Source organism: Dipteris shenzhenensis, chromosome 6 (genome assembly GCF_047967505.1).
Source record: "Dipteris shenzhenensis isolate YYH24624 ecotype China chromosome 6, Dip_SZ_1.0, whole genome shotgun sequence".
NCBI classification, from domain to species: domain Eukaryota; kingdom Viridiplantae; phylum Streptophyta; class Polypodiopsida; order Gleicheniales; family Dipteridaceae; genus Dipteris; species Dipteris shenzhenensis.
In genome coordinates this window covers 16,638,253-16,710,341 of record NC_141601.1, presented here as the reverse complement: position 1 = coordinate 16,710,341, position 72,089 = coordinate 16,638,253, and the positions used below count along the sequence as shown (strand labels likewise).

Sequence of the window (72,089 nt, the reverse complement as noted above, 5' to 3'; positions counted from 1 at the left end):
CTAAAGTGCTATTGTTAGTGCTACTGCTAGTGGTTGGTGTTGCTGCTCAGTGCTACTACTAGTGGTTAGGGATGCTGCTAATACTTAGTGTTGTTGCTAGTGGTTGATTCTGCTACTAGTGCTACTACTAGTGCTGCTACCAGAGGTACGAGTAGCACTAGTAGCACTACAAGATAGGGAAGTGGCAACATAGAATTACAAGATGATAGCTTGTTATGCTATGTGCATTCCAGGGACATTGTATGAATTATAATAATGTTACACCATAATGGCAACATTGCCTTGCTAACCAACAACATTATATTGAAATAGCTTGAATATAATATTTTCATGTAAAAAGTGTGAGACCATGTCATTGAAAGAACAAGGGCATTGGCCATACATTATACTATAATAATATTGCACTGAGAGAAACATTGCCTTGCCATGCCATTCCACAAATGACATTCTTATTGGTCATTGCATTCCAAGAAGGTTGTTAAGAGCACACATGAAAAGGAAAAAGTTTCGAAGACACAAAGCAAGAGTTTAAATAAGAACACTTCAAATGAGTATATTTTGCAATAGGAAAAGTATTCAATCAATCTACGGTCTCCAAATAGGCAGCATAGGAGCAAAAAAGAATGAATTCTATTAAAGTGAATATTTATATACAAAAGAAGTTGGTATCCACTGTATGCCTTTGCTTCCATCTTCATAACCCACTCCAGTAGTAGTAGCTGTATTTGAACATTTACTCCAAAATGTCAATGGACTTTGTATCATGGAATAGGTCATGCTCAAACGGTGTTGTGTAGGACTATCGGTCCTCTATTTGAAGCCAGACAAATAGCCACGGTGTGACACCGTCCATCAAATAGGAGCACATTTCTTCAAGGCCCTGCATCTCAAACTTTGGAAGTACTCTCCATGTTCCTGATGGTTTTCTATAGATCTTGTATAAGGAGTCATCTAGAATAATATTGTTGGCTGTCGATAGGTGCGTGAACTAGTTCCAAACGGTTGGCAAGTCCTTGAAGATAACAATCTTCTCATGCAACAACATTCCATTTCTGTCCACCATGAGTCCAGCATTATAACAATCTCCTTGAGCCAAAACTGTTATCTTTTCAAAATGTTGTGGAAAGCATGCATTGAGGATTTTGTTTACTTTTCTTCCTTTGGATGTGTTTCAAACCATGAAATGCAAAATTCCATGAAGGCAACAACATCTTTACGAATAAACACGGTCCATCCCTTGGACTCTTGACAAATAAACACTATCCATCCCCTGGACTCTTGGCCTTTTTCCATCAGGGGTTGCATAAGGTGGAGGTATATAGGGGATGCAGTATTCCCACCATAGTCCCCACAAGCACACTTTCCGTCCTTGTAGTTGTTAATGTCTACTGCTTCTCTGCAAATATTACTCCTCCATTCTATCTTTGATATGGCCACGTAGCAAGTATTACAAACCCATAGATGGGTTTTTGGGGACACGTATGGGTGCCCCTTCGGGTAAAATGACGAGGGTACAAGCATTAGCCAGCCCTGAATGTGCCCATACAGTGCAGTTTCCTTTTCATCATTATATAGTTCCTGTAACAAATGTCTACAAATCTCTTCCATTTTGAAAGAGAGATCTGTCAGCTGTACATTGGTGATGCCCTCTACCTTCCAACCCATCATCCCACTAAGGTCAGTCCAATGTTCTGTCCTGAAATTTTCCCTGCTTGCGCAATCTTTCTCATCACCTGGATCTTCATTACCTGGATTTTATCTAGGTCCTCTTGCATGTGAGCATCAGCATATATGTTTGTCATCAACACATAGGCCGCAGAAAGCATTTCATCTAGTCTAACCACATTGTCAAAGGCATGCCTTCCAACCTGTACATTCTTCCACTTTTGACAAGCACCCAAAATCGTCGACCATATAAAAACATCAGGTTCGAAAGGCATCTTCTCTACCATTGTGACTGCCTCATCCACTTGACCTGCACGACTGAGGATATCAACCATGCAAGCATAGTGCTTGATAGTCGGGATAATGTAGTGCTGTTTGCTCATAATCTCAAAGTACTCCTGGCCATTGTCAACTAGACCTGCATGGCTGCATACAGAGAGCACACTAAGAAATGTGAACTCGTTTGGCTGTATGCCTTCCTGCCTCATTCGCTCAAAAAAATGAAACACTAGTTCACTCTCTCCCTGGCGAGCATATCCTGCAATCAATGCACTCCATGCTATAAGATCCCTTTTGGGCAATGCATCAAACAACCACTGTGCATCAACCATGCTCCCACATTTCGCATACATGTCAATGAGGCTGGTGGACAAAATTGCATCAGTCTCAAAACCTGCCCTACAAATTTGAAAATGCAGATCCTTACCAGTTTTCAGAGCTGCTGTGTTGCCACATGCTTTCAGAATGGCAACAAAGGTAACACAACACGGTGACAAATCTTGTTCTTGCATTTTTGCATAAAGTCTAAAAGCCTCCTCACTTTCCTTCTGCTCAGCATAACCCATAATCATGTTAGTCCATGTAACCACATCACGGTTCGGTAATTCGTCAAAGACCCACCGTGCATCCTCCACATTCCCACATTTTGGGTACATATTCACCAAACTGGTTCCCACAAATACATCCGCCTCGAAGCCATACTTTATTATTTGGGAGTGGATGGCTCTACCTTTCATCAGGCACCCTATTTTCAAGACTTTCCCATCCACTTGCTTCCCTTCTTCCCGAGCTGCCAGGCTACTGGAAGCCTTCAATGCACTGACAAACGTTTGAGCATCCCATTGAGTACCTTCATAGTACATCTGTGCAAATAACTCCAAAGCCAGCAAACTTTCTTGCTCAGCATACCCTAAAATCATGGTATTCCATGAAACCACATCACGATGAGGAAATTCATCAAAAACATACCATGCCTCCACCATGATCCCACATTTTACATACAAATTCATTAAGGCGTTTCCAACGAATGCATTTGAATCGAAGCCACTCTTTAGTGCTTGAGAGTGGATGGCTCTACCTTTGACAAGGTGCCCTATTATCACAAATTCCTGGTCAACTTGATCCCCCCCTTGCAGCATGGACAGGCTAGTGCAAGCTGTTAATGCAGCAACGAAGCTTCGGGCATCCAGTTGAACACCTTCTTGGTGCATTCGTGCAAACAATTCCAAAGCCAACACGGTCTCTTCTAGCTCAGCACACCCCGAGATCATCGTGTTCCATGTAACGACATCGCGGAGAGGCAATTCGTTAAAGACACACCATGCATCGTCCATGATCCGACATTTAACATACATATCTACCAAGGCATTTCCCAAGAATACATGAGACTCAAATCCCATCTTTACTACCTGAGAGTGGATGGCTCTACCTTTTGCCACAAATGGTATTTTCTCAATCTTACCACCAGCTTGCTTCCCCTCTTCCCTTGCTGCCAGAGTAACACAAGCCTTCAGGGTGCCAACAAAGGTTCGATCATCCGGTTGGATACCTTCCTGGTGCATTCGTGCATACAACTCCAAAGCTTGTGCACTGTCTCCTAGGTCAGCATATCGTAGGATCATGGAATTCCACGTTACCACGTTGCGATGATACAATTGGTTGAAGATGCCCAATGCGTCCTCTATGCTCCCACATTTTGCATACATATCCACCAAACTGGTTCCCACAAACACATCTGCCTCAAAGCCACCTTCCACTGCTTGAGAGTGGATGGCTCTACCTTTTGCCAGGCACCCCATTTTCACAAATTTCCAGTCCAGTTTCTTCTCCTGTTCCAGTACTGCAACGCTACTACAGGCCTTTAATGCTCCAACAAAGGTTCGGCCATCGGCTTGAACCTTTGCGTTGCGCATCCGTGCATATAATTCCAAAGCCAACACACTTTCATCTTTCTCCACATACCCCAAGATCATGGTTGTCCACGTAACTACATCACGATGAGGTAATTTCTCGAATACAGACCATGCATCCTCCATGCTCCCGCATTTGGCATACGTATTGACCAAAGTATTTCCCACAAATACACCCAACTCCAATCCACTCCTTACTATTTGCGAGTGGATTGCTCTACCTTTCGCAAGACTACCTATTTTTGCAACTTTCTCGTCAACATGTTTCCTCTCTTCCAGAGCTGCCAGGCTATTGCAAGCCTTCAATGCAGCAACAAAGGTTCGTGCATTGGGTTGAACACCTTCCTGATGCATCATTGAATACAACTCCAAAGCCTGTATACCATGTTGTTGCTTGGCATATCCCAGGATCATAATGTTCCACGAGACTAGATTGCAAGTTGGCATGCTGTTGAACACATGGCGAGCATCCAACATGCTCCCACGCTGCATATACATATGCATGAGATTGTTTGCCTTAAACACTGGAAGGTCATGAAATCGTACCTCAGGAAGAGTGAGAAGGTTCTTCCCTTCCTCTGAATGAGGCAAAGGGTTGAGGAGAGCATCTGGGTCTCTGCCAGAACGAAAGGAAAAATTACAGAGGGGCAGCCTGATCTGTAAGGCCATACGCAAGCAGAGAGCTAGGAAGGACCAGGGATAGAAAGAATGAATACAAAGGAGTTCATAGCATAATAAGAGAACTCTGATGCAAAAGGAGGAGCAAATTTGAGCTTCATTGGAAATTTGAATTGTTGTCTTTGAATGATAGGCTAGCTCTGCCCATATCTTGACTTGTAGCATCACGTGGCTAGCTGAGCCCACCCGTGGTAGTCCTTCGGCATGCGTGTAAACCCACATCGCCTTGGGAGTTATTGTAACCGATATTATGGATGAATAAGGGCGTTTACAGACTTGCGCACCATAGGCACCGCCCACGGATCATGGACGGGCAAGATTGCTTGCCCCCGTCCAACCCACGGCCCGGATGCATTCAGTGCACGATGGGCGAGCATGGGCGGCTCTAGTCTGTAAACATCCTAAAGGTCCCTAGTTTGGGGTGCTTCTTTTGAGTCAATCCTTTCTCTGTGTCCTCTCTGTTACGTTTTGGTGGAGACGTCGGGTACGCCTGTCGATCATGGAGAGCAAGGCAACAACCATGTGCAACTAGAAGAACAACCAGGTTTTCAAATCACTTCGGAGTTACTGGCGACGCTTCTTTCGGATTTGGTGCAGTTGAATCTACATGATGCCACGTTAGCATCGAGATCCAGATCTGGAGCGCCAGCAATTCGATCGGATCATGATCCAAAATTACGTCCTAAAGCATTTACAGGTTCTCTCAACGAAGATATTTACATGTGGCTTGACCATTTTGATAACTTAGCGAAATACTACAAATGGAACGATCCGCAGAAGGTTGAGGAGATCAAGCCGGCTTTTCAGAGTTTGACAGTCGCTTGGTACCATCAGCTAGATGCATCGACAAAACATTATTGGCCACACCCTTTGTTTGGCTCTTTCTACAGCATTTAGGAACACCAACACAGTAAAAGATGCCCTCACACATCTACAAGCATTGAAACATTTGCCTAATGAAACTGTGTCCCAATTTGGAGTCAAATTGACACACCTTTTAATGATGGTCGACGGTAATTAGTTAAAAGATCTAAAGTTATTTTTTCTTTGGATCAAATATTTCGCAAAGGACTATGTTCAAATGCAAGGCGAGACACCATCACTCGTGTCGAGAAAAGACCAACTGGGGTCATTCAGGGAGTGACCACCCCAACTCCGAATAAACCTCTTGGACAATCTTTTGCTTTTGTTGTTGCTGCTCATTTCAACAATGCAAAGATTTTAGTGCTTGGTGATTCAGGAAGTTCTTTGACGACTGCCCATAAAAGATTTTTTAATGATGTTGGGATATTTGTGATCAAGGGCTTGCTCTAAGGTGCATGTGTGCATCTAGTAGCAGTCACAAGTTTGTGTGTGTGTGTGTGTGTGTGTGTAGTGAAGCACACTTAGTACTATCTAAGACCATGACACAGGTGAAGATGTAGTAGAGGGCACCCTCTTAAGGATGTGCCAATGATTTAGAAAGTCCCTATGATTTAGGGTTGATTGCCTTTGATGTAGGTTAGGTGCCTATGATCTAGGAAACCCTCTCTAAATGAGAGGCTTCTCCCTCACAATCAATAGAGCACACTTTTGGATTCTTCTTATGTTCTCAGCTCTCGTCATGATGCATCTCTTCTCTCCCACCACTCCCCAATATGTGGTATCAGAGCACGAGGCTCTAGTGAATTCTCTAGCCTCCTAGCTGCCACCTCATCATCTTCTTCTTCACTCTTTACCTTCTCTTTCATTAGCCTCCACTTTGCTCGATTTTTTGCTAAGGCTTATTTTTCGTCCTCAATGCGTCATTTTCCCAATCTTTTCAGCCATAGACTCCTCTGCTATAGGCGACCCTGTAGCTCCAGGATTTCCAAGAAATTATCCTGCCATAGCCCGTGTTGACGCTTTCTCTATTCAACAACTTTTTGACGAATTCGGCCTACAGACACCAAATTTTGAGCAATGCTCCTAGCTACTGTTGGGCGACATCAAGACCCATCTTGTGTCCAAATCTAAGTAGAATTGGTCCACTAGGCAAGGAGAATTTTGCAAAAGACCAGTCGGGACAAGCAAAACTCCCACAAGCTACCTCACGCATAATTTTGTCAATCCTCCTAGATGGACATGAGTTGGTATAAGATCTTTCAATGCGCAATGAAAGCCCTCTCAGATATGTTTCAGAGTGTTTGGATTGAGGCCTCCATGTTTCTCTATTTCTATACTTAAGTTTTTGGGCATTTGGTCTTGGATGCTTGATGCAAGCTTGAAGGAGTGTTGAGGATAATTTACTCTCAGGTAAACTTTCAGTTAGTATTCTTATTCAAAAATGCCTAGCTCTTGTTGCTCTTCTAATGCTTCATATGTGAAAGCAAAAGCCAAAAAGACGAAAGAAGGACTTAGTCAATAGAAAAGTGACAAAGCTTGTGAAGAAAAAGCCATATTATTACTATGATGCAAAAAGACTAGGATTCTCTAATTTCATTGCTTGCAATATGCACTTGTATGGTTGAGATTTATAGCCATTTGTAAGAGAGCAGACACTTCCTAATCATAAAGGTAAGACCCTCTCATGAGTACCTTTAAAATAGACAAATTCAATGGCCAAGGCTTCCATACTTGGCAAATGAAAATTAAATTTGTGCTTATGAAGGAGAATTTGTGGGATTTAGTCAAGCCAGGGAATCAGTCATCACTCATAAGAGGGTGAATCCACCACAACCAAAGAAAAGGGGAAGGCAAGTGACTCTACTTCAACAACACCAGCAGATGCTAAAAGGCTAGAGAAATCCTGTGCAATTATTACATTAGGTTAAGGAGATGATTATGTGCATCATATTTCAGATTTGGAATCTCCTTCTGAGGCTTGGCACAAGTTAGATGTGCTATTTGGTGCTAGCTCTCATGACTCTAAATTGACTTTAAAGATTAAGTTCTTTGAACTTAAGATGGATGGAAACTCTGTTGCAGCTCATGTCAACACTATGAGGAGTCTTATGACACAATTGGCATCATCCAACTCTCCAGTCACTAAAGATGATGCAATGGTTATGCTTTTGAAGAGTATGCCTCGGGAATTTAACTATGTTGTGACTATTTTGAAGAATCTTTCCCAACCTACACTAGAGAGCATCATCAGTGCTCTACAAGAAGAAGAGAGAAAGAAGAATTCAAGTAAGTTAGAATATCAAACTCAAGCACTTATAGTGAAGCAAGTACAAGCATTGTGGAAAGACCAATCATCTTGACAAAGATTGCTATAGGATCCATCCTTGCACTTATTGTGGCAAAAACAATCACTCTGAGAAGTTTTGCAATTACAAGAAGAAAGTCAAGGCAAATATGGTTGAAGAAAGAAAGAACATCAGCAAATGAATAACAAATTTTGTGGTAGCATCAACAAATGAAGAAAGAAATTTTCTGGTAGAGGAATCTAAAGATTGGACCTTTTAAAGTCCAAATTCTTTGAGCTTTTGTCATCACTTGGTCATGTAGTCAATTTTGAGTCTGCTCACCATATGATGTAGGCCAGGTGATATGTGTTTGCCTCCATGCTTGCAAACATGAGAAACTAGGTCCACACAAAGGCCTAAGATTAATCCTTGTATGTGCAAGAGAGAGAACCATTTGGGGGGGGGGGGGGGGGGTATCCCATTTTTTGTAAACCTTGAATCTTAGGCACCCTTGCTAGCATGAGATCCTAGCCATAGATTTATCCTTGACCACCATGGGATGGCATGTGAAACTATGTGACTAGATGTATCCTTGACATAACATGAGGCAAACCCTTGAGGGGAGGTATGTTGGGATATTTGTGATTAAGGGCTTGCTTTAAGGTGCATGTGTGCATCTAGTAGCAATCACATGTGTGTGTGTGTGTGTAGTGAAGCACACTTAGTATTAAAGTACACTTAGTACTAAAGCACACTTAGTACTAAAGTACACTTAGTACTATCTAGGACCATGACATAGGTGATGATGCAATAGAAGGTACCCTCTTAAGGAGGTGCCAGAGCACTCGTGGATCCGAGAGCAAGCCACAACTTCGCCTCCCAAGGATCTCCCAAAGAGTTAGTGGTTGATGGTGTTCACTAAGTCCCTATGATGTAGTGTCATGATGCATCTCTTCTCTCCCACCAGTCCCCACATGAATCACATTTTTCGCTTTATGCTATTCCTACAAGTGATGTAGTGTTCGGTGATGCTCAAACATACATCAAAATTTCTCTCGGATGTAATGTGCCACTCTATTTTAGATCTCATAAATTTGGCATTCAAACAACAGTTTTGACCCATCAAAGTTTTCATGTGATGCTAGGGTGTGACTGGCTCGAGGCTAATAAAGCTATAATTAATTTTTGAAATCAAAATTTGGAGTTGCCAGGGGTGGATCCCATCCCTTGATTTCTTCGAGGAATTTTTTAAATAAGTGTCTTCTTCAACAATTGTGATGGATGTCTCAATTTGTGCCAAAATTAGTCAACTCTTGTCCAATTATCCAAATGCATTTGCCCAAGGAAATCTAACAGTTTTGATTGTATCAGTCGTACATGAAGTGCTGACAGGGGATTCTCGACTAGTGTCGATGGCTGCATAATGCCATAGATCACCAGAGCAGATAAGAGAAATTTGCAAACAGGTCAAGTTAATGTATTATAAGATACTCAAAATGCCCACGGGCTTGTGAGCCTCATTTGAAAAACAATGAAAATGTCTTTAGATTTTGTGTCATCTTTAGATTCTGTGTCGACTTTAGGCCATTGAATAAAGTCATAGAAAGGGATGAATATCCACTTCCATGAATTGATGATATCAACGTGATGACATTTGGGATGTCCAATGCACCCAACTCATTCTAACGGTGGCTAATGAATTTTGTCTCACATGATTTGATAGTTCAAGGCAAAGCTTTGGTGTATTTGAATGATGTCCTGATCCATATAACAACTTTGGAGGAGCATCTTATGGTTTTGGAGGAGGTTTTAAAGCTATTCAAGAATCATTCAAAGTGTCATTTTGCACAAACGAAGTTAAAGTATTTGGGGTTCATAGTGTCTCGCAAGGGCATCCAGCCAAATCCTGTAAAATTTCAATTACTTAATGACTAATTGGCTCCAACAACATCAAAACAACTTCATCACTTTTAAGGGATGTTGGGTTATAGTTGTCGCTTCATTCCAGAATTGGCAGCTTTATCGTCTTCAATACAGAAGCTACTTTATTCGAAGGTTTCCTTTTAAATGGATAACTGAACATTAGGCATCATTTGATGCAATTAAGGAAATGCTCAAGGAAGATGCATTGCTTTGGCATCCAAATTTCACTAAGTCATTTCTACTTTGAACTGATGCTTTTGATCACGGGTTGGTGGGAGCACTGTTGATGCAATTGGACTGGGCATGATAACTAGTGTACAATCAGCTATGTAAGCAAGTCATTGTCTAATGCCCAAACAAACTATTCGGCAACTGGTCTTGAAAGTTTGGTAGGAGTTTGGGCTACGCAGAAGTTCCACTCGTATATTCATGGTGCAAAATTTTACCTTCAGACGGATCATTTTTCCTTAGTCAGTTTTCTTACAAAGAAGAAGTGCATGGGCAGTTGGCAAGGGGGGTACTCCTTCTTCAAGATTATGATATTCTTGCCACGTAAAGATCAAGGAAGATGAATCAAATTGTAGATGCCCTGTCAAGAGTATATTACCAATCTATTCAGGTTCACCCTCAATTGTCGTCTCGTCCCTCTTTGCTAGTAGCTACTTGTACACCATTGCCAATCCCCACATTCGATACAATGTTGCCTTCTTTAGATGATCTTGGGACTCTACAGTCACAGGACCCAACTATTTCAGCTTTAATTTCACATGTCAAAAGCCACAACATTTTAAAATATGTGATAATCTTTTATATTATCATAAGGCACCATTTGGACCTAGGTTGTATATTCTGTCATAGGTCTAACAATTGTACCTTAGGTCATTCCACGACAATGTGCTTGGTGGTCATCTTGGATTTGTCAAAGTCTTGGAAAAAGTTCACTCTTAGTTTTACTGGCCAAAGCTTAGGTTGGCCATTCATCATTATTTGTGTTCCATTCTGTCAATCATTTAAATCCTCAACAAGAAGCCCACAAGAGACCTTAAGTCCACCATCACAGCTTTGGAGCCCTTTGAGTTGATTGCATATGATATTGCAGATCCATTTCCAAATTCAATAGCTAACTCTTATATCATTGTTCTCACTGATTATGTAACACGTTGGGTAATAGCTCAACTAGTGGCATTGACACGAGCATCGAATGTGGCACAATTTTTGATCGATCATGTCATTCTACAACACGGGTGTCCGAAGCACATACCACTAGATCAAGGCTCAAATTTCACTTTGGAGCTTCTATGCATTCTGGCTAACAAGCTCAATATAAAACAACAATTCATGAGTACCTTGCATCTACATTGTAATGGGCTAACTGAAAGATTGAACTAGACCGTCAAGCTAATGCTGGCTATGTATATATATCCTAATAAGAAGAATTGGGATGTGTTGTTTCCATTCGTCTTGCTTGCGTATAATACAACTTTACAGGAGCCCACTCAAATATGCCTGTTTGAGTCACTGTTTGGGCGTCCCCCAACTTGGTTTCTAGCTGAAACAGTCTTGATCCAAATTTTAAAAATAAAAAACAAAGATGCAATACAATGGTCACAATATTTGTAGGAAGCTTTGCAGTTCCTTAGCTAGAATGCAACATTTCATTTAAAGAAAGCTCAAATTCGATAGCGGCAATACTACAATTATCATCATGTTTTCATGAAGTATCAAACTAGTGATTTGGTTATGCTACATTTTCCTACAAGGAAGAAAAGTTAAGTAGAAAATCCTTAGAAAAGTTCTTGGAAAAATGGGTTGGCCATTAAAAGTTATTGGACGAGTCAACTGATTGATCATGCCATTCTACAACATAGGTGTCATAAGCACATATTGTTAGATCAAGGCTCAAATTTCACTTCAAAGCTCTATGCATTCTAGCTAACCAGCTCAATATAAAACAACAATTCACGAGTCCTTTGCATCTACATTGTAATGGGCTGATCAAAGGATTGAACCAGACCATCAAGCTAATGCTAGCTATGTATATAGATCCCTAATCAGAAGAATTGGGACATGTCATTGTCATTCGTCTTGGTTGCGAGCTCCTCCAAATGATGTCCCTAATGGGTCTTAGAAAAGTTCTTGGAAAAATGGGTTGGTCCATTAAAAGTTACTGGACGAGTCAATTTCTGATCGATCATGCCATTCTTTAGCATAGGTGTCAGAACCACATATTGTTAGATCGAGGCTCAAATTTCACTTCAAAGCTCTGTGCATTCTGGCTAACCAGATCAATATAAAACAACAATTCATGAGTCCTTTGCATCTACATTGTAATGGGCTGATCGAAAGATTGAACCAGACCATCAAGCTAATGCTAGCTATGTATATAGATCCCTTATCAGAAGAATCGAGACGTGTCATTGTCATTTGTCTCGGTTGCGAGCTCCTCCAAATGATGTCCCTAATGGTTCTTCCTTTGCTGCCCCTCCACAACGAAGGCATAACCCCACGCAACAACCTCATGGCTTCAACCTTTGTGTGTGTATTTGAAAGCATCTGGTATCAACCAGCCCAAAAGTGTGAGGGCCCAGTTGTAGAAATCTAAGGCAAAATGTTGGCACCTAGGTTAGGCTAACGTAGACCGAATCACCAACATAGACACGAGAGCAAGGGGCACCCATGACTACTGGTGAATAGGTGAAGTACCTCGCTGGCTAACTTCTGAGTGGCAAGCATTAGCAACAACTAAGGTAGTGACCTTGAGTCTGAGGGGGAGTCATCCTAGAGCTAAGGACGATAGACCAATGGTGAGCATCGGTCTAGTGTATCGAGTGTGTCAGCAATAGAAGGTGGTTTTGTAGCTAGTCTACTTTGTAGAGCAAGAAGCATTATAACATGGCATAGAAGAGATGAGTCACATTTGTTGTGGTTCATGATCTCTCTCTCACTTGGATCTCTACATTAGGATCTTGTTTGACTAAGTGCTTAATTTAAGCCGAGGCAGCTTGGTTATAACAAATTTTCTAAATACAAGGGTGGTTTTGCTACATCTTGTTCATATTATGCTGTTTTGTTTAATTGTTCATAGCTCAATCCCCCATCATCAAATAGTTTTCCCTTTCAATAGCAAGCCCAACCTCCAAGTTGTTTATTGACATTCTACTTCCATCACACCCGAGCGCACACACATAGCTCACCAAGGCCTACAAGAGTGAGCACCTTCATCTGGGCACTACGTGGGGTGCATTAATGGTTCACAACAACAACTGAACATCAAGCACTCATAAGTTAACCAACGAGAAGAAAACCTTGAGTATCCTCCTTAGTTTCTCTAACCATAAGAAAAGCTAGGAATTTTGTTGTTTTGTGATTAGTTTTGATTGCTTTGCTGAAGGCTTGTTGACTACTTTCTGACTACTGAGGGGGATGGTGAAAGCCACCAGGGGTTGGTGCTTTTTCATTTCTTGAGACTACTTCAGGGGATGATGAGTACACCAAGCAATTAGACCACCACATGAAGTTGTTGTTTGCATGCTTGTCACTATTTTTGCTTGCTTGTTGCTTTGTTTGCATTGCTTGTCACTTCTTTGTGACTACTTTGGTGATCATTAAGTGTTTTGTTATGGCTTCCACATGATTTTTTATTCCTTTGACATCTTTGTGATTGGTTTTGCTACTTTGTGTCATCCCTATAAGATGGTAGGTCCCCCAAAGCAATAAAGCCACCATAAGGATTAGTGTGCTTGAGACTCCTTGGGGGGATGATAAGTCCACCAAGTACTTAAACCACTAAGTGAAATTGATTTTTGGTTGGTTTCCACTACTTCAAGGCTACTTGCCACTACATTGGCACTGATAATCACTTCTTCAAACTACTTTGGTGACTAATTCTAAAGTGTTGTGTGACTACTTAGTGTTGTGTGACTTATAAGTGTTGTGTGACTGCTTCTACGTGCTTTTTGATGACTAGTTCTACTTCTTTGTGATTGCTTGATCAGATAATCGATCCCCCATGTGAAGCTACAATTTGATTTCTTGTCATCACTTATCATTGCATTGGCACTTCTAATCACTGCTATGGTGACTTATTTTAAGTGTTTAACAACTGTGTCCAGGTGCTTCTTGACTTTTTTTTACTGCTTTCTGACTAATTCTCCTACTTGTGACTACTTCTAAGTGTTTTCTGACTTATCCTTGGTGATTTGGAGTGCACTTTAACTATTTCATGATTTGTTCTACTGTTTTATGATTGCTTGATTAGATGATGGATCCCCCAAGTAGCAAAGCAACCAGGTTTTTCGATTGCTTGTGGTGTTGATGAATACACAAGAAGTAAGGTCACCAGGTTTGACACTTATTAATACTTTGTAACTGCTTTTAAGTGCTCTTTGATTGCTTATATGTGCTTTTTGGCTGATAGTGAAGTTCTTTGAGTGCATTTAAGGTTAGTTTTTAATGCTATGAGTGCTATAGGTAGCATAGTGTAGATTATTCTATCAGTCTTTTTATGAGACCAGTGCATTACAAGATCACAAACTACACATTTTGTGTTACTATTTTTGAGAGTTCCCTTGTGCTATGCTTGCATAGGTTGATCTCTTCCAAAGAATCAAGGCAAATTTTCCAATGATCAAAAGTAGCAATGCTCATTTGAGTGCTTAAATCCCTATTTTGTTGGAAACCTAAAGGACAAGTGCACATGCTGTTGCATTAGGTTTGGTCAAATGGGGAAGCCTCCCAATTCAAGGGTAGGAAACCTTTCTATTTCATTTATAAATTTTGGGGGCTGCATGGCTTGTAAACTAACATGGAATTCTTTGGATTTGGACATGGAAAGGGTGAGCATGATCGACCTGGGCCTATTGTAAAGAGAGGATTGACACATGAAAAACTAAAGGAAAATGTAGGGACCTTGAAATGTCTGTAGTAAATGTTGTGGACTTCTTGAGTATCACCTTGTCTCATGGGGCTAAAGACAACTATGCATACAAAGAAAATAATATAACATGAATTGTTTAGGAGGTTAAGGAGACATTGATATATCTAGATAATGGGATCGTGAACCTGTGCGAAGACATAGTCCTTGCATTGTATGAAAGGATACACAAAATGAACCATAAGGTTTTCATGCTACTACAATGCATGTATCCAATAGCCTTGGAGAGGACGTACCAATAGAAGTCATGCTCCAAGGACTGCTTTGTGATTACTTTCTAACACCTTTGTGACATAGTGTTTTTTTACTACATTTGTTATTTGGGACTGCTTCATGACTAAAAGTTGTGCTTTATGAATGCTTTTGATTGCTTTGTGATCTGGTGGTAAAATAGCACTTCTGTATTTTAATAAACCAAACCTACCTAGCCACATCCACAAACTCTTTTCATATAGGCATGCGCATTATATCAAAACAATAAACATTTCTTTAAAAATGAAAGCAAGAAAGGAAGTAAATGAACAACCACCCAGCTTAAAGCTCATAAGGCATACTATTGCAAACTACCTCATACAATTCAAGTGAAAGGAAGTACAACTTTCTCCAATGGAAACTTGATTGACCTTACAAGATGGGAGTATAATAAGACCTCAAGTCATTCATCATGAAGCTTATAGTAGTGGTCACCTTGGTAGCCATTAAAGATACCCGTCACAACATACAAGCCCATTGCTGTGAGTAGGTTGCCCCTAGCAATCCTTTAGGTCCTTTTTGCTCAACTCTTTATCTTGTACATTTCACAAAGTAGAAGACTACATCCTCTTCAATGTCGACCTTAGCATTCATTGCTAAGTGAATCATGATGCCTTGCATACATAGGCTCATCAATAATTTCATCCTCATCATTAGTTAAGCCATTTGCATTGGGAACCAAGATAACTTGTTTTTAGTTGTCTACTTGCAATAGCTTCCACTTAAGTTTATATCACCCAACGTTCACTTCTTATAAGGATAAGAAGTTAGATTTGACATCTACACCTTATAACCATCTCCTTAAGATGATTAGTTTAAGGTTGGTCCTAGTCCTTGAACATTGATGCTCAAGAAGTGAATTTTTTCTTGATTTTTGTCCAACATATTAGTTGTTGTTTTTATTCCTCTTCTTCTTGAAGATAACTAGACTTGCTGGTGGAAAAATCAAAACCCTTTAATAACCTTGTTTTCTCTATTGTCTCCATGTTCATGACTTCTCTTAGACCATCTCTCTCCGTGGCCATGTTCTCCTCTACTTGGGGATTTCTCTTTCCAATTTACTACCCCTCTTATTTTTAACTATTGTAAAGAGCTCTTCATTGTTTTGGTCTACTTCATTGAGATTTTCTTCAAAGGATTTTGTGTTAGGAACTACCTCTTCCTTTTTCTTCTCCTTATAACTATCCTTCACTTCATCTCAAAGTACCTTAAAAGTGATTTTGTTGTCTACACTCTTTACTTTCAGATCTTTTAACCATTTCTCCTTTCCTTTGGACTCTTGAGCTGTGGTAGCTTGAGGTGTTGGCAAGATTTGTTTAGAAGCTTCAACTTTTGTCCTCCTTCTTATGTTCAATTCTCCTTAGGAAGGGTAGTCTCTAATGAAGTCACACCTAAGACCATAGAGGAAGAAATAATTCAATATTCTCTTGTAAAATACATTCTTTAGCTTCTCATAACCTTCCCCATCTTGGAGATCAAGGGCTACTAGAGGATCTATGGTGAGGTCCATAAGCATACAAACCTAGGGGTTTCCCCTTAGGTTGACAAATTTCTCAATTTTGATTCCTAGGAGCTTACATAGAGGTGCACACAATGATTATAATTGAGGCAAAGAGACAAGGATAGGTCTAGGGACTCTACTCAGATGGGCTCTTTAGAAGTGAGCGGCATATTTGGATTGAAAGTAGCATCCCAGATCTGAACAAACAAGTGTTTAGCCATTTGGTTGATTCATTCAGAAGACCCAAAACAAGGGATGTTACCTAAAACAGCTTCTTGATCTTGTCAACTAGCATCTTGGCTTGTGTCATCAAGTTGATGTTCCTCTTGAGTATCCACATTCTTTGTAGGACTCATATTTTTGAAGATGTATTATTTTCTTACATGGTATCAGAGCCTGGACTCTAGCAAGAAGATTTGGTAGTGTGTTTCTGTTTGCGAGAAGATTGTGAGAGATGGCCCAGCCTGCAAGACTGCGAATCCCACCGTTCGGTGAAAGCAAAAAGTTGGACGGCTCTAACTATCCACTCTAGAAGTTCAAGATGAAGACCATCCTAAGCGCATACGAGCTTTGGGACACTGCTACTAGGGTGGACATGAGGCCGATTGTGAGACCGGATCCAGCCAATGCAGGACAATAGATAGTACCAATTGCGGATGAGATTCTTGCATGGACAAGAAGAAATGCACATGCGCTATGTTCTATTGTCTGCAGTGTTAGTGATTCTTTCATGGCGTTAATTCAACATGTCACCACAGCGGAGGAGGCATGGAAGGTCTTGAAAAATCAGTACGAGACCACGAATCAGACGCAGATTCAGAATCTAGAGACTCAACTCGCGAATGAGAAGTTGTCTGAATCTGAAGTGGCAGAGAAGTTCATCACCAGGGTGAAGAATCTGTGTGATCAGATGACTACGATTGGCATCACCATCACCAGCGAGAATCTAGCATGAAGGTGCATACGAATTCTCCCACCAAAGTACGATGGTCTTGTTATGGCGCTGAATATGCAAAACAAAAATCCGCCCCTCAACTTTGAGGATTTCAGCGTGATGCTTCTGGAGGAGGAGATGCGTCAAAAGACGAGGACTGGAGAAGATTCGGCTTTCTGGACCAGATCAAAGAAAGGTAAGGGTAAGGACTCTAGTAACCCATCTTCTTCTGATGATAAAAAGAGAAAGAAGAAGATCAAGTGCTTCTATTGCAACAAGGCAGGGCACAAGCAGAATGAGTGCCGAAAGAAGATTGCAGATGAGAAGAACAGAGTAAAGAAAGAGTCTAGCAACAGCGCGCAAGCAGTACCAAAAGAGCTGTTCGTCGCAATTGAGGAGATTTGCATGGAGGCAGTTCACGTACCTTGGAATGACATTGACAGTGGTGCATCGCGCCACATGACCAGTCGGAAGGATTGGTATACCTCTCTATAGCCGGTAGGGAATGACATCCTGGTAGGAGTCGGTAATGATGCAAAATGTCTAGCAAAAGGAAAAGGTACGATTGCTCTCAAGCCAGATGGAGTTGTAAAAGAGTTGTCCGATGTTATTTATGTGCCAGATATCAAGAGGACCTTGTTGTCCGTTTCTACGATCACGGATCGGGACCTCAAAGTTCAATTCGATAAGAGTGGTGCACAGATTATGGATCTTCAAGGGAAGGTCCTTGGTAAAGGTACACGCGCAACAACATTTACGAACTCTCAGCTCAGTGCTCAAGCGGATGTGAAGAACACTAAGCTATTGCATGAGAGGTTTGGTCATCTAAACCTTAGTTCTTTAAAGGAGATGCATAAAAGTGGAATGATTACAGACCTACCAGAAATTTCGGATGTGCTCGATGTATGTGAAGCTTGCATGATGGGCAAGCAGCATCGGCATCCCTTTCCTAAAGAGGCCAGTAGGGCAAAGGTTCCTCTAGAGCTCGTACACACGGATCTCTGCGGAAAGATGGAGATCGAAGATTTGGGTGGTTCCTACTACTTCGACGCTGATCGATGACTACAGTAGAAGGATATGGATATACTTCCTGAAGACTAAAGACGAGGCTTTTAGTAGGTTCAAGGAATGGCATGTAATGGTCGAGAAAGAAACGGGGAGGAAGGTGAAGAAGTTCAGATCAGACAGAGGTGGAGAGTTCACATCAACTAAATTCGAAAGTTACTGCAAAAGTCACGGAATCAAGAGGTAGAAACCCCTGCCACATACATCACAGCAAAATGGAGTAGCAGAACGCAAGATGCGTGTCATCTGCGAAATGGGCCGGAGTATGATGAAAGGGAAAGATTTGCCAAAGGCTTTCTGGGCTGAAGCATGTAACACTGTAGTTTACATCCTGAATCGTAGCTACACGAAGGCTGTGAATGGGATGACTCCACTGCAAGCCTTTTCTGGTAAGAAACCTTCAGTTGCAGATTTCAGAGTTTTTGGATGTGACTGTTTTGTGCATGTCCCTGATGCTACCAGGACCAAATGGGAACCGAAGAGATGGAAGTGTATTTTCTTGGGCTATAGTGAAGAGGCGAAGGGTTACCATCTCTATAACCCTGTTACCAAGAAGGTAATTGTAAGTCGCGATGATGTGGTCTTCTCAGAACAGCCACATCAATTAGAGGAGGATGCTTCCTTCCCAGACAACCAGGACCAGGATATCCATCCAGTACTACCACCAACAGCAGACCGAACTCCCCCAACGGTGCTTGGGAGGATTCAAGACAAAGAAGATGAAGAAGAGCCTACAGAACCACAATAGCAACGGCCATTCCCGAAGTGGGTAAAGTAGCTTTTGGATGGTAGAGAACCTCCAGCCATTGAGGAGGAACCATCTGAACACCGCCAGTCCAAGAGATTAGAGGAGCAAAGAAGGGCGCAGGAACACTTGGTCAACTATGCTTTGATGACAGAAGTGATCCGTGCTGATGAACCCAAGTGTCTTGAAGAGGCATAGGGCGATGATAGGTGGATGGAGGCTATGCAGTCGGAGTATGGCTCCATAATGAAGAACAACACTTGGGACCTTGTGGATCGACCACCAAAATGCAAGGTAATCGGAACCAAGTGGGTGTACAAGACCAAGTACAAGTCCGATGGCACATTGGATAAGTACAAGACTTGGCTCATGGAAAAAGGATTTGCACAGGTACATGGTTTTGATTATCAAGATACTTTTGCTCCCACAGCTTGACTAACCACAATTCACAGTGTTTTGGCTTTAGCTGCCCAGGGAAGTTGGCCCGTGTTTTAGATGGATGTGAAATCTGCCTTTCTGAATGGAGATCTCAAGGAGGAGGTATACGTGGAACAACCACCAGGTTTTGAGATCCCGGGTTTAGAAGGTAAAGTCTGCAAACTGAAGAAGGCACTTTACGGGATGAAACAGGCCCCACGAGCATGGTACCAGCGAATTGATGCCTACTTTCTGCAAAACGGGTTCAGGAGGAGCCCATCTGATGCAAATTTGTATATCTTTAGAGAAGGAGGCAGATGTATGATTGTGGTCCTTTATGTGGACGACCTTGTCATAACAGGGAACCATGAAGAGAAGATCTTGTAGATGAAGCATTCGCTAGGAAGAGAGTTTGAAATGACAGACCTCGGATTGATGCATTTCTGTTTAGGGATTGAAGTTTGGCAGGAACCGAAACAGATCTTCATTTCACAGCTGAAGTATGCTGGAGAGATACTGAAGGCATTTGGCATGGTTGAGTGCAAGACAATTGGTACCCCTATGGAGGTTGACGCGAAGCTCTCAAATGAGGATTCATCACCACTGGTGGACGAAGTGAAGTAGAGAAGGTTTAGTAGAGAAGGCTTGTGGGCAACTTGATTTACCTATGCAACACACGGCCGGACATCAGTTTTGCGACTGGTGTACTAAGCAAGTTTTCCAATAAGCCACAGGAGAACCATTAGAGGGCAGGGATGCGGGTGCTGAAATACATCAAAGGCACACTTGATTATGGCATCACCTATACCAAGGGAAACATCTTGATCGGATTTTGTGACTTGGATTGGGCACGAGACGTGGACAACAGGAGATCAGTGACAGGGTACTGTTTCTCACTTGGATCTGGAGTTGTGTCATGGGTCAGCAAGAAGAAACCCATAGTTGCTGTTTCTTCTACCGAGGCCGAGAACAAATTTGCATGCTTTGCTTCTTGCGAGGCAGTGTGGTTGAGGAGGATTTTGGGGGAGTGCAGAACAATCCTACGCAGTTATCATGTGACAATCAGAGTTGCATGGCGATTGCAAAGAACCCAGTGTTCCACGCTCGCACAAAACACATTGAGATTCAATATCACTTTATATGTGAGCTCATCATGGATGGAGAGGTCGACTTGGTATATTGTTCGACTACAGAGAATGCTGCAAACATCCTCACGAAGGCTCTTGGAAGAGACTTGCTGGAGAGGCATCTTCATCGACTTGGCATTGGGCCGAAAAAGTAAGTTCTTGCGGGTGGACATTGAGGGGGGGGTGTTAGATATCAATGCTCCACTCTCGTGTAACTACGCGGGAACCAGCTATCTCTACTTGTAAGCCCCCCATATGAGGAGAAGGCATTTGAGTAGCTCGGTTATCCGGTAGGTCCTGGTTTGGACACCAGATGGGGGCCATGTGTGGCCTGATGGCTAGACGGCTTCAGATAGAGTTGGCACACTACCAACTAGGCTACATGCAAGTGCAGGAAGGCATCCCTTGATTGACCGCACTGAGGGTAGATGGAGCATTTCTCGGGGCAGCCCACTCTCGGGTTGCGGGGCCTGTTTGGAGCCTCAAATGATCTCGGATGGCTCTAGGCCGAACAACCAACCGTATGTCAGTTGCTCTATTTTGCGCACCGGCTCTATCGTATGGTCGGCGGCCTACCGACCCCCACTCGACCATTTTGGGTGGACTGGGTTGGTCACCCAATTGAGCCTAACCGACTACGATTGGTGGCTATATAAGAGCAAGCTCGTGAAGCCCATTTCATCACTAGCTACAGCAACCCTAATTCCTTAGCATCTAGCCTCCGTCTTCTACTGTTTCTAGCATGCCATCAAAGCTTATTTCACAGGAGTGCACAGTTGGGAGGTAGTGCCATCTATTGTATCAGTTCTATAGTAATCAAATTTTTGATTCTCCATACTATCTTGTTTTCTCTCTTGCGTACGAGATCCTGTTATCTGTTGAGCACAGACGTTGTATTATTTTCTTACACACATGTCATGCACTGGGTTCAGGGGAGATTCAAGAGAGAGGCTCCACAAAGGGAAGGAAGGACAAGGAACTCAAGAGGGAGTTCATGGATGAAGGGAAGGGGGCACTCGACAAATCGTGGCTGTGTGGTGAATTAGACTTGAGCCCTCTTTACGGTGATGTTACACTGGTACCATAGCAAGTCTTTAGATTAGTATCATTGATGAGGAAGGGTCGTACATGCAGAAAGCTAATAAGTGATGCAGCGGCCAGCCTAGTAGCCTGCTCAGACAACCAAACTTCAGAGGCGACTAAAAGGTGCACCTAGAGACTTATGCCTTATAGAATTGCATCCCCAAGGCTAGCCCTCCCTCCACAAACAGGAATAGGACTAAGTAGATTATATTGCAATAACCGAGAAGGTGGTAGGAGTAGACTGCAGCTCACAGCAGTAGCCCGGGACGATAGTGAGAGTGCAAACATTTGGAGTCTAAACTCAAGTCGGTGTAGCAGCAAGTTCTCCACTCCGCATAGCATGCAAGACTCCTTGAATGGCCATTTGACAATTTGTCCCAGCCTCGAATCATGAGCTTATACTCACAGCCTTTCAAGCTGCAATTGCTATGCATAGCATAGAGCTTGCTTAGCCTTGCTATTATACAGGCCTGAGCGATGGCGCAAAGTCCAAAACTCAAGAAGACGAGACCAAGACAGATGCAAGGAAACCGTGATGTGACGATGACATGCCACATCATCTAAGGTCTTTGGACCTTTAGCAAAAGCCACATCATCCCCTCTTTTTTACCCCTCTCTACACCCTTTCTACATTCTAAGCTTCCCTTTCTACATTCTAAGCTTCTCTATTTAAAAAAAAATCCAAAGGCCCATATCATTTTCTTCTCTAAGCCTCACCAAACGCAAAGAAAAGGAAACTATAAGCGGGATTTCAGAGTTCAAGATTGAGGAAAGCAAAAGAACGAGATTGTATATTAAAAGAGCGCAAGGATGCGATTTCAAAGACTTATCCAAAGCCTTGAACAAATATCAGGAAAGTGGGCATCATATTTTTTCTCTTTGATATAAAGCGCTTTGCTTTATAATTTTTGAAAAAATATACGTCTTTAAAATGAAAACTCCAGAAAGGGATGGTATGATTAGGGAGGCCAAGGAAAGGACTAGAAAGGGAAAAGCAATAGTTGGAGAGGAAACACATGAGGAGGTACAAACTGAAACACAAGAGGATAATGTGGAAATGGAGGATATTGATTATGGTGATTATGGAATTCCGTATGTGGAATTCACTAAACTTAAAACTTGAACGCAAAATATAAAAACACAGTTAGGGGTTATCAGTGAAACATTCAAAACCCTAGCTGAAGCTATAACTAAGATAGCCAATTCTCAATCGGTATCTGTTACTGAAAAATCATCGATTCCTCCTAATCAAGTTGAGAGGTCCACCTCTCGAGTTAGAAAAACCTCGAGCATCCTTAAGGACTTAAAACCACCAATTTTCAATGGGGAAGAAAAGGAGCGTAATAAAGATGCGATTAATACGTTCTTGCAAAAATGGCAAGACTTCCACCGACTCAGGAATACACCTCCTGAAAATCAAGTCATGGAAGCAAGTCTTTCCCTTGGGAATAAAGCCTATAAATGGTGGATGAGCCTCAGGGAGAGTGATAGAATTCCTAGATATTGGATTGAGTTTGAACAAGCCTTCCTAAAAGATTTTTTACCGAAAAATGAACTAGAAAGAGCATGGGAGGCTTCGGACAATTACACTATGGGTAAAACCACTCTAGTCCAGTACATAGCAAATTATAGGGAGGTAGTCCTTAAGCTAAAAGGAATTGATGAATTCCAAAAGATAAGGGGTTTCGCGAGAGGTCTCAAAGACATAAGGTTGAGGTGAAAAGAAATTCTCCAAAAACCTTTGAGAAAGCAATTAAGTATGCCCAAATATACGATGATACGGCGGGGAAATTTAGAGTTGGAACTTTGGAGCAAACAGTATTTGTTTCAAAGTTCAATAAATTTTCCAATTTGAAAAGGAAGGGGCACTTTAAGAAGGAGGTTTCTCAGGCACCACCTAAGAAACCTCAAAAAATTATCCTCTCTTGAAGAAAGAGGATTATGAAAGGGCCAAGCAAGAAAATCTTTGCTTCAAATGTCTAGGCAAAGACCATGTTGCTTGGAACTGCCCTAAAAATAAATCAGTGAGAGCTAAAGCCCCAAATAGACCTCCACAAAAAAAAGCGCATGTAGTGCAAGTGTTGTCGCTTAATGGTACTGAAAAGTACATTGAGGTAGAGGTCTATCATAAGGATAGCACCCACATATGCTGTCTATCATCGGCAATGTTGCAGCCCACCTTTGGTCCTCATGATTTAATGAGGATGCATGGAAAAATTGAGGGGCAAAGAGTAAGAGTGATGGTCAATGATAGTGCAACACATAATTTCTTAAACTACTCATTAGTTAAGAAATTAAAATTGCCTGAGAGTCCCAGTGCCCATAAATATGTGGTCTCTTTGGCAAAGGGTAGTGATAAAAAAGTTTGGGACACCATGATATATGGTGTAGAGGTGGATATTCAAGGCTATCAGAATACCTTGGATTTCGAAATCATGCATCTCAACCGAACAGATGTAGTGCTTGGTCGAGAATGGCTATATAGTCTTGGGCATAGCTTATAGAGGAGTTACCTTAATAACTCCATTATGTTTGAAAACGAGGGTAGAGTCTTTCATATTCAAGGAGAACATGATGTGCCTAGCTCTCCTCTTATTTGTTTGATGGAATTGGAATGACTACTACACCAAGAAGAATGCGAGGTATATTTTTGTGAACTTACTTTTATTGGTGATTTTATGTCTTCTGCATCAGAAAGAAGTAATGTTGTTTTTTATCATGTTAAAAAGTATAAATATTCTTTCAATGATTTAATGTTTGAATTTAAAGATGTTTTTCCATCTGATTTATCTGATGGTTTACCTCCTGAGAGAGTAGTAGATCATAAAATAGATTTAATTCCTGGATCTACCCCTATTTGTAAACCCCTGTATAGGCTTAGTCAAAGGAGGAATGTGAGGTCGAAAGATAGTTAATGGAATATTTTAGGAAGGGCCAAATCCAAACAAGTAGCTTACCTTGGTATGCACCAGTTTACTGGTAAAGAAAAAGGATGGTACTATGCATTTATGCATAGATTACTGAGTACTAAATAAAATCACCATAAAAAATAAGTATCCTATGCCTCGCATTGATGAGCTCTTTGATCAATTACAAGAGGATGACGGATACATTTGGGGATTTTCACAATTCAGCGTGGCCACAATGCTTATTGATCGAGCTTCATTGTTCACAAATCAAAGAAAGCTCGATAAGATATTTGCACGCAAATTGTATGAAGATACAAGGAAAACAAGAACTCCCATTGCCACTAATATCACTCTTCGTCCTATGGCGTTTAAGAGACTTCAAGAAGATGATCCCACATTGCCTGATGTCACATTTCAAAAGCGCATGGACTTTCTTGATGCTTTTGAGAACTTTAGAAAGAGTGACTTTGTTCGTGGAGAGGCTTTGTATCAAAGCCGATATGGGAGTGACATCGAGAAGAGATACATGCTGGCAAAGAATAGATTCTTAGAAAGATGTAGGTTTGAGCCCATTGATGGGCAACACTTTTGTGAGACTTGCAGGATCGCCCTTGATGAGGGAAGAAAAGGAAACTTGCCACAGATTGAGTGGATGGAAAAGTTTCAACGGGTCATTTGTCATATATGCATATTTAATGATGACTCGAAGTACATTCTAGAATCAGAGAGGCTGAATTCTGCTCCATTTAGGTTGAAAAAAAGCTCTTCTCTTTCTGAGATCTTGATAAAGGCAAGGGAGTTATGGATGGGCTATGGAAAGCCACAAACAGTGAAGGGCAGGAGACCTACATCGGAGTACATGACAAAGAGGACTCGGTTCTATAGATGCTTGAAAGGTGTTGTAAGCAATACGCAAGGCATACCAGGTAATAAGGTTGAGGCAAAGGATTTGAACACCGCTGTTGCAAGATACAGGGATGTTACCTGCATTGTCTTCCGTGAGGAATCAGTGTTTCAGAGCATGTGGATGTTTGCCAAGCATATGAAACAGGAAAGATATCCTTTGAGGCACCAGAGCACATTTTGCAACTCAGAGGAAAGAAATAAAGAAACCGATGTCTATTGTTTGGTGGAGAGCTTTAAGGTTTTCCAGATGCAATAACAGAAGAAGTATGCAAGAAGATCCTAAGTGGTGACTGCTTCTTTGGAAAGAAGAGCAAGCATAGCAACTTAGATGAAGTGGTCACCCGAATGATTCAAAGTGAGGCTGCTCTCTCGGCACTATTATTTTTATTGAAATCTGATGATGAGTTAGCTGGCAAGTCAATTGATGTGGATAAGAAGAAAGCACTTAGCCTAGGTCAACTCCTTGATAAAACATGGGCTAGAAAGTGGTTGGCTTCAATGGATGCAGATGCCACACCAACAAAGGATCTAAGAGCTAAAATGCCAAAGGTTGTTGAGACAGAATATATGGACATTAAGAAAAAGGCCTTGCAGTCTAGTACCCAAGGTAGAGCAATTGGTGGTTTAGATGATGGTTCTTCATTCAGCTTCTCTTATGATATCCTGCTATTAGAGAATGATACAAAATTTGCACACATCAATGGCATTGATACGGAGCATTTCATAACAATGAGCGGTCATGCTTGGGAGAAGCCATGCGTATTTTTCATAAATGAATTGCAAGACCTTGCAGTGTCACAGATAGTTGAACTTGTGCGGTTTATTGTTGAAGGTCCTATGGCAGATAAGAAAAGATCAACGTTGGTCCTGTTCGTGACAGAATCACAAAGGGATGCCCTATATGCGAGTTTGACATCTTCATTTGGGTATTTACTTTCAAAAGTATACCATGGTATAGTCCTGCGTAATCATATGACTGTCTTGGAAGGCACTGCCATTCAAGTCTTGCAGCCTTTCTTGATGTGCTTCTTATCGAGGGGTGGTGGTAATCTAATCCAAACTCCTTTAAGGACTCTCGAGCTTCATTACTTTGAGGACCATAAGGTTAAGCTTGATGCAGCAATGGTGGATTACAGAAAGCCGATGGATCCTGACGTGATACTAGAGATGACAAAGAATTTATTGAATGATGGGTGGGAAGTAGCATTGTATCGAATGGGTTTTGCTGTTGAGAAATTGCTACGGCAAGGTAAAAATGTAAATGTTATTGATACCCCCCATCAAATTGAGTTCTTTGACACATATTACAGTTGCACTACTTTCTTTGAGGAGGAAAATGTCAAAGAAGAGGGTAGTGAGTCTGAGGGTGATGATTCTAGCTCAGGTGATGATGAGGATGAAAGCTCTGCATCCGATGACTTACGGCAAGAAGAAATCCGCACAAAGAATAAGGGTGATCAATTGTCAACTAGAGTCAAGGAGGTTCCACTCATCGTACGGGAAGGTTCACGGCAACAAGAAGTTACAGTAGTACAGCACGTCACAGGTAAAGGTAAGGCTAAAGAGGTGGAAGCACTTCCCTTAAAATTAAAAGTGAGGAAGGCACCCTTGATCTTGGATGAAGGACAGGCAAGTGGATCGATCTTGGGTGAAGGACAGGCAAGTGGATCAAGCAAGGAAGCCTTACTCAAAGAAGGTATGGACGAGGCAAAGCATGACCAGGAGGAGTTACCAGGAGGCATAGATGGTTCTTCAACCATGACCTTACAGACTCCAGAGCAGCCTACTAGTCAGGAACCTAGTAGCCAGGTCCCTACTTACCAAGAACTTGGTCATGAGACTCTAGAGCAGCCTACTAGTCAGGTGTTTGGAACTGAAGAGCAAACTAGTAAGGACCTTGCTACTGAGACTCCAGTCTTAGAGCAGCCTATTAGTCAGGACCCTGGTAGTCAAAGGCCTGGCATTGAGGACATTGGTACTGAGTAACATGTTGGCTAACGGCTTTGTAATCACAAGTTTTGAACTTCTATGTAAAGCTAATATCTAATGAAAAGTTTACTACTTCTTTTATTTCTTTACTCTCATTATTATGTATAAAGATTGTTTATGAGGGCCATTTTATACTTAACAGTGTTTTTTAATACCAAGTGTGGTGTATATGTACACTACTTACACATAAAAGGATTTATCTACACTACCTTTCTAAGGGCTTTATGTACACCACCTTTCTAAAAGAAATGGTCATAAAGGTGTGTGCACACCACTTATACATAAAGGTGTTTATTTACACCACCTTTCCAAGAGAATTGGTCATCTATTGGTCATCTATTGATGTTCTTACGTGATTATGAAGATGTTTATGTAGACCACTTTGTAAGAGAATTGGTCATCTATTATTGGTCATGTATTGATGTTCTTAGGTGATAGTTGCTCAATTCACAAGAAGTTATGAAGATGTTTATGTAGACCACTTTGCAAGAGATTTTTGTGAAGTTATGAAAATGTTTATGTAGACCCCTTTGTAAGAGATTTGGTTATGCATTGATGTTCTTAGTACTTAATCATTAAATCTTTTGTTTTGAGTTGGCAAATCTAGTTCAAAATCATTAAATCTTTTGTTTTGAGTTGGCAAATCTAGTTAAAAAACAACATTACTAGTATATTCAAAATTTTTGGACTGTTTTTTAGTCCATTTCTCAAATTGGACTTTACACAAGTCCAAAAATTTTGAATAGTGTGTTCCTATCCTCTATTCGAAGTTAAGCTTAACAATAGATTCCATTCTAGTGAAGAAAATTAGACAAATATGTAACCCCAAACTTAGGTACAATATAAATGATATTATCCCAAATTTTACTAACATAATATTTGAAACTTTAGCTTGTACAAAAAGCTTTAAGATTGGAGAAATTTCAAAAAACTAATTTGAATTTTATCAAAATTTGAATTCTAAACCAATTATTAAACCTTTTTTTCCTATCCTCCATCTAGATCGGTTTTTAAACCGATCTTCGTGTAAATTTTGAAATTTGTTTGAATTCTTGAGAGTTTAAAGAATTCTTACTGCTATATTTAGTATCCATAGAGAGAGAGAGAGAGAGAGAGAGAGATTACTATTATGAGAGCATGAGTGAAAGAGAGGGTTTTGAGAGAGAGAGAGAGAGAGAGAGAGAGAGTGTGTGTGTGTGTGTGTGTGTGTGAGAGAGAGAGAGAGAGAGTGAGAGAGAGAGAGAGAGAGAGAGAGACTTGAAAGAGACAATGAGAGATACACCAAGAGAGAGATCGAGAGAGTGAGACAGAGACCAAGAGAGAGACTGAGAGAGATAGCGAGTGTGTGTGTGAGAGAGAGAGAGAGCGTGAGAGAGAGAGAGAGAGAGCAACTCACTATGAGTGAGATCACGTAAATAGAGTGTGGGAGAGCAAGCAAGCGAGAGAGAGTGAGTGAAAGAGAGAGAGAGAGAGAGAGAGAGAGAGAGAGAGAGAGAGAGCGTGTGTGTGTGTGTGATAGAGAGAGAGTGAGAGAGAGAGAGAGTGACCATGAGAGACAGAGACCGTGAGAGAGAGGGAGCGGCCTACCTCAATTCAAAGAATATGGAGACCTTTGTAGCCCTTTGTGGCCTCCCAGTCTCCATTGCAGCTCCACGTTTGAAGACGAAGACCACTAGCAACGAGACAACGACCGCCAGCAACATTGGAGATGACATTGAAGATGTAGCTTCGACGATTGTTGTAGATCTCAAGGGAAACTGTGTTGCAAACAAATAGTTTACTACCTTCGATGGTGATCGTGAGGGCATGAGCTTGGGTGTGGGCATGGGTACAGACTTTGAGATTGGGCAGGGCATCGATGCAGAGTTTGGGCAGGGCAACCGTGATGCCTTGGTGGAGATGGCAAGGTTGCAACATGAGAGGCAGGGTGACCGTGAGGTTGGGCAGCATACTGAGCAGAGCAATGGTGACCATGAGGCTGGGCAGTAGAGCGATGGTGATGGCGATGGCGATGGCGGTCTTGTAGTCGAGGGTGGCGCACACAGCACAAGAGGTAAGTTAGACTTTAGGTTTTTGATATTTTAGGTTAGTACGTTAGACGTTAGTAAAGTCTAAAGAATCTAGAGTCTAAACATTAGATGGATTAGCTCTTAGGTTAGTATCATCTAAACGTTAGTTTAGATTAGCTTAAATTACTTTAGATTAAACGTTAGTTTAGATTAGCTTAAATTAGACATTAGTTAGATTAGTCTAGGTTAGTTAACATTTAGGTTAGTCTAGGTTAATTTACATTTAGGTTAGTCTAGGTTAGTTAATGTTTAGGTTAGTCTAGGTTAGTTTACATTTGGGTTAGCCTATGTTAGTTAACGTTTAGGTTAGTCTAGGTTAGTTCTAAACCTTTAGGTTAGTTTGTAACGTTAAGATTAGTAACGCTAGGTTAATTTATATGAAATATAAAATAAAATAACATCAAATAAAATAAAATTTAATATCTAGTTTACTAATATATTAAAATATAAATAAATAACAAATATTTTATTGTGTAAGTATATAAATATATAATATATTTGAAATATGTATTAATATTATATAAATATTTTATTTATTAAATCGTATTGAGTATATTTTGATTATCAAAATATATGATTATATGGAGATATATTTCAAACATTTTTTAATATAATGAAATATGTTATTACATTTTTAGTAAGTACTTTAAATAAAATATGAATTATATAGATTTCTAGAGTGAACTCTTCTAAAATCTACTACAATATCATTTAGAATAATATATTTTGACATATAGTTAACAAATATATTAAATTAGTAATAATAAATATTTAAATGAATAAGTTTATTAAAAAAATTTAGTATTGTAGTTTTTTAATTTAAATAATAGTGATGGTTTCCAAACGTTAAACATATTTTAATATTTTATTACATTTTTTGTATTATGTAGCCTATTACTAAAATATCTTTAAATAAATATATTTTAATATATATTTCCCTAATATATTAAAGTATGATGGACTTTTAAAATGTATTATTATAATTTTATTATTCTATATACCTAACACAAAACTGATAATATACTTTAGCGTTCATAATAAAATACTAAATAAAGAAAAAAGTAAAATCTTTCATCCCTAAAAAGAGACCTTGATCGGTTCCAAAACCTATCTCGGTTTTGCTGGACATGGTATAGGCCATGATCAATTTTAAAACTGATCCTTAGATCTCATCCTCCATCGGGCATGAGGGATGATCGGTTTCAAAACCAATCTTCAACTTTCCCATGATGATAGACAAAATTGGTTTGAAATTTGATCTTGATTTCATCCTCAGAGGACATGATGGAGTGCATGATCAGTTTTAAAACCGATGTAGATCTTTCATCCCTTTTCTTCAGACATGAGAAATCTAGATCTTAAACTGTCCCATGATGAGAGAAAAAGATCGCTTTTAAAACCAATCTTCGTTTCCTCCTCGACAACATTATGGAGGCCATGATCTCAAGCTTATCCTTATTCCGGTTTTAAAACCGATCTCAAACTTTTTTCCTTCATCTGGCATGAGAGATTAAGATTGGTTTTAAAACCAATCTCAAACTTTCATCCTTCATTCGACCTTGAACTTTTATCCTCCACCATGCATAAGACTCCATGATTGATGTTAAACGTTACCATGGTTGAGAGACGAAGATTGGTTTTAAAACTGATCTTGGCTTGAACCTTCACATGATATGATGGAGACCATGATCGGTTTTAAAAACAAACTCAAATTCTCTTCCTCCATTCGGCATCCAACATGAAGATCAATTTCAAAATCAATCTTGATCAATGATCCTCCAACTCACCTAAGAGTCCAAGATCAGTTTTAACAAAAATTTAATCTTTTCCATGAAGAGAGACTATGAGCGTTTTAAAACCAATCATCCTTCATATGACATGGTGGAGTTTGAGATCAGTTTTAAAACCGATCCGGACATGAGAGATCAAGATTCAGATCGGTTTTGCAATTTCAACCTCCATTGTGCATCAGTGACCATGATCTATTTTAAATGTGATCTTCTACTATAATCCTTAACATGCATTCTGTACCAGATCAGTTTCAAAACCATTCTTGACAGCTCATCATCCATAGGACAAGAGGCACCAAGCTTTGGTCTTGGAAATTATCTTATACTTTCATCCTCGGTCGGGCATGAGGGATGAAGATCGAGATGAAGATTGGATTTAAAACCTATCTTGAACTCTTGTCATCCGTTGTGCATAAGAGATCAAGATTGGTTTCAAAACCGATCTTAAACTCTCATCCTAAATCGGGAGGAGACAAAGATCAATTTTGAAACCACCATTAAAATTCCATCCTTCATGAGGCATGAGAGATTAAGATCAGTTTTTAAACTGATCTTGAACTTTTATCATCCACCATGCATGACAGTTCAAATCTGTTTTAAAACCGATCTTGAGCTTTCATCCTCCATCGGGCACGAGAGACAAAGATCGGCTTTCAAACCAATCTTGTACTTTTGGCTCCCAATCAGCATGTCAACAAGAGAGAGAGAGAGAGAGAGAGAGAGAGAGAGAGAGAGAGAGAGAGATGATAGAGATGGGTTTCTTAATGATAGAGATGGCTAGGTGGGTTTTCTTAATAATAGAGATGGGTTTCTTAATGGTTGGTCATACCCATGAAGATATTGATGCATTATTTAGTTGTTTTTCAGAGCAGTTGAGGAGAAGTCATTCTCTCACTCTAGCACATCTTATGAAAACCTTCAATGAGTGCACAAGTTCAAGGCCTGCCCCTTTTATGATGTCAAAGGTTTCAGACTTTAAAGGGTTTATTGATGGTTACTTATGTGAAGGCCAAGATAAACTTATTGGACATTCAAAGCCACTGCATTTTCGTTTTTTCATGCAAGATGACATTCCAATAATGCAATATAAAATGAATCACACACAAGATCATTGGATGCCAAAGGGTGGTGGCATAGAGTTGTGGAAAAGAGATACTCTTGGGAAAGCTTTGTTGCCAGTTGGGGAACCACCAGTACTTCCAATGTGTGAGTACTTAAAAGATAGTGCTCAAGTGGTGAATGGCATAAAGGACTATATAAAATATTGGAACAAGCATCGCATTGACAAAGGCTCATTGGATCCTTATTCTATATACATTACGCCAGTGATACAGTATTGGGAAAACATGATCAATGCATTGTCAGAATCTACATCAACTATGCAAAGTCAAGATATATGTTCAGGTTTTTGGCCACAGACAACGCATGCAGCAGAACAAAACACTAACATCAAAAATGAAGGTTTCATGGGTTTAAAGGCATTGGAAGACCACTACCGTGGTCCACAACGTAACAAGCCAAAAGATACATTCCAACCTCTTATAGATGTAAAAAAGGGTGAATTTGCTCTTGTGAGGCCAAGCGACAATATATATCCAATTTGGTTGGGTGAACATTCAATCCAACACTTCCTCTAAAGAAAACAACATGGTATTGATACAGTATTGGGGACCATGTTCCCATAAGAAGAATGCAAGTGAGGAAGAAGTGTATGCAAATTGTTGAGAGAAATTTTGGATGTGCAATGACAAAGATCCTACATGTTGGGAGCAAGCAGACTCAATAGTATGGAGTTGGACACTGAAAGGAGGGAAGAAGCCCAAGAAGATCAAAATTCCACCTACCCTGCATGAGAAAGCAGAAGCAAGCCTAGAAGGGGCTGATCAAGTAAACGACAAGAGTGTAGATTGAGCTAATACTCAATGGTCTTAAGGCTTGGTTTTGTTTAAATAATGGTTTTTATTGAGTGGTTCAGCCCATTGTCTTCCTATTGGTTGAGCACTTTCATGTGTTCAATTCTTGGAAGTTGGCCCTGAGCTAATACTCAATAGTCTTAAGGTTTTGTTTTCTTTAAATAAGTGCTTGTATTGAGTAGTTCAACTCATTGTCTTCCTATTGATTGAGTACTTTCATGTGTTCAATTCTTGGAAGTAGGCCCTGAGCTAATACTCAATGGTCTTAAGGTTTTGTTTTCTTTAAATAAGGGCTTGTATTGAGTAGTTCAGCTCATTGACTCCCTATTGGTTGAATGTGTAACAATTACCATTGACAAATACTAAATTTTCAAGTTTTCAAGTTTTCATTGTCAAATACTAAATAATTTAAGGTGAGTTATTGTAGGTGGCTTGTGCAATCATGTTGCAATTGAACAAGATTTTTGACTTTACACAACAAATACTTCATTCCCAAAGTTATGAAACATCTCAGTCATTTTCTCATTAAAATGACATCAATGAGATAAAGAAAGATCATATGCATCATCCCCAAAATTAATGAAACACTCTAAATTAGTCAATGTAAAATAACAAAACCAAAATTAATAGAATTTGACATTCTTAGTCTAAGAAGATGAATGGACACAGCAACAAACCAAAGATCCACAGTGTGATTATCACTATGAAATAAGATCTATCCATTGTGGTTGATCCAAGATGAAGATGGGTTAGAAAGATGAGAAGAGTATGAGGAAGAGATCCGAAAATGGGAGAGTGTAAGGTTCTCTCTCCCCAATTTCATTTTCCCAAAATATCAAGATTTTCCCAAAATTACTAATACGGTGTTCCATATTAAAACCCACCATTCCCCTCTTAATGAGGCCTCCCCAAAGTCAAATTTTCCCTTTTTGAGCCCACCAAAGTGCATCCCCCATCCATTAAAGGCATCCTAGACCTTTGATCTATCCACCATGCACCTCCATCCAAAGGCCAAGATTGCCCAATTTCAAAATAAAGGTACCCATGTCAGTTGAGTCAATCCTACGGGTCCCTTAGCCCATGGGTTACCATAGTAGGTTCATTTTTAATTAACTTAATCCATTTCTTAATCCATTCCTTATGATGCCCTTTTGAGACCCCAAATCTCCCCTAATTCGAAACATATAAGGAAAAAATGTCAGAGACATCTACGTTGAAAAATGCAATGACTAGAGTTTGCAAAAATTTCCACAAAAATTAAGGATTTTTAATAATATTGAGTTTGACAAACACAATATTGGAAAAAGATGTTGTAGTCCGAGTTCCGAGGTTAGGGTCCACTTACCTACCACCATCCAAACAAAGTAGGTATTAGAATAGCATAGTTACATTTGGGTAGATAAGTAATGCCTATTTTTCCCAGCTTGTTATTGCTTTTCCTAGAAATATAGACAACCATATGGATTCTTAGATAATTTAAAAAAAGTTTAAGTCACAAGTGAAGTAAGAGCAAATGAGTTCATGGTTTGAGAAGGGATTAGAGGCGGTATTGAAGGATTAGTGTGCTTGGTGTGTGGGGTGGTTAAAATGAGAGTGTAAAGGGGATATTTCATGCAAGGTACATAAAAGAATAATTCATAGTTGGGGAAGTAGACATGTGTGTGTGTGTGTGTGTGGTTGAAAATACAACTAGCTATATATGAAAAAAAGTTAATGAACTAATTACTCTAGAAAAAGCAATTAATCAAAAAGAGGGGTAATCCACACTCTTGTAAAAGAAAATTATCATAGCTTACTGAAAGTTATTATATAAGGGGTTAGCCCACACCCACATTGAGAAGCAATGAGGGGGATGATCCACACCATCATGAGCTAATTGAAGAAATGAGGCGAATCCAAACTCTTCTTTGAAGAGACTAAAATTAATTTAAGAAAGTGAAAAAACAAATTTTATTAATAGCACAATAAAGAAATAAGCCCACTCTAGTTAATGAATGGGCCACAACAAAACATAGAGTATAAAAAATAAAAAGGGAAAAGGTTGGACATACAGGCCTAATAAGAATTCTTTAAAAAAACTAATAAAGCAAGAAGACCTTACTCTTAGGCCTATTTAATGTCTTTAAACGTTTTTAAATTGTAAGCCATAAAACCTTGCATAGAAGAAAAATTACATTAAGTCATTTATTTATTGTAAGTATTTAATGGACACATTAAAAGAAATAAGGAAGTAAATTTAATTTTAACTATGAAATGCAACAGGCTATAAACAAACTTTTTGAAGAAAATCAAAGGTATTTAAAGTTATATATATATATATATATACATGCAAAGTAACAAAAGACTATAAGTGCTCTCATGAGAACACACTTTAAAGACAATAATTATATACAAAGTCATTATATATATGACCTTAAAAAGTATGAAATATTTAAAAGAAAAACATTAATTTTAAGGAAATAAAGAAAGAAACAAGATACTTATGCAAAAAAATCAAAGGAATAGGGCTTATACATTACCTATAAGCATTCTTAACAAGAAAAAAGACATAGGAAAGAACAAAAAAGCAAGCAAAGGAAAGAAAACTAAACATAAAGTGTAAATTTAAAATGAAGCACTAAACAATTTTCTTTAAAAAAACTCTTTAGAACAAATAAGTGGAAAGTTAAAAAAGCTAAGCCAAAAAATTCATTACATATTTCCAAAGGAACTTAAAGGACCATATAGGTATACTAGGGGGTGAGAATATCGTGATTTAATGGAGCAAAAAAGATTAAACAAAAAGTAAGGTACTTATGATCAACCATAGTAAAAACAGTCAAAGGAAGATATACTAAGAAGAGCCGTAGTCAATGATACGGTTGACTTGGCTAGAATTCATAACAGCCATGCACCAACACATCCAACCAAGGATAAGTTGAAGAGTTGACAGAGGTATAGAAGCCACGAAGAATGAGCAACTAAGTATGCCATGAGCTACTACCGAGTATGTCCATGCACCAAGCGAAGAGAGCACTGCCGCCCAAGGGTCGGAAGCGTAGGTAGTCCAAAGCAACGCGAGCAGCAGAGAGGCACAAAAAGCACCGAGCTCAAACCTTCATAGTAAGCATCAAGAGTTAACACTCGCACCACCGAGAGGAAGAAGTGGAGACTGTCCGAGAATGAATAGCAAGGAGAGTGGGTGGCCAAGACTTAGAGTAGGGGAAGTGAAGGTGGTTGTGTGTAAAGGCTTGGAGGAATGACGGAAAAGAGGTGAGAGTTGACGATTAAAGGTATAGCCATGAACCCGTTAAGCAAGGCGGGAGCCAACAACGAGAGTTCACGCTACTAGTAGTTCTTGCAACAAGCATAGTGCATAGGAGCACGTATGGAGAGCTTAGGCAAATGAGGCGAGGCTAATGACGTGAATGTGAGACATGAAGAGAAGCAAAGAGAAGCACATATATGTAGATCAAGAGCATTAACACAAGAAGGGGGTAGGCATTATGTAAGGGAGAGGTAGAGGTGAGGTGGTGTAAGAGTTCATTAGATGGCAAGAGGTGGTGACATTAGAGGGGGAGAAAATTTACTAGAGGGTAGACTTGGTAAGTGAAAAAAACCTTTTAAGCTACAAAGGTCAACAAATATCGGGTGTAGTCATAGTAGATGAAAAAAGCCACCATGGAAAAAGCGGTTTAACATTTAGTTAAAAATATAAGGGGTAAGTAAAAGGGGTCCAACCATAGACATTAGTGCAATTTGGGATTTTATACAAGTGTGTATATACAAAGTATATATATCTATAAGTTTTTTAATATGTATATACCAAGGCGGTGGCAGTTACAAGAGGAAAACTGAATACCCATAACATTAAAAACGGGTTTAGAAGATATATAAATATATATAGAAAACATAAATTGGTTTAGGTAGAATAGGGGGAAAAACAAAACATAATAGGACAATGAATCACAGGAAGGTGGGTTCACTTAGGAAGGTTGTAGCACAATTAGGGGGCTTATGGGTTTCTTTAAAAGAGTTTAGGATGGTTTTTGGTGACGCAAATAAAATTATGTATAAGGTTGTTAAGTGAAATTAAATTAATTTAAAAGAACAAGTGCCATTTATTTATAGATTTAAAAATAACTTAAATGGCAACCATTGAAAGAAAGAAGCCAACCAATTAAGAGAAAATTTTTAATATTAAAATGCACAACCAACCATTAAGAAAGTTACAAAAGTAAAAAATATATATCATTATACTTTATCAAAATAAATATAAGAAACTCAATGGTAGTCCCATATCTGGGGGGAAAGTAGGGTTGTGCCAATTATTAACAAAAATGAAAAAAAGCTCAAGAGGAGGAGGGGGAATAATGAAAGAAGGAAAAAAAGTGGCTTGTAAACAAATGAAAGGACTTGTAAATTACAATCTTAACATAAATTAAAGTTACAAAAGAAACATCTTGTTAGAAAATTCAACGTGTTTCTATAACTATGTTCATACTAGTCTTCTACAAAGTGGAAGCATGTGTGTGTGTTTGTGTGTGTGTGTGTGTGTGTGTGTGTGTGCGTGTGTGCACCAATAAATAAATAGAAAGCTGAAAATTGTACCAAGTTTGGGGGTTTGAGGGGTTGTGTGTAAGTGTGTGCTTGTAAAGTATAAAAAATGTGTGTGTGTGTGTGTGTGTGTGTGTTGTTATATGCAAAATTGACCAAGGGAAATGTCATAAATAGAAGTGAGTGTGTGTGTGGCACACTTGTAGTATAGAATATGGTGTGACAAGGGCCAATGGTTGAGGTGGTGGGATTTGTCCATGTGCCACCCTTGCAAGTTGTTGGTCGAGTGTATGTGAGGTGTCAGTAATCTAGACCTAAATAATTCCTCTATGCTAATGTGTTAGGGAATACTCATGGGCAACCTCATTCCAAGGGAGCACGCTGATGTTGTGTGCTTTGACTGGCACCAAAAGGGACACTACCGTATAGTGTGCTCCAATTTTCCATGTGTATACCTCCCTTGGTTAGAATAATACACCGAGGTCTTAGATGTGGAGATCCTTGACCTTGGGAAAAGATGTCATGAAGCTTCAAACCCCTCCTCCAGCCGTGGATCAGGTCAACCAAAGAAGGTCTTATCTCTTTCCGAGCCCCTAGACACTGAGATGACAAGCCCTCTTGTGGAGAAAGAAAGTCCCTATAACTCGTAAAATTAAATAGTCACCATTAGATTTCCCCATTGGATCAGGACAAGAAGATTATTATGTCATCCAGGACATTGCCAACCGGTCCTTGAACATCACACACCCACAACTAATAGCATTAAGCCATAAGGTGAGTTGTGCGCTCTAGCAAGGCCTTTCTACGCACATATTTAAGAATAAGGAAAAGGTATGAGAGATTTCATCAATTTTTGAGAACATTGACCGACATCTGCACATAGTGGATGCCATCATAGATATATAAAAATTTGGGCAAAAAAAGTAGTTGTTTTTTAAATTATGTCTCAAGAGACTGATAATCACATAAAGTTCCAATTACAACTGGTTTCACCAGTACATCTAAGAAAACAAATAGAAAAAGGGAGAGCAAATGAAGATCATACATCAGTTATAGTTCTATTGGTTTTGCTTTGAAGTCTTTGATCAATGCCTTGCCATCTCGGTAGACAGCCCATTTGCCTTCCTTTCTAGCCGCCTTCACCTTTGCAAGCTCTGAGGCTTTGCTCTTCAGTTGAGTTTTTGTAAGTTCCTCTGCAATCCACACTGGAAGTCCTTTCAACTTGTTAGATTGTCTAAGGATCTATATTCTTTCCTCTCTTGTTCCAAAAGTGAGAATTGCGTGAGCTCCTTCCTGTCCAATGTCAAATTCTACATCTCCTCAGTCAATTCCTGGTAGAGATTTACAGAGTTTTTCAAACGTCTCACTCCCACTGTCTTCTGCTACATTCCAGTTGTCTGGTAGTCCTCTGATCCTTTTTTTTTAATAGTTGAGTTTCCTTTCAGCTTGCTCCTTTACTTCCATCTGGACCTGTGTACCTAAAGAGCTCATTATCTCTCCTTTGAAATTCTCTTGAATCTCTCCCGTAAGCTTCTTGTGCAACTCTTCCATCTAAGTAGATACTAGCTCCTCATCTAAAACTACATTAGGGATAGGATTGTTGAGTTTGAGCTCAATAGTTTCCACTCTCTCTTCTAGCTTCTGGAACCTATCTTTTAGCTCACTATTCTCCTTCTTGAGAAGGAGAACCTGCTATTGAAGAAGGAGGATGACTTCATTCTGCCTAGTATTGGGCAAAGATGATGCTATTGTTGCAGCATAGGAAGGTTGCTTTTCTACTTTTCTGTCACTCATTGAAAAAATGACAGATTGCCAGGACCCCCTATTTGTAATGCTAATATCGCACAAATGATACAGAATCTGACTTTGACTTAGAAGAAAAAAGGTAGCTTAGATTCTAAGGAACAAAATTTCTTTTTACTTTGAAGTAATCCGAGAAAACCTCGAAAAGTTATGCTTGATTCTTTTTTGTCTGTAAAATCTGATCTGGAGCAGCAGCCTAGCAGAACTTCACCTGAAGGTGAGAAACAGCTAGGGGGGAGCTCCTAAAGTTCTTCCTGAGTAAGATTAGCTTGATGGAGACTCCAAGCTAGAATCTATCCCCCTAGTCTAGGCCATGGAGTTTAGGCCAGCTAGGAGTGGGGGAGCACAGAGGAAGAAGAGAAGGGAGAAGAGAAGCTACTGCAAGAGAAGGGAGAAGAGAAGTTGTTTTCTCTTTCACCATCATAGATAATTGCCACATCAAAAGTGTATGTGTTGATGGTGGTAACGCATGCAATATCATGGTGCCTCGCATGAAAAAGCTAAATTCAAGATGTACAAGACTTTCCTCTACTTGAATCAAAGTAGCAGATGGCAGAAGACTCTCCACCATGAAGGTCATTGAAGATTTTCTAATCACGATCAACGGGTTGACGACCATGGTCAATTTCTATGTGGTCGACATTGAAGACATGGGAAGAAGTTAGCCTGCTCTTTTAGGGCAACCATGGCTAAGAAAAAGTGATGCAATCACCTATACTGGAAAATTGGACACAAAATTGAGGTCACATGCTTGCCAAATGTGTTGTCAGCAACATGATATGATGGAAGATCTTGTTTACAGACAAGAGGTCAGAAGTGGTGCCTATGACAGCCCCCAAGAAGAAGTAACTTTTGGTGGCCACATAGTATGTCACCAAGTGAGCTGAAGTCGTATCTCTCTCCATAGCAAATGTTAAGGTGGTCTCAGATTCATCTTCGAACACATATGCAAAAGGTTTGGGACACCCATGGAGATAGTGTAAGACCATGGAATCCCATTCATGAATGAAGCTATGGAGTTGCTCATGGATCTTATGTGTATCAACCATCACACCTCTAGCATCTATTATTTGACATCAATGGGTCAAGTGGAGCGGACCAATAGCCTCTTATGCAAGTCAAAAGATGGCAGCTGCATTGTAGTAAGTGGGGGAACAAAAGGTTATTCAAGTAGTGTGTGCATACAACATCACTCATAAGACATCCATTGGACATACTCCTTTTGAGTTGATGTATGGTACTAAGGCAGTTTTACCACTAGGATAGAGATTCCTACCTTGAGGTTAGCACATGAGCAATAGATGACCATAGATGAGAAGGTAGAGGCCATGTTGATGCATCTTGAAAAGTTGGATGAGACTCGTTGACATGCTTGCATCATGCAGAGATTCAGAAGAATCAACAAAATGCCCAAATGGACGCCAAGGTCCGCAAAGGATGGGAGTGGCACTTTGTAGAAGGAGATGCAGTGTTGTGCTTTGATACTAGGCTAAATCACCAAATGGATAAGAAATTTCTTCTGACATAGCCAAGGCCATATGAAGTGATCAAAAGGAAAGAAACTCTTCAACAAGCGACATGTCAAGCCCTTCTTTGTGCGTGGTTGTCCAAGACACATGGAGATGCTTTGCATCCCATGTTTGGGGGGGGACTGTTATAGGGAAAAATGACCAAGGGAAATGTCACAAATAAAAGTGAGTATGTGTCTGTGGCGCACTAGTAGTATAGAATATGGTGTGACAAGGGCCCATGGTTGAGGTGGTGGGGCTTGTCCATGTGCCACCCTTCCAAGTTGTTGGTTGCATGTGTGTGAGGTGTGAGTAATACAAACCTAAATAATTCCTCTATGTTGATATGTTAGGGGATACTCATGGGCCATCCTTCCACCTAAGCAGCCCCATGAGTTCACTAATTAGAAAAGGCCAAGGGTGAGGCAAATTAAAATTGAAAAGAATCTCTAAGTAGGCAAGCATCTTTTGGCTTCATTATATGTTGAGAGAAAGGGACAGAGGAGAAAAGAACGAGGAATCTAAGCATCGTTGTCCTCTTCATCCCAAAGATTAAAATACTTGAAGGGGAAGCCTAAGATGCACCATTCATTCCCACTTTACCTGCAAGGCAAGGGCTATGTCGCTAGTTGTCGTCTTTGCTATTGAAGTGTATGTTTCCTAGTTGTCAAATCCTTTCGAGTATGTAATATGATTGGCAATACCGGTGTGTTGTTATACAAAGTGAATTCTTTGCTTTATTACTTTTTTTTGTCGCGAAAGGCTAGCCATCTTTTAAAATATTACATTTTACTATTTTCTTGTTGCTCACATAACTATTAACAAATATGTAGGTGTTGTAATCTCATAAGAGTATGTACTATGATTGGCCATATCTCATTGTGTTGTTATACAAAGTGAAGTCTACTTTAATTTTCTTAATTAATGCTTTTTTCTTTTAGTCAAAAGTACTTATAGGTAGATTGCAATGGTTCACATTGTTGATTGTTGTTTCATAAAGCATAGATAATTGTTTTATACAATGTTGATAATTCTTTTATAAAATGCCAAGTCATCCGAAAAGCTTGATGTAGATCTTAGTGATATGGAGCATGGTGTGGAGCTTCTTAATATGGAGCATGTGGATAGTTCATGGGTTAAGCTTGATGTTGAACTGGTGCCTTGAACGTTTTATGGTGGTATTGTGGATAGAAACAAGGGTTGAAAGAATATGCAAGGCATTTTGGTGCTTCTTTTCTAAGCATTTGTCCATCAAATTGTAGCCGTGCTCTCATATTCTAATTGCACAACTGCAAGATTTCTTGCATCCAAGAAATTCGAATAAAGCTTCTTTTTTTAAAATGGCTAAGGACGCACCAACTTGGTAATTTTGATGCAAATTCTACACTTTTCATTTATATAAGTGAACCAAGAATGATCAATATCGTGGTTGCCATCTAGATCCATTCAACCCTAATGGTAGTTGCCACTAGGACCCCTATTATCTTGCAAATGGTCTTTATTGTTATCTATTAAATTGGTATATCTACTCATAGCCACGAGAATATGTACAACTCAATGAGATGCTACATGTTGATGAGGAGTCGATAAAGATTCTAAACACTATTTTGTGTTTGAAAGACCTTGCAGTGCTGCAAAGGACCATTGAGTAAACATCCTCGATTTAGTTTTACATTTTTGTAACTTGTGTATGCATACATAGCTTTCCATTTTCTATTATGTGCTTCATCACCCCCGAAAATGTGCACGGCAAAAGTTTTATGTCATCTCTAGCCACTTGGCTTTAGATTGAGACGCTACTCCATCACCATAACTAATGTACCTATGAAGTTGTACTTGATGAATCGTGCAAGCTGTCTTTAGTAGAAGTTGAAGATCCTTGCAAAGCATTTTCTCGCGTATCATCTCCTTTTATTTCGTCTTCTTCCCATTGCCATCAATGTAGACTTCAATGTCTCAATATACTTTTATGTTCTCTTTATAGCAACCTCCTGTGGACGCAATGCTATTCTTCTTATGCCGCATTCGCGAAGGTGGATCCGCTAGTGTTCACACACAATCTAGACTCTCCCAAAGACCTGAACTACTTTTGCGTACAACTTTTGAGGACTTGCAAATGAGGGCCGTGTCTGACCAACACATGTGATTTTGTGGATAGGCATGATACTCCATGGACCCAAAGTTCTATCATTGTCAGATATAAATAATTGGATGCACGCCACAAAATTTATAAAACAACTCAACCTACCACTATACACAGAGAAGGGCAGGCAATGGAAAACAATAGCAACAACACCTAAAAGTGCAAGAGTCCTAAAAAGTGGTAGCAATTGATAGGCACGGCAATGGGAAACAACTACAACAACACTTGAAAGTGCTTAAAAGAGTTCAAAAAGTGGTAAAAAGTGGCATCGAATAGTTGCAAAAAATTCAAATAAGAAGAAAGGGCTAAGAAGTGATAGCAATACTAGAAAGTGGTAAAAAGTGTGATAGTAAGAGGTAGGCAAGGCAATGGGAAACCATAGTGGTAACCCTTAAGAGCTAGATAGTGGTAGGAAGTGGTGACCAAAAAGTGGCATATGGTGCTGAAAAGGTTGTAAAGTCTTCACACTACCAAGTTCTAGGAGTCAGTAGCATAAGACCAATTTGTGATAGTCTAGTGCTTGAAAGTCCCAAAAAGTGACAGCACAAGTATTCGGCAAGGCAATGGGAAACCATTTTAAGCTCAAACCACATATACAGGCTCCGGATAAGGGTCAGCAAAGAGGCTTAAGAGGTCTCCCCTTTTTCTTTTTGAGGGGGGGGGGGGGTTGAGGGGCTAGTTACTATAACCTGTGTTGGTAACCAGTCCTGTCAACCCTTGCTTAGGGAAGGGGGTGGTTTCCAGTTCACATTGCTGTCCAAGGAAGAGGCAGCGCAGAATCAAGAGCTACTATGCAAGGATTATTGGGTTGATGTCACCTGAAAATACGTGCTTGAGAGGCAATGACATTATTGGTGATTCTATTCCGTTCAAGTTCGTGGGTCGCCGGAGATTACGATTGATCCACCCTAAACCCTGGATATGGATCTCAAAAAACCAACAAAGACTCCTGTGAGAAATGTCGCATGTCAATGGCACCCCCTCCCCACTTCCCTTGACTTCCGGGAAAGGCCAGGTCAGCATGCGGCCTTTCCGGGAAAGGCCACCTGTTAGCCTTCCCGGTCACCGGCCGGGATTTTGGCTCCCGGCCTGCCGGCCGATCGCCAGAATCCGGCCGGATTCCTCCCAGGAAAGGCCTCCCCGTGGCCTGTCCTACTCCGTGGCACTGCTGCTTCCTATTTGTGCTGCGGGTAACAGAATGACAAAGAAAGGAGGGGAGGCTAGAAAGCCCTCGTGATTGTAAGGTGGCTTGGGCAGGGTGGCGACTGCAAAGGTCCATGTAAGGTGAAAACGCAGCAGCCCTTTTACCTTCACATATGCCAACTTTAGATCTGCAACTTTTGCACATGCATTCCTAAAGATTCTTCTTTGTGATTGTCTTCAACAGTCCTTTCATCACCCAGTTCACAGCTTCATCGCAATCATCAGGTGGGAATCTTGTGGGACACTGTTGGTTGCCTCTTGGTATAATCAACAATAGATGGGAGAGCTCATAATGGTTGTCTCCTCCTCGAGCAATCCAGCGATGGGGGGGTCACCATACTTGGCTCTTGCAAGAGATCAAAACCAATCGATAGTTTACCTCTGTGGTTCTCCATGTGAAGTCATAATCCCCCTGGCTCTGTCAAGACAAACTTTACTTTCTTCCCCTGTGCTCACTGCTGACATCTGCCCTTCATCACTAGACTCTCCAAGGAACATCTGTAAAACATTTTTTGGGTCCTGGATGTATTACCAACAGCGATCATGGTTACACATCACCTTGGACCTGGTGCACACAATATTGTAGACCAAAGCACCATCAAGAAATCTTACCCATATCCCAGCACAGCAGACTCCCTTGTGTGTCCTATAGACATGGTGTTGTCACCACAAGAACATAGTCCATGAGTTATATCCTAGCCCCCAACAGAAAAGTGGGCGTCGTTCTTCCTCAGGTCAGTCCCACCAGTACTGCATCTGGCTTCTTCCATGCATGGGCAGCCAAAGCATTTATCCTTAATACCTCGATCTTATCACAATCCTCCTGAATGTGGGCGTCAGCATATACGTTTGCCATTAACACGTACGCTGCAGGAAGCTTTTCATTTATTTCCACCACCCGTTCGAAGGCATGCCTTCCAATCTCTACATTCTTCCACTTTCGACATGCATCCAAGACCGTCAACCATACAGCAACATCAGGTAGGAATGGCATCTTCTCTGCCATTGCTAGTGCTTCATCAACTCGGCCAGCACGTCCAAGGATATCAACCATGCAAGTATAGTGCTGAATAGTTGGGGTAATGCCATAGTGTTTGCTCATAGCTTGAAAGTACTCCTGGCCCTTTTCCACTATACCCCCATGACTGCATACATTGAGCATATTAAGAAACATGGACCCATTTGGCTGTATGCCCTCCTTCATCATTCTCTCAAACAAAAGACATACAAGTTCGTTCTCTCCCTGGCGGGCATATCCTCCAATCAATACACTCCATGCTACATCATCCCTTGTGGGCAAGCCATCAAACAACTGTTGAGCATCAACCATGCTTCCACATTTAGCATACATGGCAATAAGACTGGTTGCCACAGTCCGGATTCCCTCCAAACCAACCCTGCTTATTTGAAAATGCACTTCCTTTCCCATGTTCAGAGCTGCTGTTTTACCACATGCTTTAAGGATGGCTACAAAGGTAATAATACTTGGTGACAGATCTTCCTCTTGCATTTGTGCATATAGTCTAAAACATTTTTTATTTTCTTCTTGTTCAGCATACCCCAAGATCATGTTAGTCCATGTAACCACATCACGGTGAGGCAATTTATCAAAGACACATTCTGCATCCTCCATGCTCCCACACTTTGCATACATGTTCACCAAGGTGTTTCCGACTAAGATATCTGACTCAAAACCACTGTTTACTACCTGGGAGTGCATGGCTCTACCTTTCACAAGGCATCCTATTTTCATAAATTTCCTATCAATTTGCTTCCCCTCTTCCCACACTGCCAGGCTACTGCAAACCTTCAATGTGCCAACAAAGGTCCAGGAATCTGGTTGGACATCTTCCTGGTGCATGTGTGCATACAAGTCCAAACCCAGAGCACCGTCTTCCTGATCAGCATACCCCAGGATCATGGTATTCCATGAAACCACATCACGGTGTGGCAAATTCTCAAAGACACTCCATGCATCCTCCATGCCCCCACATTTTGCATACATATCAAGAAGGGCGGTTCCAACAAATAAATCCGTCTCAAAATCCCTCTTTATTACTTGGGAGTAGATGGCTCTCCCTATCATGAGGCACTCTATTCTCCTACCAAGTTGCTTCTCGTCTTCCAGTGTGGCCAGGCAGCTGCAAGCCTTCAATGCCACAACAAAGGTTCGAGCATCTGGCTGGACACCTTCCTGATGCATGCATGCAAACAATTCCAAAGCCAGGACACTTTCATCTTTCTCAACATACCCCAGAATCATGGTATTCCATGTAATAGCATTACGATGAGGACATTCATCAAACACACACCATGCGTCCTCCGTATTCCCATGTTTCACATACATATTTACCAAGGAGTTTCTAACAAACACATCTGACTCAAGGCCACTGTTTGCTACATGAGAGTGAATTGCTCTACCTTTCACCAGGCAATCTATTTTAAAGACTTTACTGCCAACCTGCATCCCCTCCTCCAGTGCTGCCAGGCAACTGCAAGCCTTCAATGCACCAACAAAAGTTTGAGCATCTGGTTGAACACCATCCTCATGCATCCATGCATATAATTCCAAAGTCAGCATACTTTCTTCCTGCTCAGCATAGCCCAGGATCATGGTAGTCCATGAATGCACATTACGATTAGGGAGTTCATCAAAGACACGCTGTGCATCTTCCATGCTCCCACATTTAACATACAGATTAACTAAGGTAGTTCCAGCAAATACATTCAGCTCAAAGCCACTCTTTACCACTTGGGAGTGGATAGCCCTACCTTTTGCAAGGCATGCTATTTTCACAAATTTCCCATCATTGTGTTTCCCCTCTTCCAGCGCTATCAGGCTACTACAAGCCATCAATGCACCAACAAAGGATTGAGCATCCGCTTGAACACCTTCGTGATGCATGCAACCATACAATTCCAGAGCCAGCATGCTTTCTTCCTGCTCAGCATATCCCTGGATCATGGTTGTCCATGTAACCACATTACGAGAAGGCAATTTATCAAAGACACTCCGTGCATCCTTCATGCTCCCACATTTGGTGTACATATCCACCAAGGTGGTTGCCACAAATACATCTGACTCAAAACCACTCTTAACTACTTGGCAGTGCACTTCTCTTCCTTCTACCAGGCACCCTATCTTCTTACATTTTCCTTCAACTTCATCCCCTTCTTCTAGTACTGCCAGGCTACTACAAGCCTTCAATGTGCCAATGAAAGTTCGAGCACTCATTTCAACACCTTCCTCGTGCATACGTGCATACAATTCCAGAGCTAGTACGCTTTTTTTAAGCTCAGCATACCCCAAGATCATGGTATTCCATGTTACCACATCACAATGAGGCAATTCATCGAAGACACTCCCTGCATCCTCCATAATTCCACATTTTGCGTACATATGGACCAAGGTGTTTCCCACAAAAATACTTGATTCAACGCCCGTCTTTACTGATTGGGAGTGGATGGCTCGACCTTTCCTCAGGCACACAATTTTGGCTAGTTGCTTATCCACTTGCTTCCCATCTTCCACAGTTACCAAACTGCTGCAAGCCTTCAATGCACCAACAAATGTTCGATCATTCAATTTGACACTTTTCTGGAGCATCTCTGCATACAACTCCAAAGCCTGCGTGCCCTCTTCCTGCTTGGCATACCCAAAGATCATAATGTTCCAGGACACAACATTACGCGATGGCATGCGATCAAAGACATGGCGAGCATCCACCATGCTACCACGCTTCACATACAGATGTATCAGATTGTTTGTTTCAAACACTGAAAGCTGACTCAAATGTATATCGGTAAGGGTATGAATTGCCTTGTCCTCCTTCAACTGGGGCAATCTGTTGTGGACAAGGTCTCCATCTCTGCCTGGAGCATACGAATGACTGCAAAGGGGCAGCCTAAGTTGTGAGCCCATGATTCACAAAAGACTAGATCCCATGGAAACTATCTCAAAGTGGGGAAGACAATGCAAATAGATATGAGACAGAACCCGGATACAAAAGGGAAGCACTTTTATACTCTACATGACATTGCATGTACTGTCTCCTTCAAAAATATCCTTAAATAGAAAATCCATACCCACTAGAGTGTGGGTTGCAGTTTTGTATTGTCTGGGTTGGAGTTTCCTATTGTGTTTTGGGTTAGTGTGTGCTCTTTCCGATAAGTGTCCCTTTGGGGTTGGGCTATGTGTGGGTTTGGCTTCTCTTGTTTGGCTTGGGTTGTTTGGTGTTCTCATAATTTTTATAACCACTTGATGTGTTCATGTACAATAAATAACCACAATGTTTATGCATGCTTTATTTTGTTCCAAATTTACCATATGATTTCATTTGCTTTGTGTGAATATAGATATTTATTTCATGTTGTTAAGAAAAACTATTTAATGTCGAATTGCATGACTTTACATTACCAACATACAAAAGAGCTCACTCTAAAAGAGAGAAACTAATTAATATAGGCTTACGTAACTTGATATACCACCAACATTATAAGAGAGCTCACTTAGGATCTCAAGCTAACATTTAACATTATTCATGTTGTTTTTCCTCTAGCCTTAATGCATTTTTAGAGTCCATTTGGTCAATTCCAAATTTGTCGTATGTGAAACTTTTCTCCCTTTAGCCAATCGATAATTTGAAGTTTCCCTTAGTTTTCCTAAAACTTTTGGCATTCTCTATCTCGTTGGGAGATTCAGCAACCACTTCACTTTCCTTGATGCTCTCTTTTCTTCTCTTAATTGCAGCATCATCTTTCTTGACCTCAACAGTCTTTTGACTTTTACTTCATATAGAAGATGGAAATTAGTGATCCTCTACTAGGTGATAGTATGTCTACTAGTTTGTGGATGGCTTTACTGAAAAACAATTATAGATGGGTTAACTATATAAGTATACCATATAACAATTATAGATGGGTTAACTATATAAGTATACCATATAAGTATATGGAGTTTTCTCCTCTATCCATCAAAAGATATTAGTTCTATGTAAGCTGACTTTGTTATGCATAAGCACTAATTCCTCCCTTTGAGGCAGTCGATAGAGCGGTTGGGAAAAAGCGAGCGAGCCCAAAAAAGTGTAGGAGAATTTGTTGAAGGGGTAGGAAAATCAAGCAAGAAAAGAAAGAATCTAAGTGTCCCACCATGAAATAATTTCTTGAAGTAGGAAGTATTCAAAAAAAGAGTTATGTGTCACATTTCTTGAAATTGAGTAGAAGGGGTGTCACCATTTTAAGATTGAAAATGTAAACACATATATACGTTTAACCAATTACATGAGAAAATGTAAAAATGCAAGAATAGGTGTAATTTTTAACACATGCTTTATGGGTTTATGAGGAGTACCCCCCCCCCTCCCTGAGCATAATTAAAAGGTAGATGATGTTGAAATTCGCTTCTTTTTTTTTGCCAAAATAGACAATGTCTTCTCGCTCCCTATTATGGGAAACCCCGCTTTAAATTTGGTGCAACAAATCAGCCAAAAATTCATATTCTAATACACACAACTTTTTTACATGGTGAAAAAAGGCATGATATTCATCTAAATCATGCCTTGTCATTTGAATTGATATCTAACATTATGCCATTTGGATTTGACAATCATAAGATGCAAGGATGTCAAAAACTCATCTTTTGAGCCAAAACAACCAAATGGGGTCATGTTAAATTTGGACTCATCTTTTGATTTACCCCAAGTTGTCAAAATGGGGTCGTGTTAACTCATCTTTTGATTTACAAGTCCAAATGGGGTCATGTTACATATCAAAATCAAATGACAAGGCCTTTTTGCACCATCTAGTAAAATTTCATGCACCAAAATATGAATTTGTGTGGTCTATTTATTGCACTGGTTGAATTAGCGAGATGTATGAGTGTGCCATTGGGAAGGGATGTTTTTGCAATAACAAAGAAACATGGGTTTTGTTCTAAGAGTGAATAGAGTTTAAAAAGCTAAGCATTTACATATGAATGGAATGTAAACTAATCCATTCAAGGAGTCCTTGGAAATGTCCCACTTTTTTGGAAGGTTGCATTAATGATTTCAATTACTATGGTGGAAAGAGAGAAATTTATTGCAATAGGGTGTGTCTTTGATACCAATGATGACTTGAAAATGAAACATTCCAAATCTCTTAAGGGGGATGCGAAATTAGTGTTACTGGCTTCAAAGCTAGATGGTAGTTATATGCATATTTAACCTTCTTACTATTGAATAGGGGATTTATAAATCTTTTATTGTTTTGTACTGCTTGCTTTTTTTCGCTCACTCGCTTTTTGTCACTTGCTTTTTGGTAATCCTCCCTTTCACTCAATGTAGTCAAAGTTCTGCAAGCCACATTCATAGCATGTAAAATTTATTGAGTGATGCCTCATTCACAAGGGAGAAGCCTTGGTACAAATCAACATCCTTGCTCTCTAGGAAGTATCCTTGCATATTCTAAAAAGTTTAAGAGAGGAATGTGAGCAGAGGCCCAAGGAAAGCAAGAGTGTTGATAGAATTCATCCAAGATATGAGATAAACACTCGAGCTTCAAAAGACTTGCAAATACCTGAAAGGGTAGATGAAGAAGGTGTGTCATTCCCTTCAACAAAGGGATCCACCCTAATGCAATGGATGTTTGAAGAAGACCCCGCCTTGCAACAACTAAAGGAGGCAGACAACATGTCCTTTTATGGCTTAGAAGAGTCGAAATAAATAAGCAGGAAACCTATTGTTGGCCCTCGAGACATCGCAGGATTAGCCTCATTCCTATCCAACTAAGATCAAGATTCCCATCGCGACACTATTATGAGGTAATCCTACTCTATGGAGAGACCTCTTGGATTGGATGAATGGGCAAGTAGTGACACCCCAATCCAAAAATCTTGAGAATGTTCAATCTCCCAATCAAGCTCAAGACCTTCCAAGGGTGCCAGTCAACAAATTGGGCCAATACTTTGACAGTGATGACACAAATGCAGTGTTACCCATCTCCTTCCATGATCAAAAAGCTATAGCAATCTTAGATGGAGGAGCAGGTGTTAGCATCATCACAAAACAATGCTGGGAAAAGTAGGGAAGTCTAGACCGAGGGAGTACTTCCTTGGTAGTTAAATTAGTTGATGGCATGGCTCATCCCATAGAAGTACTCAAGGACATTAAAATCAAAACCTTTGGTCTCACATATCGAGTGTGCCTTGTAATGGATTTCCAAAACAACCCTGGGTATGAGGCTATTCTAGGGAGACCTTTCTTGCGTATGGGAGGATTGATCCATGATTGGCGCTCCAACAAAGTTTATATAAGGAAAGATCAGCAAGTTATGAGGGTTGATCTCCAAACATGGAAGGCTCACACTAGGTATGGAAATCTATTTGCAGCAGCTGAATCGGATACACCGATAGGTTTGTGCTGGTAAAGCTGGTTAAAAATATGAGAAAGAGGATAGTGAGAAGAGTCTTGATGAACCTTGGTGTGCTCCTTTACCAAGACTAGAAGACTCATTTGATTGGATGCATACACTGGTGGCAATAGATCTACCAACTGCTGAGGGCACTTACGCGATGTATCTTGATGATGAACAACTTAAATCTATTACACCTTTTTACACCATAAGAGCGCTACTACCTAATCAAATTGAACTAGGAATTGACAATGCCATTGATCCTAATGAGATAGATATGACTCCATCTCAACTTTTGGTAGAGCTGACATCAGTAGGTGCAACATGTCGAATATAAGCCATGGTAGATTGGTGAGTAAGCCACAACCTCATCTCCTGGGAAACATTAAAATATCTCAGCCAGGTACGCCTTCAAGTATGTGATTCTGAAATTCAATCCATAGAGGGTACCTCTATTAAGGTTATTGGTTCTTTAATGTTGAATGTTTCCTTGGACAATTACATTGTGCCTTGCAAGTTTTTTGTAGCTCCTGTAGGTACCTAGCAGAAGCCGCCATTCTTGGTAAAAGTTGGATCCTAGACACAAAGGATTATTTGGTGATGAATCAACCCAACAAGATGTACTAAGAACTAACAACCGGCCCAACATTCAAGCACCAACATCAATATCCACTTCCACTTCCACTTCTCAACCTCGGCAAGCACCTCACCAACAAAGAAAACAAAGAAGTAGAGCAACCAAGCAAATATGGGTCCGAAAGGATCTATTGAAGGCTCAAGGATACTTTGAGGGTGAATCATATTTTTGGATTTTAAAGAAACCTCAACATATAAAGCCACCCCCTCCTTTAAACATCGAGCCTCACCATCGCTAGCCACCCCCTCATATAAACAACAAACCTCAACATCAAAGAAGAAGACGATGCCATCCAACAAGGAAGGTACATTACCAATGGGTTCCCACAAGACTATTCGAGGCCCAGGGATATTACCTTGGCAACTCTTATATATGGGTACCCAAGCATCGCCAGACCAATCAACAGCCCATCCATGCTTGCCCTAAGCCTAAATGTACACCATCTCCATCACAAAAGCAGGAGCGGAGCGCCAAATCTATCAAAACAAAAGCATCAACGAGTGCAGGTGCACTAGTAGTAGTCACACAAGAACCTACTCTGCAAGGATGCCAAGAACAACAAGAACCTACTTTCAAGGATAAGGAAAAAGCACCAATGCAGGAGGATCATACGCAAAGGAATTCATCTACCTCCTCTCAAGTAGTTACACAAGAACTTGTCTCAAAAAGGGAGACAGTAACACAAGAACCTTCTCGACTGCAAGTCTCTCAAAAGGCATGTCACTTTATTGCATCATCTTCAAGGCAAATGGCAGTGACACAAGAACCTGTCTTGAAAAAAGAGACAATAACACAAGAACTTGCTAAGACAAAAGCTGAATCCACTTTGGGAGCCATAAAAGAAACTTTGTTACTGAGAAATTTGGCATCTATCATCAGGTTAGCTACGCAAGAATTGGCCAAACAAGTAATGCTCATCACAACGGAAGTCCCACAAGAACCTTCCAATGTGAACAACAAATTATCTTCATCCCTAACAACTTTCTCGACTGAAACTTGGGCTCAATAAAAGCAAAATATCTCTGAGACATTGCAATCCTACTCACAACTCACATCTGACCACCTTGTGAAAGCCAATGGATCATGGAATCAAGGGGAGTTGTTGAGGAATATGGTGCCATGAGCACTGATACATAGAACATATATCACTTTATTACGATGAGTATCATAGAAGTGGTACGTGTGGGGGATCGCAATGTTCAATGGTGCAACACTGACAACAAGAAACATGCAAATAGTAGATCCACAAGAACCTACTCTTCAAAATGGAGTAGCTCCACAAGAACCTACTACTGCAATGAAGGATCTCAAAGAACGTAAAGCAACATTGCTGCCAACGAGATGAGTGATGTCTTAATGACTCTCCTTCGAAGTGATTATCAAACTTACATGAGGTCCTGAATAGCTATACAATTCCTATTCCTTTGGTGGTCTACAAAATGATGCTCTTGCTAGGTCTGGGTCACAATTGGTCAATATGTCACATGTGGAAGTCCTAGGTGAAAATAGGACCGTGAAAATAGGTGGTTAGTCCTCTTTAGGTTCTCATTACTGCAAACTCATCAATGGTGCAATACTGACAACAAGAAACATGACAACAGTAGATCCACAAGAACCTACTCTTAAAAATGGAGTAGCTCCATAAGAACCTACTGTTGCAATCAAGGATCTCAAATAACATCAAGCAACATTGCTGCCAACGGGATGACAACTGCTCATCAACAAAGATCTCCAGTGATGTCTTAGTGACTCTCCTTCGAAGTGGTTATCAGACTTACATGAGGTCCCGAATAGCTATACAATTCCTATTCCTCTAGTGGTCTACAAAATGATGTTCTTGCTAGGTCTGGGTCACAATTGGTCAATATGTCACATGTGGAAGTCCTAGGTCCAGCTGTATTATCGAATGAAGCCTCCTCTTCCGGCCGAGATTATGGAGGCCATGATCATGGGGAGGCAAGAAGATCTTGCAAAGGAACTATAGGTAGCTCAGTCGGTGATCAGGAGCTCCCATAATTTTTTGGGACCTTGAAGGCTCAAGGAACTCCTCCTACAACTTTGCTAGGCCCTAGTATTTGAAGCTGCCCATAGCCTACGTAGTTGGCTAAGCTAGAGGCAAGTGTAAAAGAAGGCAATTGAATCAAGAAGATTTTAGCAGTAGTAACGTTTATAAAGCTTGGAGAGAGCCTCATGGGGAGTCGAGCCAGTTTTCCTGAAAGGTGAACTTAGAATCTCATAACATATGCTTCAAAGATTACATTAGTATAGACCATTCTTTGAATCACTCGTCATCTACTGCTAGTATTCGTAATCATATTTGTCGCCATTTATCCTATGCGAATTTACCTCTGCGCTAGTTCTATCATTCGTTTGTCCCTAGGCCATGGGCCATTGAGGACTTCTATAGTCATTATATGCTTTCTACGTGTAATCGTTTATCAGTAGGAGCACTCTCAATGCAACCATGCTATTGCTTAACGTATGCTCTCTCCGTAGGGATGGATTGGTGATGTCGCCAGAATATCCAAAATTTACACTGATTTTTTGCTCCATGTTAGGAATTTTTTTCCTAATAACAAGTCATCCTAGTGTAACATGTTCCATAGAGCCTGAAAAAAAACTTTCTATGAAATGCTACATGTTTTGGTGATGTTTAGGAGGAATTGAATGTAATTGCTTATAAATGGTAATATGAGAATGGAAAAGTCTCAAGGAAACATTATGATAATGTTGCATGTGATAATGATAGATAGATTAGTCTTTTGGTGATCATTATAATTACTCACATTGCATTCATGGCAAATTTGAATGAAAAGGCATGAAAGAAATGAATGGAAAGACAAATGGTTAAATCATGAGAGAAATGCATAGATTAATCCTCATTCAAATGGCTAGTTCTCATGCTTTGGCCCTCTCTCGTGCATGAGCCCCTTGTCCTACATTAGACATCTCTTCAAGCCAATAAATTTTGAATTTGTTTGCACCTAAAATGAGGAGACAAGCCTCAAAGATAGAGGAAAATACACATCTTCAAGCACACACCCTAAACATTCAATAATTTATGAGACAACTAAGGGTCTTTAAACTCAATGACGGTGATGATGCATGGGAAGACAAGCCCCAAAGGCAGAGGACAATGCACATGCATCTTCAAGCACACACCCTAAACATTCAGTAGTTTATAAGACAGTATGCTTGAACACTAGAAGCATTTATACATAATGGGAGAATTTTGCATTTATTAGACTTTTATTGTAGACTAGCCCAAATATGTTATTTATAATGTAAGTTTTTTACCCCTTAGCATGTATTAATATGGGAACTTGATATATCCCTTGGGATCCTTGCAACCTTTAGGGGGGCATAAGGGAGGAACTCCTAAAAACATTGGACTGACCATTAGATTGCAAACTTTTGCAATTACTATTGCTAGACAACATTGGAATATAGACACTCTATATATTAGTAGTTATATATAAAGATATAAAGAATTACTAATACCTTTTCCCTATACAAGCCCAAGGAAGGGGACTTGTACTCTAAATATATAGGGGTGCACGGATATATGTATATTCATATGTGATTGGAGGAGATTTGACTCGACAGACCTCGAACCCCACACCATAGGAATCATCATGAATTTGGCCTCCTTTATGACTAAATACTTGCACTATGGTTGGATTTACTAGCTTTTAGTAACTATTTTCTTTCTTATATTTATTTAAAACTTATACTATTCCTTGAAGGCAAGCAAGGAAGTGAGACTAACAATAACTGGTGAAATGTACTTTATATTAGTACATAGACTGGCATGAGATATTGTGGATTGTGTGACAAGAATTCCTGGCAAAAGAGAAAAAGATTGAAAATGGGTAATTGAATGTTGAGTGGCCTACCATCACATTATGGAGCTGGTGGGTAAAGTTTGGGAATGGATCAAGAAGACTTTCTACAGTAACTAGCTACAAGATGGCACTATGGAGTTGACTTATGTACGTGCTCGAGAGATTTGATCTGAGATCTTTCGAGATCTATATTGGAGAAATATCTAGAGTGGAGGGAGAATCCAAAAATTGCCCATTAATTGACATGATGTACTTGACCACAGACTTCGAAGTTTACGTTCAGGAGAGCCTTAGTACTTCCATGCAACTTCCAAACCTCTCTCTCTCTCTCTCTCTCTCTCTCTTCACAAGCCCTCTACTTCTGCAACTAGGCTATGGTCCGCCCTGCAATGGAGATGTGTCTGTTATTTGAGAGCTGGTGTCATAGATATGAAGCTGGTGGACTAGTTGCAAAACCAGAACCTACTCAGGAACCCGTATGAAAAGCTCACAATTGCGTTTGGGGAGGAGCGATGCGTTTGATCAGAGAAGACCACAAGGAATTTTGGAGGAGCAATGGAGCCCCTAGGTATGACTGCCTGCAGAGCGTCGAATGGCTGCCACTCAAATTTTATGTGGAGTCTCGGCGTATGGCTCTTTCTCACCGCGACAAATTTGACCAAACATACAATGTTACTCATGATCTCGTAATTCGACCAAACATACGTATTTGACGCCTTCTTGATGCTTGTAGAGCCCGAGATCTATACTACTTAGAGCCCGGATCGGAACATTGATACTGCCGAGAGATCGTATCAAGCCTTATTAAGCTAGCTGCAGACTCCCTAGAGCTCCCTAGCAACTGCATGCAGCCTTCGCCGTAGGCCCACTGCGTGATGTTTGGACCAAATAGCCAGGCTTGCCGTCTCCACTCAATAGCATGTAGGTAGCTTTTGAATAGCACATAGACATTTACGTGAACTTGTATTGTAGCCCTCACGACCTCCACTGATACCTTAGTCTCAAAAGTTACTCTCTGCCATGTACAAACCAGTAGACCTGTGACTACTGGAGTTGAAGGTTACTCCCATGGAGTGAGCAGCCTGTTTGGAAGACATCTTCTCGTGGTAGTAGATCGGCGTTCACTTTATATTCACCTTTCGAACCACTTCGCTCTCTTACAAAAGGAGCCAAACGAGAGTCCGAGGAGAGGCACAGTTCCATGTGCCAGGACTGGATTTCGCCTTAGAGCCCTTCACTTACCTGTGCTACAGATACCCCATGCAAAAGCTTGTCCTCATGATCACAATGTATATCTACGTGACCAAGGCAAGGATGAACGGTTTTTCCACTATACGAGGCTCGAACGGAATGATGATAACCAGTCACTATACGAGCCTAGCATTCATAGAGCCTTCCAACTAAAGGCAAGATTTCAGCAAACTTTTGGTCATAGTAGAAAAACTGGCCTTCCAACAAAATGTGAGATGTTAGCAGACTTTCATGCTAATCATAGTTCGATCATTTTCCTTTGTTATCACATGTGATCATTAGTCTATTCGGCCACCCGAGATGTATTCAGCAGATATATGTTTCCTGTCTTTTACTCAGTTGTCGGAAGATTTCAGAAAGCCTGAGTATCTACTAGAATTCGGAAAGCCTGAGTATTTCCTTTATTCAGATTGAGTATTCAGATATTTTAAAATTGAGAAAGCCAAACTTCTGGGACGAAGTAATTCTTTTACTTTGAGACCAGCCATCGAAAGGTTTGAATTTCAAAGGATTTACTACATGGAAGTCTATCGTTTAATTAATTATCATAGATAAAGCTTGGCATGGCATGAGTATATATATTGAGTCCTATGTTAAATCCTTTCCAAATATAGCTTGAATGGTTAGTTGAAACTGAGTGGATGGAATGCTTGTTGAATCCTTTTATCTTTTTTAGCAGTTAGAAATACGACTAGAGATCTTTTTTAGCAAGGAAGGATTTTTAAAAAGTCTAGAGCTATCCTTAAGTACTTCAAGGGACACTCCATGAGTATGATATGGAGGGAGCTCCTTAATCTATTAGATATGGGGATATTTCCTTTACATGTGAAAATGCAAATGAGGCCACTCCCTTCAGCATTTTCTTTAGTAGATAGGGAGAGTAATATCTTATGATATAAGAGACTTATGTTATAGAAGTCAGAGTTCATGTCATGACCATATTATACTTTTGTTTGCTTTAGATACTTGGACTAAAGTTTAAAGTTGTCCTTTACTTTGAATTTTACTAGGACGTTACTCTATTATTCATGATAAAAGAAAAAGAAAATGAGAGAATTTCCCGGAGAATAGTTGTTAAATTAAAGAAAATGAGTCCATGGGTAATATTTTACCATTAGGATGGTCTTGGCTTACACTTTACACGTTATACTTGGATATTTTACACTTTACACTTTATACTTTGATAAATGGAAAAGGCCATCATATTTCATAGTTATTTCTAGAAGTTATTTGTCTGGCCTATTCCAAGTACATACCTTTTACATATGTCTATAAAATTTTTACTCTTTGTTCATGACTTATTTAGGTATGTCAATCTTCCTGTGCATCCAAATATTTGGAATGTTATGGAAGAATGAAAAATGCCAAGATTCATTGATGTTGATCTAGATAACTTTAGGACCATGGGATTTTACTCTGATTTGGGATTTTATGTGATTCCATTGAACATTTTTTACCTTATGGAGTTTCCATGGGGATTTTATCTATATAGGTCAAGAATATAGCATGATTTGATGTGTGAAATGATGAATAGGCCATTTAGCATGGAGTCTTTTCTTCAATTTTGACATTCTCAAGGACCTTATCGCACTTTGATGTGTGCATAAATTTAATTGTGATACTGATAATTGAAAAATGCCAATAGGAGATCAAAGAAAGGTATAAATATATTGATGTTATATTTGGATTTGCTGACCTTGGGAATTCCCTTGGACTTGGGAACACCCAAATTTATGGTTTACTTAAGATTCCCATTTATTACTTGGATTTCACAAACATTTTATATGCATTTCTTCGTATCTTTAATTGCCCACCTTTGATTACTATTGAATAGTAAAATGCCAAGATTTGATTATGCTAATCTAGATCGAGTTACTCGGATAACAACTATGTGCTGGCATTGAATCCTGTAGTCCCACAATTCATAGTGTGCATGTTCTAACGTGCTATGTTTGTGGATGGATGCAGGTGAGTTGGCATACCTCTCCATCAGGTTTGCATTAGAAAATCTAAGGCATGAAGACACGGTGTTGGCAACTTCGAGGAGCACTCTACAGCGAATTTTCTCCAAGTACTGCTAAATAAGATTGAACTCTTTATTGGGGACTAATCATCAATATCGTTGTATTTTATGCAATGTATAGATATAAATGTGAAATAATTGACTCTCACTTTGACACCTTGTTAAGAGGAATGGTATGATATGGATTATTCTCACTTATGCGGGTTTTTCTTTTTTGGGTAGAAAAAGTAGTGAATATTTATTAATTTATATCATGTCATACATCCAAAAAGGGGTAGAACCAGAAATGTCTGTTGTGGCTAGTATAGCCCTTACATCCTGAGAATAATCAAAAGTATAAACTCCTATAGCCAACATCTCAAGGATGAAATGAGAAGCTGAAGGTATCTTCCTGATCATCTGATGTAGTAGCAGCAGCAGAGGTGTCTGAAAAGTGTCCCTAAGCAACAGTAGTGTCAGAGGAGTGACCATGAATAGCATCAAGGCCTTGTATAGGGTCAATAGACATGGATGATAGCTGAGTAGCATCAACAAAAGTAGGAATGTCCTATGTAGAAGAGCAAGAGCCATGGACATGCATTTTGTCAACTGGAGAGGTAGCTTGGGTCTGTTTAGAAGGGGAGTTGATGGAGAGGCTCCCAAAGTTAGAGGTAACCTATGTGGAACTAGCAGCAGCAAAAGTAGAACCAACAGTAGCAAACGTAGAGGGAACTTTGCTTGTAGAAGCTTGAGGTGTTGAACTTGGGGAGGAGGGAAGGAGTTCACCAGTTGAAGTAGATCTTCTTTGAAGAAAAGGAGAAATCTTTGCATGATCATCTGAAATAAAACATGAAAGCTTGTGTCTGGCAATATCTACACTTAGTCTTTGATGCTCAAGATTGTATGCACTAATGATGAAGTCAACTCTCCTTTTTTCTTGTTCCACCATGTAGCAAACATAGCATCAGTAGCAAGATCTTTATGATTAAATTGGAAATTATTCCTAGATATCCAAATGAACATTCGGGACAAGCTTTTCCATAGGAATCAACAAGCAGATGCGCCAAATCTCCCCCCAAGCTTGGGGAGCATCCCACCCTTCAATGAAGGACACCGTTTTAATTACCTCTGAAGCAGCAAGTAGTTCGATCTTCGCACAATGAGTAGAAGTAAAATCAAAATCCTCCCAGCGTATCAGTAGTTCTTCACCATGAATCATCCATGGTGTATCATTCCACCTGTCATCTCCTTCAATAATGCACTGGACAATCAGTTGTTGAAGGTCGACATGAAGATCAAGGAAGACATCTCGTGCATTGGTAGCCGTAAAATGCAGAGAAACAGGCACCAATTCCTTAAACGCGTCGAGAAGTGACATAAATGTCCACCCTTCTCGTGTGGCGTGCGTCCGTGAAGTGAGCTTGGAGAAGTTCTGAATCAGCGATCTAGCAAGAGATGTGGATAGAGCACATAAAATGAAGTATTTTTGCTTTTTACAACAAGAGCAAACTCCCTATGGTTAGAGAGTTACAGTTCCCGCGATTTCAATATATGAACAAAATTCATTACATTTTTACCACTTCCAACTTGTTGGCCCAATGATAGGACTTTCTTTTGTGAAGGGGTAGGTCTTGGGTTCCAATCCTACTCTTTAATTCTTTAATAAAAAGAGAGGAGAGGAGAGGAGAAGGAGAAGAGAAAGAGAAAGAGAAGAGAGAGGGGGGGTGCGGGATCTGCTGTTACTCTTTTGCAGGGGCTCAGAAAACAGTCCGCGACCAGAAGCCGCAGCAGTCCAGAGAACTGTCAGAACTGTCGCACAGAAAACCGTTCGCAACCAGAAGTCACAGCAGTTCAGAGAACTATCGCACAGAAAACTGTCCGCAACTAGAAATCGCAGCAGTCCAGAGAACTGTCACGCGGGTGTATGCAGAAAACTGCCCGCAACCAGAAATCGCAGCAGTCCAGAGAACTATCGCACAGGAGACGCACGAATCGAATGCACGCGCAGTAGCTTAAAAAGAGCACAGATGGTATAGTTTTATAGATGTAACCCATACGAGTAGAAGATTCGCCACTAGCCATGGAGATTCGTATCCCAGCAGCCACACCAAAACTTTTAGCCGAAAAAGTAATCGAGACCAGAGGCTAGAGGCTAAGTATGGCGACGCTCAAAGGCCATAGAGAAGAGGAGATCATGAGGGCGAAGGGATGTCATAGGGGTGAAAAAGGAATTAGAAGTGGAGGGAAGGAAAAGGGAGACTATGACACAAGGGGAAAGGGAGAGGGGGAAGAGAAGCATGTACATGATAGGAGGAGGAATGTTGAGATGTAGACATCAAGAGAAGTGAACCATACTTTATTGGAAAGAAGGGATGAGAGGGAAATATCAAAATACTAGCTAGGTGGCTTTACAAGAATGAGCGTGTCTCATCAAGGAATAGCCCCTTGCTTTTATAGCCAAAAGAGGGGGTCTCTCCACATTAATGTAACCTCCCACATGCATGGTGTGTGTGGAAAAGTCTCCCATGTGGGCTAGGTGGTTACGCACTCTCAATTGTGTGCGACAACCCCTTGCCTCAATTTTCCACATAAATCAAGCCCCATATCTCAAGTCTATGATACTCCCTTGGTCTCTTTCCAATTTCATAATATGTTCAAACCTCTAGGAGGACAAGTGGAGGGTTGGCACAAGGAATCTTGCCACCTCATCCTACTTTCCCCATTATTTAACTAGCTCTCTTGGTCCTTCTATACCTCCCCCACATGGGCCTATCCCATATGGAGGGAATAACTCAATATAATATCTATCTCCACCTATTTTATAGTGCTTCTCCCATGGACTTTGAGCCATATCTCACTAAATGCAGCCTAGGTGGAGGGGTGGCACATGGAGGAGCCATGCCACCTTGCATTTTATAATATTACGGGTCCTCACATGGAAGGGTGGCACATGGTCATGCCTTGCCACCTCAACCTTGGGCCCTATGCACACCATATTTTATTATACTATTGCCACATATACAAACACACATACATATTAATGCCTTTTTCCTTAGATAATTTTATCCATAACAGTACAAGTATTCGTAAGCACTACCTTAGGTTCACCACATGCAAACAATTGTTAGATGATTAATTTGCAACACTTGTGATGGACGGAACCATTGGAAAGCTTGAATGCTATAATGCAATTGCTTGCAAATACAAATGCAAAGAGATTTGCAAACTCTATGTGTGTGTGCATGAGAGAGAGAGAGAGAGAGAGAGAGAGAAAAGAGAGATTAAACCAAAACAAAAGGGGGCCACTTGGCAAGAAACAGTGTGGGACAATTTTTTTACAAAACTGTTAGTATAGCCCTGCTTGGAGGGAAGTGCTAACAAAAGCAGTAGGTGAAACCATGTTTAGAACTCCAAGCTCTTTCATAAGCCAGTGACGTGCTAGAAAAGATGAATAAAGTCTTATGATGAGCTGTCCTCAACAAGCCAGTGATCCACTAGTACCTGCAAAAGGAAACTAAGGAAACCAAATTAAAAAATACATGGTGTTACCACAAGCCAAATAAAGGGATAAACAAATGGTCGATTGTCTAATTCTTTGCAGATACACTTTTATGCAAGGGCATAAGCTACACCTTTCCTTTCTGCAATTGTGCAAGATGTAACTGTCCCAAGCGTCACATGGAAAGGACTAAAACAGATAGGTCAAATCATAGAAATCACGACTAAAAGATATTCGCCTTAAAAAACCGCAAAATAACTTAGCATGCAAAGGAGAAAACTAAATCTTTCGAAGGCCCAAGGGTTAACCTTAGCTATAGACCTAGGGTGGTCACTCTGTAAACATGTAGGCCATGTAGGTGCTTATCTAATATAAGAGTTTTAAATTTGGGGCACTTATCAGCGAGGGGAAAAAAACAAACTATGGTGTATTGTGTGCTAAGGGCCCAAGGTTGAGGTGTTAGGGCATGTCCATGTGTCACCCTTTCATTTAAGAGGACCCAATAGTGTTTTACGAGTGTAGTCTATAGATAGAATATAAAAGGTGGTTGACGTGGCAAGGCATCTCCATGTGCAACCCCTCCACCTAGGTGGTGCCTGTAAGCATTAACTGAGATATGGTTCAAGATCAATGTGAGATATACTGTAAATATGTGTGAGAGCTAGAGGTAGCAAAGGATCTTGGACCAACCCTTCCATGCAGGACCGACCCATATAGAGTGGTTGTGTATAGTCCAAAGGATGATAGTTTAATAAGGGAAAAAGTAGGATGAGGTGGCAAGAATCTTGTGCTAGCCATCCACTTGTCCTCTTAGATGCTTATGCATATTATAAAATTAGGAAGGAACCATGGGGTATCCTAAGCCTTGGGATATGGGGATATGACTTATGTGGAAAATGGAGGCAATGTATTGTCGCACACAATTAAGAGCATGTGACCTCCTTGCTCACATGGATGGTGCCTCCCTCACACTATGCATGCAGGAGAGACAATTTATTAAGGAGACCTTGGCCTATAAAGAGTGATCACTCTTTGTTGTTTGGGAAGGCCTCTACATTCGACACTTCATGTAGATAGTCTCTTCCTTAGCCCCCTCGTTATATATACCCTTGGTGCATTCTAAGACTATGATAATCTTCCTCTTGCCCCTTTCCCTCCCCTCCCCTCCTCCCTCCCTACCCATTTCATTGTAAAATATTGTCCCAACTCCTACCTTTAGTTGCGGTGCTTTTGCTTCACATGCGGGGTACATTGATCAAGATGTTGAATTGTGAGAGCATGAAAATTCTAGAATTCCTTCCAATTTTGGTGTGGTGAGCATGGAACTTTCTGATTTCCTTTAGGTTTGTCATTTATCTCTTTGCAAAGGATTTGTTGCTCCCCTTCTTTCAATATTTTTTGGCAAGAAAAAGTTTAAAACTTCAGTTTCCCCCCACTCTCCTTAGCCCTCCTCTCTCTCTCTCTCTCTCTCCCCCCCCCTATGTGTGTGTGAGTGTGTGTGTTTGTTTTGCCTTACAATTCCATATCTTTTTCTTTTACTTTTACTTTATTCTTTTCTCTGATCCTCCTTTTTCAATTCCATTATGATCTCATGCACCCAGCTCCCCTTCCTTTTGCTTGTACCATGCTTCTAAAAACATATATAGCAATTACCTAAGGTATTTTGACCCTCATAGTTCCCCCGTTTCTTGTGATTAATAGCCATCTTCACGCAAGGGTTAGCAATAAGGGGAAGTTCCTTCCTTTCTTTCCTTTTAGGCACTTCGGGTGCAAATAGATGAGAAAGAGGTTGAAGAAGTGCGCATGGACCAAGCTCTCCAAGCTCAAAGAAGGCAGTGAGGGATGTGACCTCCAACCTCCACCAAAGCCAAATACAGCTGACAGCAACAGTACAAGCTACGGCAATCCTACAGACCCCCTATGACTACTTGAGCTCCACACATGCTCAACAGATGGAGGAATTGGCACAAGCTCAACTTGCTCTAATCCAAAAATAAGAAGAGCTCTAGAAATGCCAAGAAAAGCTTAAAGACATGCAATAGAATGTTGCTGCTGGGAGAGGAGCTTATGAGCATAAACTGTGGAATTAAAGACGGCTATCCCCAGCTACATGAAAGTGTCATCCATGATACGCTAGCCAAGATGTAAGGACCTCTTCATCCAAGCGTACCTATCGCTATAATTCAGCTTATCAGCCAAATTAGTCACGTCCCCCAATTCCTCAAACATTTCAAGGAGAGCTCCTTCATTCGTAGACAGGTTGCTTGTAGGTGCTAATTGATCTAAGTGCACCAAACATGTCGAGGCCCTCGAGGTCTTCCTATTCTATGTGAGGCATTCCTACAAAGGAATGGTGAAGATTTGATTTAGATCCTCCTCTTCCCCACATATTGGTGAGTGCTTCCTGTGAAGAACAGATAGTATTTTGCTATAATCTTCATTTGTTTTTCCACAAGAGAAACATTTGAAAGCGGTGGGCCTAATGATTCAGTAGCTATGTAAGCTATGAACCTCCTATGAACATATCATTCTGATGAAGGGGTGGGCAATCCACAGACTTGGGCAAACTCCCTCCCTCAAATACCTCCTTTGATGGTGAAGTGGCTCATAGAGGATCTCCTGGGGAGGGGCTCCCACTCCGGTCTTTACTCCTGTCTCTGCCCTATGGTGGTCATGGTGTGGAGGCCAAAATGTGAAGTATGCCCTGAGAAGACAGCCCTTGAGACAACCCATGGGAGTCAAGTCCCAGAGTAAGATTCAAGTCCAACACATGGTCAAAGGTCGCCTGAACTATGGTGATGACTGCATCGGTGAAAGTGGTGGTGAGGGAAGATGGAATAGCTGCTATAATCCTACGCAAAAATACACTTTTCAAGGAAGTCATTGGTACAACACCCATCATCACTAGTATAACATGGGGTGTACCTAGTGTAACTAGACCCAATGAAACTCTAGAGGTCCCTGGAGAAGCCTAGACAAATGTGATTGATGGAGATGCAAGTCTGGGCACTGGCGAAGTGACTGATGGAGATACGAGGCAGGTCACTGATGGGGAACCTATAACAGAATGTACTGAGGAAGCTCCGGGGCATATTGCATTAGGTTGCGCTTGCCGAGGCGCCCTCCTTGTTGAAAGAGGAGAGGAGGCAGGAACTGGGGAAGTGACAGTGGAAGAGATGGCAGAGGCGGTGACAAGAGGGGAGAGGTATGACGAAGGGAGGCAACCTGTTACAATGGGAGGGTTGGTGTTCCACTGGTGAAGTAAGAAGGTGAGGTGGAGCCCACAGGTACAGGTATATGTTCCCTGATGCTTGCGGACCATGTTACAGAAGGCAGAGTAGAAGAGTGAGGCGAAATGGTAGGGAGTGACAGAAAGAATGGAGTCTAGGGCAGAATGGATCGCCTCGATGATGAAGAAGTGTATTGGGGTAGAGTAGAAGTAAGTGAACAAATACTAAAAGCACCTCTCTCATGTTTCCTTCGTGAACCTTCTTGCACTCATGTCCATAGCGATGAGGTTTACACGTCAACAAGAAGGACAGGAATGTGAGTGAGTCGGTGTGAGGTTGCAAAAAGGGGAGTGTGGGAAGATGGAAATATGTGGATACGAGACTAGGAGTGAATATATGATGGGAATTCAAGAATCCAAATGTGTCTGTGGCAAAGTCATAAGATTGAATAAATGTAGTACACATTTGGACGTCCACCGGGGGGAGCATGAAAATTCTAGAATCCCTTCCAATTTTGGTGTGGTGAGTGTGGAACTTTCTGATTGCCTTTAGGTTTGTCATTTATCTCTTTGCAAAGGATTTGTTGCTCCCCTTCTTTCAATATTTTTTGGCGAGAAAAAGTTTAAAACTTCAGTTTCCACCCACTCTCCTTAGCCCTCCTCTCTCTCTCTCTCTCTCTCTCTCTCCCCCCCCCTATGTGTGTGTGTGTGTGTGTTTGTTTTGCCTTACAATTCCATATCTTTTTCTTTTACTTTTACTTTATTCTTTTCTCTAGTCCTCCTTTTTCAATTCCATTATGATCTCATGCACCCAGCTCCCCTTCCTTTTTCTCTTTCTTGTACCATGCTTCTAAAAACATAAATAGCAATTACCTAAGGTATTTTGACCCTCATAGTTCCCCCGTTTCTTGTGATTAATAGCCATCTTCACGCAAGGGTTAGCAATAAGGGGAATTTCCTTCCTTTCTTTCCTTTTAGGCACTTCAGGTGCAAATAGATGAGAAAGAGGTTGAAGAAGTGCGCATGGACCAAGCTCTCCAAGCTCAAGAGAAGGCAGTGAGGGATGTGACCTCCAACCTCCACCAAAGCCAAATACAGCTGACAGCAGCAGTACAAGCTACAGCAATCCTACAGACCTCCTATGACTACTTGAGCTCCACACATGCTCAACAGATGGAGGAATTGGCACAAGCTCAACTTGCTCTAATCCAAAAATAAGAAGAGCTCTAGAAATGCCAAGAAAAGCTTAAAGACATGCAATAGAATGTTGCTGCTGGGAGAGGAGCTTATGAGCTTGACCTATGGAATTAAAGATGGTTATCCCTAGCTACATGAAAGTGTCATCCATGATACGCTAAGCAAGATGTAAGGACCTCTTCATCCAAGCGTACCTATCGCTATAATTCAGCTTATCAGCCAAATTAGTCAGGTCCCCCAATTCCTCAAACATTTCAGGGAGAGCTCCTTCATTCATAGACAAGTTGCTTGTAGGTGCTAATTGATCTAAGTGCACCAAACATGTCGAGGCCTTGAGGTCTTCCTATTCTGTGCGAGGCATTCCTACAAAGGAATGGTGAAGATTTGATTTAGATCCTCCTCTTCCCCACATATTGGTGAGTGTTTCTTGTGAAGAACAGATAGTATTTTGCTATAACCTTCATTTGTTTTTCCACAAGAGAACACTTGAAAGCGGTGGGCCTAATGATTCAGTAGCTATGTAAGCTATGAACATATCATTCTGATGAAGGGGTGGGCAATCCACAGACTTGGGCAAACTCCCTCCCTCAAATACCTCCTTTGATGGTGAAGTGGCTGATAGAGGATCTCTCGGGGAGGGGCTCCCACTCCAGTCTCTACTCCTGTCTCTGCCCTATGGTGGTCATGGTGTGGAGGCCAAAATGTGAAGTATGCCCTTGAGACAACCCATGGGAGTCAAGTCCCAGAGTAAGATTCAAGTCCAACACATGGTCAGAGGTCACCTGAACTATGGTGAGGACTGCATCGGTGAAAGTGGTGGTGAGGGAAGATGGAATAGCTGCTGCAATCCTATGCAAAAATACACTTTTCAAGCAAGTCATTGGTACAACACCTGTCATCACTAGTACAACATGGGGTATACGTAGTGTAACCAGACCCAATGAAACTCTAGAGGTCCCTGGAGAAGCCTAGACAAATGTGATTGATGGAGATGCAAGTCTGGGCACTGGCAAAGTGACTGATGGAGACACGAGACAGGTCACTGATGGGGAACCTGTAACAGAATGTACTGAGGAAGCTCCGGGGCAGATTGCATTAGGTTGCGCTTGCCGAGGCACCCTCCTTGTTAAAAGAGGAGAGGAGGCAAGAACTGGGGAAGTGATAGTGGAAGAGATGGCAGAGGCGGTGACAAGAGGGGAGAGGTATGACAAAGGGAGGCAACCTGTTACAATGGGAGGGTTGGTGTTCCACTGGTGAAGTAAGAAGGTGAGGTGGGGCCCAGAGGTACAGGTATATGTTCCCTGATGCTTGCAGACCATGTTACAGAAGGCAAAGTAGAAGAGTGAGGCGAAATGGTAGGGAGTGACAGAAAGAATGGAGTCTAGGGCAGAATGGATCGCCTCGATGATGAAGAAGTGTATTGGGGTAGAGTAGAAGTAAGTGAACAATTACCTCACTAAAAGCACCTCTCTCCTATTTCCTTCGAGAACCTTCTTGCACTCATGTCCATAGCAATGAGGTTTACACATCAACAAGAAGGACAGGAATGTGAGTGAGTCGGTGTGAGGTGGCAAAAAGGGGAGTGTGGGAAGATGGAGATATGTGGATACGAGACTAGGAGTGAATATATGACGGGAATTCAAGAATCCAAATGTGTCTGTGGCAAAGTCATAAGATTAAATAAATGTAGTACACATTTGGACGTCCACCAGGGGAAGTGTGACAACATCAAACTTTGTGAGAGACATGCAGGTTATCTCATCAGGTGACAAGATGCTAGACAGCTTGAGTGTGGGATCAAGGAAAGGTTTGAAAACCACCCGAATGATCGAGGAAGATGAAGCAGGGGGTGGAAGATCGCAAGCTGTACTTTGTGGGGCCAAATCACCACCTTCAGTACTATGCCCACTGGATGCCTTGGATGGTGTCTTGATAGTACCTATGGGGGGCAGATAGTCAAAGCCTCCATGATCTGAATCAGAGGAACTCGAAAAAGGGGATAGCTCCTCATCTGATATGATAGTGATCCTATTGGAGGGAGGTGAATCTTTAGCTGCTCGAGGGCGTTTGGAAGTGCTCTGTGGTGTAGACCCGGCACCCTAGTCATTTGCGGTGCGTTTGCCAAGTGATGCCATGGAGGTCCTGATCCTATTCTGTGGCTACCTTAGCTGTATGAAAGTCAACAAATAGAGTATCTCTGGGTAATTTGGGTTTGAGCTTATGGGAACTTGTGGCGAGGGGCACTGGCAGTCATGGACAATGGCTCCCTATTGGAGAGGCAAAGAGTGAGGAGGTGGTGTCGATGTCGAGGTCTGGAGAGGCATGGACTGAAGAGGGGGTGCTGATGTCGAGGCCCACAAGATAAGAGGTACGGTGAGGCAAGGACTGAAGAGGGAGTGCTGATGGCGAGGCCAACAAGATAGGAGCCTGTGGCTGGAAGGGCTTGTCGAGACCCAAAGGAGTGTGACTGATTGCCTGGAGAGCCAGCCAAGTAAGGGCAATGTTGCCATAGAAACGTATGAACCTTCGATAATATCCTATATGCACTAAGAAGGACTTCACCTCTTTGGGTGTACGAGGGATAGGCAATGAGATGATCACCTCTACCTTTGCGGGGTCAGTAGTCATGCCCTCAACAGAAACAATATGACCAAGGAGAACACCTTGTCCTCATCTCCGTATCCTGTATGCACCCTAGGTCCCCCCAAGACCTCAAGCTATTGGTGGTGAGTCTCCTCAAGTTTAGCAATGTCTATGTCACTTTCTTCTAAATCACTATCACCCCCATCAGTTTCTTCTTCATTAGCGTTATTGTCTTCTGTATGACCATCATTGTACTCAGTAGTACCATGGTTGTACACCGTAGTATCATCATTGTACACTGGAGTACCATGATTGGTGGGTTGTGCAATACCGGCCTCGTATAAAGTAGATCCATCATTGTATGCTATAGTACCATCAGCATCATTTTGACCAATGTCCTCCATGTCGGCCACTGGACGACCATCAATGTTCACTACAGTACCATCATTGTTCTCAGTGGTGTCCACAGTAGTACCCCTAGTGACCATTCTCTTATATAGGTGTGGACTATTGCAAAGACCAAAGGGCATCCCTTCGTAAACTAGTTCAGCTAGACCCTGTGCATGTGGTTCTAGGTGGACTTGTGATATTGCAAGTAGGTGTTCTTCGGGATCTTCTTGTTGGCATAGTTCCACCATGTTGACGTCTAAGGAGCCCAGGGCTGCCATCCAATCCAAAATGATAGCTTCCTCATCTTCTTGATCAACCCGATCCAACAAGTAGGTCAAACTTTCAAATCCTTCCAGGGTTGTCTCCTCATTGATATCTTAGTCACCACCCATGGGCCAATCCCCACAAGCCCAATGCTCCTCTTCGGCTCCGGCTTATTCTTCAAAATCCTCCTCTCCCAGTTCTATTGGTATGTGCCTTGCCTATCCTATGACCATATCTATTTCGAGGGATGTGGATCCCAAGGGCAACCAAACTTCATCAATTGACCATGGGCTTTGTGGACCTCAACCATGGCCTACCAAGAAGTAGAGGGTAAGTCTATTCATTTTCGATCATATCAAGGACAACAAAATTGGAGAGAAAAGATACTCCACCAATCTTCATGTGAACACCTTTGACTGCACCCATTGGTTTACTCTGCGTTGATCAGCCATGCATACTTGAAAGTGAACATCACTTGTCAAGTTCAACCCCAATTTTTGGAGTGTACCTTTTGGCATAATGTTCACAGCCACCCCACCATCAAGGAAGACATCCTTCAGCTCCACTCCATGAATCTCCACAGTGAGCTTGGGACTTTGTCCACAAGTGAGGGTAGCGTAGGCAGAGAAGTAGTCTAGTGTAGACCCATGCTGAGCTGGTAATGTCTCTGGTGTTGGCTCACTCATAAGATCTTCAAACAAGGAGTAGTGCTAGACACTAGTATTAGTCTCGTGCAACCTCATCCTCCTAGCCTCTGTTGAAGCTTACACAAGATGTAGATGTACATCTAAACTGTGAGTCATTGTCTCTCGTGGTGTCTCTTCCATCACCCCTTTCCCTTTTTCATGGGTAGTACTAGGCCTTTTCCCCATCGCCCCTTCTCTCTTGAGTGCGGTTGGGGAAAAAGTGGAAGGACCTACTTGTGCCTCATTCTCCCTGTCCTATCCAAGGATTGTCACTTCTATTGCAAACCTCTGGACTTGCGAGACAGAAACTGAGGTGTGCCACCTTCATCTTTAGAACTTGTTTGAAGATCTCTAGTGATACTCTTTACCACCTCCTGATACCTCAAAGGCATAGAGTGATCACTCGAGGATGAGGCACTTCCAGAGTTAGTGGTTGACCTTAATGGTTGTGTGCCCTTCGATTTTGTTTCTGAATCACTATCAAGAGCAAGCATGGGTGGTCTATTCCTGGGCGTACTGTGTACCTTGGAGGGGGAGAATGACCTTGGTGGGGGGGAACACTTGTCGAGCTGATTGGTGCTGAGATCTCCGGTGCTAACTCTGAGTCATCCTTACATTTGTCACTTTCTATTTGTGATCGTGTCACAGCACCCAACACTGCGCCAATCAAACGAGGATGTTGCCCTC

At 40.9% G+C, this 72,089-nt stretch overlaps 2 protein-coding genes across 2 annotated transcripts; both read right to left on the bottom strand.

The window, feature by feature from the left end:
- Positions 1-1,939: 1,939 nt before the first annotated feature.
- On the bottom strand, positions 1,940-4,586 carry LOC147900860 (pentatricopeptide repeat-containing protein At4g18520, chloroplastic-like). The gene is made up of 2 exons (XM_087375940.1): positions 2,372-4,586; positions 1,940-2,091 (listed from the first exon to the last, which is right to left on the bottom strand). Exons 1-2 carry the CDS (start codon positions 4,521-4,523, stop codon positions 2,078-2,080), a joined length of 2,166 nt encoding a protein of 721 aa, XP_087232066.1. The 5' UTR covers positions 4,524-4,586; the 3' UTR covers positions 1,940-2,077.
- Positions 4,587-44,155: 39,569 nt separating this feature from the next.
- LOC147900859 (pentatricopeptide repeat-containing protein At5g27110-like) lies at positions 44,156-48,352 on the bottom strand. The gene is made up of 3 exons (XM_087376384.1): positions 45,176-48,352; positions 44,810-44,949; positions 44,156-44,558 (listed from the first exon to the last, which is right to left on the bottom strand). Exons 1-3 carry the CDS (start codon positions 48,350-48,352, stop codon positions 44,156-44,158), a joined length of 3,720 nt encoding a protein of 1,239 aa, XP_087232510.1.
- Between the last annotated feature and the right edge of the window lie 23,737 nt (positions 48,353-72,089).

Coding starts and splice junctions, on each gene's coding strand:
- LOC147900860 (XM_087375940.1), bottom strand. CDS start 4,523: ATGGCCTTACAGATCAGGCTGCCCCTCTGTAATTTTTCCTTTCGTTCT.
- LOC147900859 (XM_087376384.1), bottom strand. CDS start 48,352: ATGGGCTCACAACTTAGGCTGCCCCTTTGCAGTCATTCGTATGCTCCA. Junction 44,950..45,175: donor AGAAGCCAGATGCAGTACTG/GTGGGACTGACC, acceptor TAATACATCCAG/GACCCAAAAAATGTTTTACA. Junction 44,559..44,809: donor TCACATGGAGAACCACAGAG/GTAAACTATCGA, acceptor CAAAAGTTGCAG/ATCTAAAGTTGGCATATGTG.